At 35.7% G+C, this 72,089-nt stretch overlaps 1 protein-coding gene across 1 annotated transcript; it reads left to right on the top strand.

Annotated features, from left to right (window-relative positions):
* The first annotated feature begins 28,293 nt into the window (after positions 1 to 28,293).
* LOC140168802 (uncharacterized) lies at positions 28,294 to 59,508 on the top strand. Its single transcript, XM_072192211.1, has 3 exons — positions 28,294 to 29,704; positions 29,864 to 30,202; positions 59,135 to 59,508. Exons 1-3 carry the CDS (start codon positions 28,294 to 28,296, stop codon positions 59,506 to 59,508), a joined length of 2,124 nt encoding a protein of 707 aa, XP_072048312.1.
* Positions 59,509 to 72,089: the final 12,581 nt, after the last annotated feature.

Genomic DNA, 72,089 nt, shown 5'->3' with positions numbered 1-72,089 from the left:
TTTCAAACTGGTGTCTGCACATCCCTGTCATTTCCAAATTCGAGTGCCCCTTCCCGTCTGGAGTGTCCCTTCCCGTCCCATCTTCCAAACTGTATTTTTCAAACGAAAAAAGTGAAACCTGTCAAAAGTTTTTTTTGACAGGTTTCACTTTTTTCGTTTACTGAAGTAATGAAATATATACTGTTTTAAAATTGAGCCTATTGTCAGGTCAGCTGGATAAGAAGTTAGTGAATTTAGACAAAAAAAATCATTCTGTGAAAGATTATCAAAAAATCAATGTTTTTCACTTAAAATTAATATTTTATTGAAAGACTAGTCTTTAATTGATGTCTAACAGGTTTTTAGAAGTCAAAATTGACAAAAAATGTTTCCTAATTGAAGAAGCATTATTTAATATTTCGGGGGATTTTAAAAAAAACTGAAGGTTTGAAAAAAAAAAAAAAAAAAAAGAAAGAAAGAAATCTGACGACCCAACTTTCCAATTTTCACACTTGAGGGCAACACAACAATATTTTTTTTGGCCTAAGTGGATTTACAAGCTATATAGGCCTATTGACAAAATGTTACAGACAAATGTACAAGATTGCAGTTCCTTAAATAACAGAGCCGTAGCCACGAGTGCAACACCCCCCCTCCCCGAACCTGCAAAAGTGTACAAAAAATCCCAAAAATTTAAAGCATTTGCGAGCGTATATAGCGAGCCAAAACAATTGGATTTTTAAAGCCTTTTTGGTCAAAAAAAAGTCCAAATTTGGGGAAGAAAGTCCATTTTTCACAAAATTGCACCACCTTTTGGAAAAAAAGCCCACTTTTTCAAAATTCAGCCCCCCCCCCCCCCATAAAAAATCGTGGCTACGGGCCTGCTTAATAACAAGATAATTTGACAAAAGACATGTATATGAAATTCGCACATACACTATAGTAGGCCTACTGAATAATTTTGATATCAGGTCCAGGCAAGATAATATTAATATAGAAATTAATTTCTTCAGACTCAGACAGAGTGTCCATGACATTGATTTATCCTCAATACTAAAACACTTACTCCCAAATACCCCCGAAAAATACAGCAAATTTTTTATATGCAAGTTGGATTTCTACATGTAATAGGCCTATATTTTCTTTTCTCCCAATGTTTTTCCCAACAACTACTTTCATTTATACATAGTTAACACAAGTAGGGAACTTTATACATTTCATTTATGTTTTACCATGGTAATATGGCTACCCTGGTGTCAAAACTCTGAAAATACCATTAGCCTCTGACCCCGTGCCAGGTTCAACAGCAGGGCTAAGCACATAGCGGGTATTTCAAACTCCAAAAAGCACTAATACAGTAATAGTTGCACACAGGCAATATTAATGTACACATGTAGTTATTACTGTGGATTGCACATGTTTATACATGTACCATGATGCACTTATGGTCCATGGCAAGCCCGATTCGACCTTTGTGGCATTAAACCCAGTTAACAGGATATTAATCCAGTAAATCGATTCAGTAAAGCAAATAAGCTCATGCATTCAATCACTAACGACAACCAGCTTCGGTCGATTACCCCAGCTGCAGCGTGTGTAAACTCTAATTTGCATAGAGGCTGTACGTGAAATTATTGATTGGCTCCAAACAAAGGATTTGAACCGGTGCACCGTAATCATGTCGCAGTGCAGTCCATTCAATCAAATGTTGTCATCAACCTATTTGATCGCAGTGCATTGTTATGTGTGTGAGACGAACTGTCGCGGTTGATTGCAATCAAACAAACGATGTCTTATGTATTACTTTGTTCCGTGATGAAAATCGTGATGTTTTATTTAATCACTCTCGAAAAAAGTATTTCTTTTGTAGGCCTATTACTTTGTTTTGTGATGAAAATCGTGATGTTTTATTTCATCACGCTCTAAAACAAACGATTTCTTATGTATTACTTTGTTTCGTGATGAAAACCGTGATGTTTTATTTCATCATCACGCTCTAAAACAAACGATTTCTTATGCATTATATTTGTTTTGTGATGAAAATCGTGATGTTTTATTTCACCACGCTCTAAACAATAATTATAGTTAAATGCATTTTAAGAAAAAAATCTTATTAAAACAGTATGTTGTTTAGAAAAAATGTAGAAAGTGATGATGATGATGATGATGATGATGATGATGATGATGATGATGATGATGATGATGATGATGTCTCCAAAAGTGTCCCGGGTTATTTTCTTGCCCTAAATCGTGCGTATCTATTAATAAGGCACTTCAATAATCAATAATCAGTCCCGTGACGGCCTCCACTAACTAGCTACTAACTTGGGTTATGGGCGCTGAATTTCATGTTCACTGTCACCATGGAAGTAAGAGACATGGAAGCTGGTCGATCCAACACCTATTGAATTATTTACGTAACATTCTATAGAGGGTACGTATCAAGCTATTGTGATAACAATGTAGTCAGCGTGTCTTTAATGTGGATAAGACTTGCCGCCTTTATTGCCAGTTCGTTTATTTACAGGTTTATTATTTTGAGCAAAAATCGTGTTTTTCTTGATTATGTTTCAAGTATGTTGTTTTTATTCGGAAAAAAGTGACAGGGATGTTAGATTTGTAATCCATAACTACAGAAATCCATTCAAAATATCGATTTCTACCCTATACTTACAGATTTTCTTAAACTTCAAAATATTGGAAATCATGCATTTACGTCTAAACCGCTAATTAGCGGTAATAATTGATATGCACACTTGGCACATGCTTTACATTATAAAATGAATCCCACATCTATTTGTGTGCCTGGGGCTGCCTGAAATTGCTGTTGACCAGAATGTTCCAGAGTCGGGTATTATCTTTACATTTTGCGTAAAATAAATTGTATTTCATTTCATTTTCTGTTTTAAAACTGCTATCTGAAAGTCTAGCATATATATACATTTAATTGGTAGGTTTTCACATAATTACATACTTTTAATAAAATTGTATAAATTAAACTGATAGCATTCTGACCATTACGTAGGGATTTTATAAAATCTGTTTGTGTTCATAAAACTAGTCATGCACTGCGGTAATATAACACAGCCCATTGTCAGGACTTAGTACACGACCTCGTACTGCTATTGATTTTTAAGCGGGAACTTTGATTTTAGACATGGTACACGTTGACCATGCGATGACTCAATTGTTCCACTTTGAACTGTACTGCTTTTGTTCAGTATCGCGGCAAGTATGATACTCACTTTGATGTAGTATTTGACCAGCTTCCATGTGTATTACTTCCATGCTGTCACTTACGCATCAGCGAAGTACGACCCTTTGTCAACCACCTACAGTACCCAATTTCGGCATACTATGTAAGAAACTCATCATGATGATCGAACAGAGAGTACTTTAAATGTAGCTTGTACCGTTTTCGTGTGGCATTCTTCAGAAGTGAGCGGTCCGTTTACCAAAATTTTCGGTCAAATCTCCATTCAATTAACACGGGACGTTTGCTAGCTATGTCTTGCCCTCACTCACTATTTTACCAAAGTACGAATATTTCTGAGCATCTAACCTAGCTGTAATTTTAGGTCATGATAGAGGAATATATTTGCTAGAAGTTTTTGAGAGTACTTTTAATATTGGCCGGTTATTTTTCACACATTGACGTTAACTAGACAAATGCCTATTCTTCTAACATGGCACGATTTGTACAGGTCACAGCTCAATGGTGAGAGCACTGTGTATTGTGTATAGGAAAACGGACAGTAACTGCAGTATGCAGCTATTTTCTATGCAGGCTACAATAGTGTAGATATTTTAAAAAATAAACCCGGGTGAACAATGACAGATAACTACCGGTAAAACTAAAAGGTAAAATTATGTATTTACCGGGCCATTTTCAATTTTACAGTATAGCATTTTAGCCCAAAATAAATGTTAAACAACATGAAAATTCCCATTTTAAATATATCATTGTGTAATTGTGTGAACTGTGTACATAGCCTAACATACCCTATACAGTGTAGGGTAGGCCTATATAGAGAAAAAAACACTGCCAAATTTATTTTCTAGAAAGACTCAAAATGAGTTACTGAGTCAATATAAAGTAATTCTATAACAAAAACATGCACCTTATAACCATAATTTGCTTTAAAATTAACCAAATCCTATTACGTAACAAAGTATATAGAGAAAAAAAAACTGCCAAATTTACATTCTAGAAAGACTCAAAATGACTCAAGGGTTCATACCACTAAATCCGCCTGTGAAGCGGTTTCCGGTAAAAGCTTATCACGCCTATAGTCCCAACTTTGCATAAAAATTGTGCAAAATCGGTACAATATTAACAATTTTAGTGTTGCAAATCGTGTTTTGCTAGAACTTGTGAATGTGATCTCTACTAATTTGTACAAAAAACGTGGCAATTTGAGTGATGTTTACGATGATATCAGAGCTCATGAACAGACGAGGACAAAACGCGGTTAGCAGTCGGACGTAAACATGGGAAAATCTGGCCTTTTTATATAGCGCTATTTGTCTCAAAAAGTAGACCTAAAATGTTGTGTCATTTTCAGATATGTTATGCAGAATTTTGTTCTGATTAAGATGATATCAAATATCTATTTCAAAGTACGTAACTCGACTTATGGCCTAAATCGCGACCCCTATTTTGCACGTCAAGTCTATGGAAAGCTATTTTGTGTTATGTACCCTCAAAATGAGTTACTGAGTCAATATAAAGTAATTCTATGACAAAATCATGCACCTTATAACCATAATTTGCTTTAAAAATAACCAAAGCCCAAAACGTAACAAAAAATTCTAAGTGTAGAGAAAAAACACTGGCAAATTTCTTTTTCTAGAAATACTCAAAATGACTCAAAATGAGTTACTGAGTCAATATGAAGTAATTCTATAACAAAAAACATGCACCTTATAACCATAATTTGCTTTAAAAATAACCAAAGCCGATTACGGTAACCAAAATTCTAAGTACCGGGTATATAGAGAAAAAACACTGATCAATATATTTTCTAGAAAGACTCAAAATGAGTTACTGAGTCAATATAAAGTAATTCTATAACAAAAACATGCACCTTATAACCATTATTTGCTTTAAAAATAACCAAAGCCCAATATACGTAGCAAAACTAGAGCGGTTCTCGGCTTTCGCGGTTCTCGGCCTTCGCGGTTCTCGGTAGTGTGTTCGACTTAGGGCCTAAAACGTGACCCCAATTTTGCACGTAAAGTCTATGGAAAGCTATTTTGTGTTATGTACCCTCAAAATGAGTTACTCAGCCAATATAAAGTAATTCTATAACAAAAACATGCACTTTATAACCATGCTTTGCTTTAAAGATAACCAAAGCCCTACGTAACAAAACTAGAGCGGTTCTCGGCTTTCGCGGTTCTCGGCATTCGCGGTTCTCGGTAGTGTGGGTTGGTCCGTATATGACGTTTCTGTTCAGATCCTTGTGTGACCCTCATGGGGGTTTTTTTGGGTTTTTTTTACCTCTGTGGTATTTTAGGCTATGTGTTTTAATGTATGTGTTGCTTGTCTGTCTGTGCCATTGTAATAACCAATGTAAGAAATATTATAGAATTTGATTTTAAGATGACCCTAATGGTAGAGAGGACTTGTGTGTAGAAAGACTCAAAATGAGTTACTGAGTCAATATAAAGCAATTCTATAACAAAAATTGCACCTAATAAGCAAAATATGCTTTAAAAATAACCAGAGCCGAATACGTAACGAAAAAATTCCAAGTATAGAGAAAAACACTGCCAAAATTTTTTTCTAGAAAGACTCAAAATGACTCAAAATGAGTTACTGAGTCAATATAAAGTAATTCTATAACAAAAACATGCACCTTATAACCATAATTTGCTTTTAAAATAACCAAAGCCCAATATACGTAGCAAAACTAGAGCGGTTCTCGACTTTCGCGGTTCTCGGCATTCGCGGTTCTCGGTAGTGTGGATTGGTCCGTATATGACGTTTCTATAACAAAAAATTGCACCTAATAACCAAAATATGCTTTAAAAATAACCAGAGCCGAATACGTAACGAAAAAATTCCAAGTATAGAGAAAAAACACTGCCAATTTTTTTTTTCCTAAAAAGACTCAAAATGACTCAAAATAAGTTACTGAGTCAATACAAAGCAATTCTATAACAAAAACATGCACATCATAACCATAATTTGATTTAAAAATAACCAAATCCTATTACGTAACAAAAAATTCTAAGTATATAGAGAAAAAACACTGCCAAATTTATTTTCTAGAAAGACTCAAAATGACTCAAGGGTTCATACTACTAAATCCGCCTGTGAAGCGGTTTCCGGTAAAAGTTTATCACGCCTATAGCCCCAACTTTACATAAAAATTGTGCAAAATCGGTACAATATTAACAATTTTAGTGTTGCAAATCGTGTTTTGCTAGAACTTGTGAATGTGATCTCTACTAATTTGTACAAAAAACGTGGCAATTTGAGTGATGTTTACGATGATATCAGAGCTCATGAACAGACGAGGTCAAAACGCGGTTAGCAGTCGGACGTAAACAACGGAAAATCTGGCCTTTTTATATAGCGCTATTTGTCTCAAAAAAGTAGACCTAAAATGTTGTGTAATTTTCAGATATGTTATGTAGAATTTTGTTCTGATTAAGATGATATCAAATATCTATTTCAAAGTAAGACGTAACTCGACTTATGGCCTAAATCGCGACCCCTATTTTGCACGTCAAGTCTATGGAAAGCTATTTTGTGTTATGTACCCTCAAAATGAGTTACTGAGTCAATATAAAGTAATTCTATGACAAAATCATGCACCTTATAACCATAATTTGCTTTAAAAATAACTAAAGCCCAAAACGTAACAAAAAATTCTAAGTGTAGAGAAAAAACACTGGCAAATTTCTTTTTCTAGAAATACTCAAAATGACTCAAAATGAGTTACTGAGTCAATATGAAGTAATTCTATAACAAAAAACATGCACCTTATAAGCATAATTTGCTTTAAAAATAACCAAAGCCGATTACGTAACCAAAATTCTAAGTACCGGGTATATAGAGAAAAAACACTGCCCAATTTATTTTCTAGAAAGACTCAAAATGAGTTACTGAGTCAATATAAAGTAATTCTATAACAAAAACATGCACCTTATAACCATTATTTGCTTTAAAAATAACCAAAGCCCAATATACGTAGCAAAACTAGAGCGGTTCTCGGCTTTCGCGGTTCTCGGCCTTCGCGGTTCTCGGTAGTGTGTTCGACTTAGGGCCTAAAACGTGACCCCAATTTTGCACGTAAAGTCTATGGAAAGCTATTTTGTGTTATGTACCCTCAAAATGAGTTACTCAGCCAATATAAAGTAATTATATAACAAAAACATGCACTTTATAACCATGCTTTGCTTTAAAGATAACCAAAGCCCTACGTAACAAAACTAGAGCGGTTCTCGGCTTTCGCGGTTCTCGGCATTCGCGGTTCTCGGTAGTGTGGGTTGGTCCGTATATGACGTTTCTGTTCAGACCCTTGTGTGACCCTCATGGGTGTTTTTTGTTTGTTTTTACCTCTGTGGTATTTTAGGCTATGTGTTTTTAATGTATGTGTTGCTTGTCTGTCTGTGCCATTGTAATAACCAATGTAAGAAATATTATAGAATTTGATTTTAAGATGACCCTAATGGTAGAGAGGACTAATTCTATAACAAAAACATGCACCTTATAACCATAATTTGCTTTAAAAATAACCAAAGCCCAATATACGTAGCAAAACTAGAGCGGTTCTCGACTTTCGCGGTTCTCGGCATTCGCGGTTCTCGGTAGTGTGGGTTGGTCCGTATATGACGTTTCTGTTCAGAACCTTGTGTGACCCTCATGGTTTTTTTTGGGTTTTTTTTTACCTCTGTGGTATTTTAGGCTATGTGTTTTTAATGTATGTGTTGCTTGTCTGTCTGTGCCATTGTAATAACCAATGTAAGAAATATTATAGAATTTGATTTTAAGATGACCCTAATGGTAGAGAGGACTTGTGTGTAGAAAGACTCAAAATGAGTTACTGAGTCAATATAAAGCAATTCTATAACAAAAAATTGCACCTAATAACCAAAATATGCTTTAAAAATAACCAGAGCCAAATACGTAACGACAAAATTCCAAGTATAGAGAAAAAACACTGCCAAATTTTTTTTCCTAAAAAGACTCAAAATGACTCAAAATAAGTTACTGAGTCAATACAAAGCAATTCTATAACAAAAACATGCACATCATAACCATAATTTGATTTAAAAATAACCAAATCCTATTACGTAACAAAAAATTCTAAGTATATAGAGAAAAAACACTGCCAAATTTATTTTCTAGAAAGACTCAAAATGACTCAAGGGTTCATACTACTAAATCCGCCTGTGAAGCGGTTTCCGGTAAAAGTTTATCACGCCTATAGTCCCAACTTTACATAAAAATTGTGCAAAATCGGTACAATATTATATTAACAATTTTAGTGTTGCAAATCGTGTTTTGCTAGAACTTGTGAATGTGATCTCTACTAATTTGTACAAAAAACGTGGCAATTTGAGTGATGTTTACGATGATATCAGAGCTCATGAACAGACGAGGTCAAAACGCGGTTAGCAGTCGGACGTAAACACGGGAAAATCTGGCCTTTTTATATAGCGCTATTTGTCTCAAAAAGTAGACCTAAAATGTTGTGTCATTTTCAGATATGTTATGCAGAATTTTGTTCTGATTAAGATGATATCAAATATCTATTTCAAAGTAAGACGTAACTCGACTTATGGCCTAAATCGCGACCCCTATTTTGCACGTCAAGTCTATGGAAAGCTATTTTGTGTTATGTACCCTCAAAATGAAGGGGACTGCTCTATAATCCGACGCTTCTATAATCCGAAGGTTCTTTAGTCCGAAGGGTCGCTAGTCCGAACATGTGTTCATAGCATTCGCTAATCCGAATTTTAAAAGAGGTTCTTTAGTCCGAAAAAAAATTAAAAAGAGGTTCTTTATTCCGACGGTTCTTTATTTCGAAGGTTCTATAGTCCGAATTTTAAAAAAAGATTCCCTAATCCGAATATTAACAGAGGTCCTTTAATCCGAATTTTAAAAACGGTTCTCTAGTCCGAATATGAAAATAGGCTCTATAGTCAGAATTTTAAAAAGGGTTCTATAGTCCGAATATGGAAATAGGATCTATAGTCCGAATTTTAAAAAGCTTCTATAGTCCGAAATTGCAAAACGGTTCTATAGTCCGAAACGGATACCGTGTTCTTGAGTCCGAATTGGTAAACGGGTTCTATAGTCCGAATTATATTTTCATCAGTTGTTTCAGCGTCACTGAAATACATATCCGATGAAGTTCAACATGGTTGCTTTTTCTGGATATTTTCCGTAGCATACATTGACGTTTATCTTTATTCTGATGGTATTTTCATCATTTTTATCTGTTATTCATTCCGTTATAATATTATATACTAGTAAGAGACTCAACACTCTACGGTGTATTTGAGCTATAGTTTTAATGGCGCTATCCTGCGATGCATGTAAATGCTGCGGTTTTGCCTAAAACAAATTAGTTTACAGAATAGTATGATTTTATCTTGCGATTTGAAGGGGGTGTAAAATATCCTTGCTGGCTTTTATCACGGATGCGAGCGGGTAACATGCATGCAATTGGCAGTGATGGCGGCTGGCCCTGGGATTGCTTGTCCCCTTTTTGTGTTCGTTTTCATTCTATCTTTCATTGTTTTTTCTTTCTTTCGCATACCTTTTTCCGAATCGGTCTTCTTTTGTTCGTCGTTTAGTTTGTTCTTTAATTAAGAACACGGTATCCGTTTCGGACTATAGAACCGTTTTGCAATTTCGGACTATAGAACCCTTTTTTAAATTCGGACTATAGATCTTATTTTCATATTCGGACTATAGAACCCTTTTTAAAATTCGGACTATAGAGCCTATTTTCATATTCGGACTAGAGAACCGTTTTTAAAATTCGGATTAAAGAACCTCTTTTAATATTCGGATTAGGGAACCTTTTTAAAAAATTCGGACTATAGAACCTTCGAAATAAAGAAGCGTCTGAATAAAGAACCTTCGTAATAAAGAACCGTCGGATCAAAGAACTTTCGGACTAAAGAACCGTCGGAATAAAGAACCTTCGGACTATAGAGCTTCCACCAAAATGAGTTACTGAGTCAATATAAAGTAATTCTATGACAAAATCATGCACCTTATAACCATAATTTGCTTTAAAAATAACCAAAGCCCAAAACGTAACAAAAAATTCTAAGTGTAGACAAAAAACACTGGCAAATTTCTTTTTCTAGAAATACTCAAAATGACTCAAAATGAGTTACTGAGTCAAAATAAAGTAATTCTATAACAAAAAGCATGCACCTTATAACCATAATTTGCTTTAAAAATAACCAAAGCCGATTACGTAACAAAAAATTCTAAGTACCGGGTATATAGAGAAAAAAACACTGCCAAATTTATTTTCTAGAAAGACTCAAAATGAGTTACTGAGTCAATATAAAGTAATTCTATAACAAAAACATGCACCTTATAAGCATAATTTGCTTTAAAAATAACCAAAGCCGATTACGTAACAAAAAATTCTAAGTACCGGGTATATAGAGAAAAACACTGCCAAATTTATTTTCTAGAAAGACTCAAAATGAGTTACTGAGTCAATATAAAGTAAATCTATAACAAAAACATGCACCTTATAACCATAATTTGCTAAACCAAAGCCCAATATACGTAGCAAAACTAGAGCGGTTCTCGGCATTCGCGGTTCTCGGTAGTGTGTTCGACTTAGGGCCTAAAACGTGACCCCAATTTTGCACGTAAAGTCTATGGAAAGCTATTTTGTGTTATGTACCCTCAAAATGAGTTACTGAGCCAATATAAACTAATTCTATAACAAAAACATGCACTTTATAACCATGATTTGCTTTAAAGATAACAAAAGCCCTACGTAACAAAACTAGAGCGGTTCTCGGCTTTCGCGGTTCTCGGCATTCGCGGTTCTCGGTAGTGTGGGTTGGTCCGTATGACGTTTCTGTTCAGAACCTTGTGTGACCCTCATGTTTGTTTGGGTTTTTTTTTTGGGGTTTTTTTTACCTCTGTGGTATTTTAGGCTATGTGGTTTTAATGTACATGTATGTGTTGCTTGTCTGTCTGTTCCATTGTAATAACCAATGTAAGAAATATTATAGAATTTGATTTTAAGATGACTCTAATGGTAGAGAGGACTTGTGTGTAGAGAGACTCAAAATGAGTTACTGAATCAATATAAAGCAATTCTATAACAAACAATTGCACCTAATAACCAAAATATGCTTTAAAAATAACCAGAGCCGAATACGTAACGAAAAAATTCCAAGTAAAGAGAAAAAACACTGCCAGTTTTTTTTTTTTTCTAGAAAGACTCGAAATGACTCAAAATAAGTTACTGAGTCAATACAAAGCAATTCTATAACAAAAACATGCACATCATAACCATAATTTGCTTTAAAAATAACCAAATCCTATTACGTAACAAAAAATTCTAAGTATAGAGAAAAAACACTGCCAAATTTATTTTCTAGAAAGACTCAAAATGACTCAAGGGTTCATACTACTAAATCCGCCTGTGAAGCGGTTTCCGGTAAAAGTTTATCACGCCTATAGTCCCAACTTTACATAAAAATTGTGCAAAATCGGTACAATATTATATTAACAATTTTAGTGTTGCAAATCGTGTTTTGCTAGAACTTGTGAATGTGATCTCTACTAATTTGTACAAAAAACGTGGCAATTTGAGTGATGTTTACGATGATATCAGAGCTCATGAACAGACGAGGTCAAAACGCGGTTAGCAGTCGGACGTAAACACGGGAAAATCTGGCCGTTTTATATAGCGCTATTTGTCTCAAAAAGTAGACCTAAAATGTTGTGTCATTTTCAGATATGTTATGCAGAATTTTGTTCTGATTAAGATGATATCAAATATCTATTTCAAAGTAAGACGTAACTCGACTTATGGCCTAAATCGCGACCCCTATTTTGCACGTCAAGTCTATGGAAAGCTATTTTGTGTTATGTACCCTCAAAATGAAGGGACTGCTCTATAATCCGACGCTTCTATAATCAAAAGGTTCTTTAGTCCGAAGGGTCGCTAGTCCGAACATGTGTTCATAGCATTCGCTAATCCGAATTTTAAAAGAGGTTCTTTAAAAAAAAAAAAAATTAAAAAGAGGTTCTTTATTCCGACGGTTCTTTATTTCGAAGGTTCTATAGTCCGAAAAAAAAAAAAGATTCCCTAATCCGAATATTAACAGAGGTCCTTTAATCCGAATTTTAAAAACGGTTCTCTAGTCCGAATATGAAAATAGGCTCTATAGTCAGAATTTTAAAAAGGGTTCTATAGTCCGAATATGGAAATAGGATCTATAGTCCGAATTTTAAAAAAGCTTCTATAGTCCGAAATTGCAAAACGGTTCTATAGTCCGAAACGGATACCGTGTTCTTGAGTCCGAATTGGTAAACGGGTTCTATAGTCCGAATTATATTTTCATCAGTTGTTTCAGCGTCACTGAAATACATATCCGATGAAGTTCAACATGGTTGCTTTTTCTGGATATTTTCCGTAGCATACATTGACGTTTATCTTTATTCTGATGGTATTTTCATCATTTTTATCTGTTATTCATTCCGTTATAATATTATATACTAGTAAGAGACTCAACACTCTACGGTGTATTTGAGCTATAGTTTTAATGGCGCTATCCTGCGATGCATGTAAATGCTGCGGTTTTGCCTAAAACAAATTAGTTTACAGAATAGTATGATTTTATCTTGCGATTTGAAGGGGGTGTAAAATATCCTTGCTGGCTTTTATCACGGATGCGAGCGGGTAACATGCATGCAATTGGCAGTGATGGCGGCTGGCCCTGGGATTGCTTGTCCCCTTTTTGTGTTCGTTTTCATTCTATCTTTCATTGTTTTTTCTTTCTTTCGCATACCTTTTTCCGAATCGGTCTTCTTTTGTTCGTCGTTTAGTTTGTTCTTTAATTAAGAACACGGTATCCGTTTCGGACTATAGAACCGTTTTGCAATTTCGGACTATAGAACCCTTTTTAAATTCGGACTATAGATCTTATTTTCATATTCGGACTATAGAACCCTTTTAAAATTCGGACTATAGAGCCTATTTTCATATTCGGACTAGAGAACCGTTTTTAAAATTCGGATTAAAGAACCTCTTTTAATATTCGGATTAGGGAACCTTTTTAAAAAATTCGGACTATAGAACCTTCGAAATAAAGAAGCGTCTGAATAAAGAACCTTCGTAATAAAGAACCGTCGGATCAAAGAACTTTCGGACTAAAGAACCGTCGGAATAAAGAACCTTCGGACTATAGAGCTTCCACCAAAATGAGTTACTGAGTCAATATAAAGTAATTCTATGACAAAATCATGCACCTTATAACCATAATTTGCTTTAAAAATAACCAAAGCCCAAAACGTAACAAAAAATTCTAAGTGTAAAAAAAAACACTGGCAAATTTCTTTTTCTAGAAATACTCAAAATGACTCAAAATGAGTTACTGAGTCAAAATAAAGTAATTCTATAACAAAAAGCATGCACCTTATAACCATAATTTGCTTTAAAAATAACCAAAGCCGATTACGTAACAAAAAATTCTAAGTACCGGGTATATAGAGAAAAAACACTGCCAAATATATTTTCTAGAAAGACTCAAAATGAGTTACTGAGTCAATATAAAGTAATTCTATAACAAAAACATGCACCTTATAAGCATAATTTGCTTTAAAAATAACCAAAGCCGATTACGTAACAAAAAATTCTAAGTACCGGGTATATAGAGAAAAAACACTGCCAAATTTATTTTCTAGAAAGACTCAAAATGAGTTACTGAGTCAATATAAAGTAATTCTATAACAAAAACATGCACCTTATAACCATAATTTGCTTTAAAAAATAACCAAAGCCCAATATACGTAGCAAAACTAGAGCGGTTCTCGGCATTCGCGGTTCTCGGTAGTGTGTTCGACTTAGGGCCTAAAACGTGACCCCAATTTTGCACGTAAAGTCTATGGAAAGCTATTTTGTGTTATGTACCCTCAAAATGAGTTACTGAGCCAATATAAACTAATTCTATAACAAAAACATGCACTTTATAACCATGATTTGCTTTAAAGATAACAAAAGCCCTACGTAACAAAACTAGAGCGGTTCTCGGCTTTCGCGGTTCTCGGCATTCGCGGTTCTCGGTAGTGTGGGTTGGTCCGTATGACGTTTCTGTTCAGAACCTTGTGTGACCCTCATGTTTGTTTGGGTTTTTTTTTTTGGTTTTTTTACCTCTGTGGTATTTTAGGCTATGTGGTTTTAATGTACATGTATGTGTTGCTTGTCTGTCTGTTCCATTGTAATAACCAATGTAAGAAATATTATAGAATTTGATTTTAAGATGACTCTAATGGTAGAGAGGACTTGTGTGTAGAGAGACTCAAAATGAGTTACTGAATCAATATAAAGCAATTCTATAACAAACAATTGCACCTAATAACCAAAATATGCTTTAAAAATAACCAGAGCCGAATACGTAACGAAAAAATTCCAAGTAAAGAGAAAAACACACTGCCAGTTTTTTTTTTTCTAGAAAGACTCGAAATGACTCAAAATAAGTTACTGAGTCAATACAAAGCAATTCTATAACAAAAACATGCACATCATAACCATAATTTGCTTTAAAAATAACCAAATCCTATTACGTAACAAAAAATTCTAAGTATAGAGAAAAACACTGCCAAATTTATTTTCTAGAAAGACTCAAAATGACTCAAGGGTTCATACTACTAAATCCGCCTGTGAAGCGGTTTCCGGTAAAAGTTTATCACGCCTATAGCCCCAACTTTACATAAAAATTGTGCAAAATCGGTACAATATTAACAATTTTAGTGTTGCAAATCGTGTTTTGCTAGAACTTGTGAATGTGATCTCTACTAATTTGTACAAAAAACGTGGCAATTTGAGTGATGTTTACGATGATATCAGAGCTCATGAACAGACGAGGTCAAAACGCGGTTAGCAGTCGGACGTAAACACGGGAAAATCTGGCCTTTTATATAGCGCTATTTGTCTCAAAAAGTAGACCTAAAATGTTGTGTCATTTTCAGATATGTTATGCAGAATTTTGTTCTGATTAAGATGATATAAAATATATATTTCAAAGTAAGACGTAACTCGACTTATTGCCTAAATCGCGACCCTATTTTGCACGTCAAGTCTATGGAAAGCTATTTTGTGTTATGTACCCTCAAAATGAGTTACTGAGTCAATATAAAGTAATTCTATGACAAAATCATGCACCTTATAACCATAATTTGCTTTAAAAATAACCAAAGCCCAAAACGTAACAAATAATTCTAAGTGTAGAGAAAAAACACTGGCAAATTTCTTTTTCTAGAAATACTCAAAATGACTCAAAATGAGTTACTGAGTCAATATAAAGTAATTCTATAACAAAAAACATGCACCTTATAAGCATAATTTGCTTTAAAATAACCAAAGCCGATTACGTAACAAAAATTCTAAGTACCGGGTATATAGAGAAAAAACACTGCCAAATTTATTTTCTAGAAAGACTCAAAATGAGTTACTGAGTCAATATAAAGTAATTCTATAACAAAAACATGCACCGTATAACCATAATTTGCTTTAAAAATAACCAAAGCCCAATATACGTAGCAAAACTAGAGCGGTTCTCGGCTTTCGCGGTTCTCGGTAGTGTGTTCGACTTAGGGCCAAAAACGTGACCCCAATTTTGCACGTAAAGTCTATGGAAAGCTATTTTGTGTTATGTACCCTCAAAATGAGTTACTCAGCCAATATAAAGTAATTCTATAACAAAAACATGCACTTTATAACCATGCTTTGCTTTAAAGATAACCAAAGCCCAACGTAACAAAACTAGAGCGGTTCTCGGCTTTCGCGGTTCTCGGCATTCGCGGTTCTCGGTAGTGTGGGTTGGTCCGTATGTGACGTTTCTGTTCAGATCCTTGTGTGACCCTCATGGGGTTTTTTTGGGTTTTTTTACCTCTGTGGTATTTTAGGCTATGTGTTTTTAATGTATGTGTTGCTTGTCTGTCTGTGCCATTGTAATAACCAATGTAAGAAATATTATAGAATTTGATTTTAAGATGACCCTAATGGTAGAGAGGACTTGTGTGTAGAAAGACTCAAAATGAGTTACTGAGTCAATATAAAGCAATTCTATAACAAAAAATTGCACCTAATAACCAAAATATGCTTTAAAAATAACCAGAGCCGAATACGTAACGAAAAAATTCCAAGTATAGAGAAAAAACACTGCCAAAATTTTTTTCTAGAAAGACTCAAAATGACTCAAAATGAGTTACTGGGTCAATATAAAGTAATTCTATAACAAAAACATGCACCTTATAACCATAATTTGATTTAAAAATAACCAAAGCCCAAAATACGTAGCAAAACTAGAGCGGTTCTCGACTTTCGCGGTTCTCGGCATTCGCGGTTCACGGTAGTGTGGGTTGGTCCGTATATGACGTTTCTGTTCAGAACCTTGTGTGACCCTCATGGGTTTTTGGGGTTTTTTTACCTCTGTGGTATTTTAGGCTATGTATTTTTAATGTATGTGTTGCTTGTCTGTCTGTGCCATTGTAATAACCAATGTAAGAAATATTATAGAATTTGATTTTAAGATGACCCTAATGGTAGAGAGGACTTGTGTGTCATCATCAGTCGGCTGCGGAGCAGGCGCCTACAAGCTTTCTCCAACTAATGCGATCTTGGGCAAGCGAAACAATTTTGTTTGGCTGCAGCATCCCTTCAGTATCTCCCAGGAGGTGATGGACATACTGTAAGTACAGTGTGCGCGGCCGTCCCGGTTTCCTCTTCCCATGTGGTGGAATATAAAGCGCATATTCTTTCACAGGCTCGCCATCTTCAAGACGCAGTATATGGCCGAGAAATTTGAGTTGATGAATCTTGACTCTGGCAACCAGTGGAGTGGTGTTGGTCAGGTTGTAGATGGTTTCGTTTGGAATCCGATCCACACGCTTGATGTTTAACATGACTCTGTAGCAAGATGTTGCAAATGCATTGATCTTGTTTTCCATGTCCTTGGTAATTACCCATGACTCGCACCCGTACAGAAAGACAGTAAACACGTTGTCTGAAACAGCTTGATTTTTGTTTCGATTGGCAGGGACGGGCTTCTCCAAAGGCGTTCCAGTTTCCAGAAAGCTGCCCAGGCTAGTGCTTTTCTTCTTTTAGGTCTCCAACACTAGAGCCCATCTTGGAACCCAAATACCTGAAGTCTGTGACATGGTTGATGGTACTACCATAGACTTCAAGTGCTGGTTGGGCGTTACAGTTTGCAGTCATATATTCTGTCTTAGGTGCGCTGATTACAAGGCCTAGATCTGCTGCTGCAGTTGCAGTCCTAGTAAGCTGTGACTGGGCCCGGTCTATGGAAGATTCCAGCAGGGCAATATCATCAGCAAAATCCAGGTCATTCAGCATCTTGGCAGGATACCTGCTTGACCGACGTGGGTAGGTAACAATTCCAGCGTCAATTCCAGAAGTTGATTTCATCAGAGGTAGTCTACCAGGATAATAAACAGGAATGGTGCCAACACATCACCCTGAAGCACTCCAGTTGTTACTTGGAAAGGCTCTGAGATACTGCCATCTACCATAACGGCACTATTGGAGTCTTTGTAGAGCACCTGGATGGCATTGACCACAACCTTTGGTATTCCATAATGCCGCAGCACTGAAAACATGACGGACCTGTTGATGGAGTCGAAGGCTTTTTGAAGTCCACAAAAGTGACTGTTAAGGGAAGTTGGTACTCCTTGAAGCCTTCCATGATCCTCCTCAAAATGTGTATTTGCTGAGCACAGCTGCGACCAGATCTAAAGCCAGCCTGGTTGCTTCTCAGTAAAGGATCAATGTGGGGTCGGATCCTGTTCAGAAGGATCTTGTTGTACACTTTTGCGGCAATGGACATAAGCGAAATACCACGGTAGTTTGTCATGAGAGAGGTCACCTTTCTTTGGTAGAGGAATGATTACATTCGTAACCCATTGACGTGGTGGTGTCAGCGTTGAGAATACTTCCATACAGAATTCGAGAATCATATCAATCATGCTATCCCCTCCTCCCTGAAGTGCTTCTGCAGTTATAGCACAGTCCAATCCTGCTGCCTTGTTGGTCTTCATGGCTGCTATTGCTTTGACTACTTCTTCACGAGTTGGGGGCTCAGTGATAATAGGAAGGTCTTCAACAGCTGGTGCAGGAAGTTCTGAAGCTGCTGTGCCACTGTCGTTGTTAAGGAGTGAGCTAAAATATTCCTTCCATTCCTCAAGCAGTTCATGGTCACTGGTTGGAGCTGATCCATCTCTCTTTTGACTTTCACCCCTTTCCTTGAGTTCTTCCCAGAAAGCGAGTGTATAATTTTCCAGGTGGTGGTATAATTCCCCATCTCGTCGACCAGCTTCAGGTCTTCCATCTGCTTATTGAGGGTAGCAAGCTCATCAGATTTATAGGAGTTGTTAAGGCTGGTGTTCAAGTTCCTCCATCTTTCTCTAGATTGACGAGACTTTGAAATGGAGTACCGCTTTTGTCCTCATCCCTTTCAAGTTTAAGTCTGATGGTTGCATCTGATACCCAACTTGGTAGTCCGCATGGCTCTTGCTTTCCAATAACTTTCTCGGCAACTTCACGGACCGCTGTTTCGAAGGTCTCATACCTGTCAGAGATGGGTGTGGTGTCATCCATGCTCAAGACCTGGAATCTGTTTGATAGCTCCAGCTGAAATTCCTCCTTTGTATCAGGATCTTGCAACTTCTTCCAGTTGAATTTTGGTCTCTTGCAAGGTTTTCCTTTGCTAGTTCGCAGACTGGCAGCTAGACGGATGCTCACAATACGATGATCGGAGTCCACTTCTACTGAGTTGTATGCTCGACAGTTGCGGAGAGAATTTACCCACTTGCTGTTTATTAGTATGTGATCTAGCTGTGCATGGGTTGATCCAGCTGGATGGGTCCAAGTCCAGAGACGGTTCCTGGGTTGCGGGAATCTCATTTGGGCCGGTCTGAGATTGTACTCCTGGCAGGTGTTGACCAGACGCTCACCATTGTCATTTGTTGAATCATGGTAGCAATGTGGACCAATGACCCAAGGATGGGAAAGATGACTGTCTGTTCCTATTCTGGCATTAAAATCGCCGAGGATGAGATGGATGTTGTGTCTTTTCATACCATCCAGGTGGTCAGATAGAGATGAATAGAATTCCTCCTTGTCAGAAGATGTTGCGCACTCAGTGGGTGCATATACAACAGTGATGCTGAGCTGAGGGTTGCCATGGAATGTTACAAATAGTATCCTCTCGGAAACAGCTTCAACACTCTTAAGACATCTGTGAATGTGCTTGGACATGACCAGACCAACTCCTCCGTGCCTTTGCTTGGTAGCAGAACTGAATGATAAAACCCAGTTCCTATCATCTGACCAAAGTTCATCGGTTGGGCTTGGTGTAATGAGACGATGTTCTTGAATTTCGGCAATGTCAATACCTGCATCAGCACAGCCCATGAATAGCTGATGCATTTTCCCTTGTTGATTTACAGTACGGACATTATAAGTAGATATTACAAGAGGTTTGAAGGTAGACAGGCGACAATAATCAGGGCCAACAGTTCGTGATGGTGTGCCGAGTTCCCGCTGGTCCGTCATGAAGTCAACAGTAGACTGCCGCTCATCTACCCTCGGTATTTTCGAAGATATGCTTGTAGTTTTCGTAATCATGAATTTTGCTGGGAATTATTTTGGTCCAGTCCCAGCAGCTTTACGGGTGATCAGCCCTGTTTCAGCTTATTTCTGGACACACAGCAGCCGAGATCTACCAATATGTAGTAGTTCGCCCCTGATCTGGAACATGTTGGCCAGTGTTGGAAGGTTGACCAATGATGACATGTTCAACACCAGCCTAATGACCGTTGAGAAGTAAATCTTCCTCTTCCGCTCTTTGGCCCATAATGAAGATTTAGAGTAATTGGGATAGGCTACTCCAATATGGGCAAATTTTTTGGAGACTCTGAGCTGCCCAGTAATCAGAGTCCCCCTCTTGGCCTCGTTGATGTAGTCCAAAGGAGAGCGAAGCAATACGTTTGGCATCAACTTGGATGCAGGAGCTGCCGGAAGGTGTTGAAGTTCATTCACCAGACCGCCTTAGGGGCTCCACTCCGGATTTGTGTAAGGTTTACTCCCTAGCCTTTGCCTCTCCCGAGGCGCTCACAATGCAGTGAGGTTCATCCACATTTCTACACAAAACTCTATGATTGGGACAGGAAGAAAGAAAAGATGAAGAGGAAGAGGTAAGAATAGACACAACACAAGCTGGCACCCACACTAGCTTTTACCCGACAAAAGGAAATGGACGATGATGTCCGTCTGTGGACAACCTTTTAGTCCACAGTCCGGATTTAATTGACGGCATCGCCCATTTCCTGATGCCCGTGTGGGGTTACGCTGTCACCTTCACACTGGGGATCTGTGTCCTGTACCGCCAGTGTGAAATGATTTATGTACCCATCAGTACTGGAATTCAGCGCCTTTACCCTAGTATGTGGAATAAGAACTCCCATCCTCTACGAAACTTAGGACGGAAACTCCAATCCAAAAACAACACCAGACAATAAAACAAGCTACCAAGCCAACTAATTTGGCTCACCTTTCCTAACCAGCTGTGTTGCGAAAGGAAGTTTCAAGGTAGAGGAGGTAGACAGATAGAAGGATGAAAAGTAGAAAAGGATGAAATATAGAGTAGTGTAGGTAGGAGCATCCAAAAGGGACAAAATATAGTACCCATTTGGAGAAAAACCAGCATAGATGGAAAGAATTGGCAAAAAGTGCCAAAATGCTGGTAAAAGGTAATTTTCAGCTCCTCGACACTGGGATAAGGTGTCTTCCTTGTGTGTAGAAAGACTCAAAATGAGTTACTGAGTCAATATAAAGCAATTCTATAACAAAAAATTGCACCTAATAACCAAAATATGCTTTAAAAATAACCAGAGCCGAATACGTAACGAAAAAATTCCAAGTATAGAGAAAAAACACTGCCAATTTTTTTTTCTAGAAAGACTCAAAATGACTCAAAATAAGTTACTGAGTCAATACAAAGCAATTCTATAACAAAAACATGCACATCATAACCATAATTTGATTTAAAAATAACCAAATCCTATTACGTAACAAAAAATTCTAAGTATAGAGAAAAAACACTGCCAAATTTATTTTCTAGAAAGACTCAAAATGACTCAAGGGTTCATACTACTAAATCCGCCTGTGAAGCGGTTTCCGGTAAAAGTTTATCACGCCTATAGCCCCAACTTTACATAAAAATTGTGCAAAATCGGTACAATATTAACAATTTTAGTGTTGCAAATCGTGTTTTGCTAGAACTTGTGAATGTGATCTCTACTAATTTGTACAAAAAACGTGGCAATTTGAGTGATGTTTACGATGATATCAGAGCGCATGAACAGACGAGGTCAAAACGCGGTTAGCAGTCGGACGTAAACACGGGAAAATCTGGCCTTTTTATATAGCGCTATTTGTCTCAAAAAGTAGACCTAAAATGTTGTGTAATTTTCAGATATGTTATGTAGAATTTTGTTCTGATTAAGATGATATCAAATATCTATTTCAAAGTAAGACGTAACTCGACTTATGGCCTAAATCGCGACCCCTATTTTGCACGTCAAGTCTATGGAAAGCTATTTTGTGTTATGTACCCTCAAAATGAGTTACTGAGTCAATATAAAGTAATTCTATGACAAAATCATGCACCTTATAACCATAATTTGCTTTAAAAATAACCAAAGCCCAAAACGTAACAAAAAATTCTAAGTGTAGAGAAAAAACACTGGCAAATTTCTTTTTCTAGAAATACTCAAAATGACTCAAAATGAGTTACTGAGTCAATATAAAGTAATTCTATACCAAACACATGCACCTTATAAGCATAATTTGCTTTAAAAATAACCAAAGCCGATTACGTAACCAAAATTCTAAGTACCGGGTATATAGAGAAAAAACACTGCCAAATTTATTTTCTAGAAAGACTCAAAATGAGTTACTGAGTCAATATAAAGTAATTCTATAACAAAAACATGCACCTAATAACCATAATTTGCTTTAAAAATAACCAAAGCCCAATATACGTAGCAAAACTAGAGCGGTTCTCGGCTTTCGCGGTTCTCGGCCTTCGCGGTTCTCGGTAGTGTGTTCGACTTAGGGCCTAAAACGTGACCCCAATTTTGCACGTAAAGTCTATGGAAAGCTATTTTGTGTTATGTACCCTCAAAATGAGTTACTCAGCCAATATAAAGTAATTCTATAACAAAAACATGCACTTTATAACCATGCTTTGCTTTAAAGATAACCAAAGCCCTACGTAACAAAACTAGAGCGGTTCTCGGCTTTCGCGGTTCTCGGCATTCGCGGTTCTCGGTAGTGTGGGTTGGTCCGTATATATATGACGTTTCTGTTCAGATCCTTGTGTGACCCTCATGGGTTTTGGGTTTTTTGGGTTTTTTTTACCTCTGTGGTATTTTAGGCTATGTGTTTTTAATGTATGTGTTGCTTGTCTGTCTGTGCCATTGTAATAACCAATGTAAGAAATATTATAGAATTTGATTTTAAGATGACCCTAATGGTAGAGAGGACTTGTGTGTAGAAAGACTCAAAATGAGTTACTGAGTCAATATAAAGCAATTCTATAACAAAAAAGTGCACCTAATAACCAAAATATGCTTTAAAAATAACCAAAGCCGAATACGTAACAAAAAAATCAAAGTACCGGGTATATAGAGAAAGAAAACTGCCAAATTTATTTTCTAGAAAGACTCAAAATGAGTTACTGAGTCAATATAAAGTAATTATATAACAAAAACATGCACCTTATAACCATAATTTGCTTTAAAAATAACCAAAGCCCAATATACGTAGCAAAACTAGAGCGGTTCTCGGCTTTCGCGGTTCTCGGCATTCGCGGTTCTCGGTAGTGTGTTCGACTTAGGGCCTAAAACGTGTAAACCATACCAAAGCCTACATCTCAGCGCCTCTATGCTGTGACGTCATTTGGTGCATGGAACTAAAAAAGCTTCCTAAAATGTCAGAATTGTAATATTTTTTATTATTTTATGCTTGGATGATAAGAAAAACATCAATTTTTGATGTATATTGAGTGCTAAATAAAATGAAATGAAAGGAAATGAAGAGCACAACTGTCACCAAATAATAGGCACATCAGCCTTCATTTCAAAAGGACATGGGTAAAAGTTGAGACAAATGTTTATATATCCAGATTTATTGTCAAGTAGGCAATGCAATGCCATATAGTTGAAATCACTAATGAAAGCCAGCATCCCTTTTTAAAGGCTTTTCTTGTTTGCTGTTTTCTTGATTAATCTTGCTTGTAAATAGTCAAATATGCTTAAAGGGTGCCTTCTTTTACTCCATCCATGATACCATGATGGTCACACAACTGAAAAAACACAAAATTTAAATCAGATGTTACTGCAACTGCCAGGCCTAGCCTAACCGAACTCGGTTTTAAGGGGTCACACCACTAAATCAAGTTCCTATTCTTTTATGTGTTAAGAGGTACCTAAGAAATCGTCATTTTCTCATGGTTAGAACGTGCTAGGGCATTCAAAACAAACATTTTCTAAAAGATTGTGATAATATTCTACCCTAAAACCACCATTATTTTGGTAGTTGAGTGGCTCGATTTTTCGCAGTGGTGCATTGAACATGATGCATGTAAACCATACCAAAGCCTACATCTCAGCGCCTCTCTGCTGTGACGTCATTTGGTGCATGGAACTAAAAAAGCTTCCTAAAATGTCAGTATTGTAATATTTTTTATTATTTTATGCTTGGATGATAATAAAAACATCCAAAGAGCACAACTGTCACCAAAAAATAGGCACATCGGCCTTCATTTCAAACTTTTTTTCCATTAAAATGCAGCTGGTAGGCCTATGGTTAGCGAGTAAAAACACTGGTTGTTATTTCTTCAGTCTGATAGGGTTGGAACTGATTTTGTGGTGCATATCTTGACCAATTAAAAGTGAAATAATTCAAGTTTAAATATAATTCTGAGTCAAATTAATGCAGGATGTGCATTGCTAATCATGCGCTATCTACTGAAGATAGCAACATTAAGATATGATAATCAGGCAGGGCCTAAGTTTTTGCTTCTCAACCTTTCAGATGTTTTTAATCTAGTCACAGGATACATGTAAAAGTTGAGACAAATGTTTATATATCCAGATCTATTGTCAAGTAGGCAATGCCATGTAGTTGAAATTATTAATAAAACCCAGCATCCCTTTTTAAAGGCTTTTATTGTTTGCTGTTTTCTTGATTAATCTTGCTTGTAAATAGTCAAAAATGCTTGAAGGGTGCCTTCTTTTACTCCATCCATGATACCATGATGGTCTCATAACTGAAAACACAAAATTGAAATCAGACGTTACTGCAACTGCCAGGCCTAACCGAACTCGGTCTTAAGGGAGCAAAAATTGTTTAAAAAGACCAGTTTACATGATATTCAGTCTTTCTTAGCATATCTTGACCAATTAAAAGTGAAATAATTCAAGTTTAATTATAATTCTGAGTCAAATTAATGCAGTATGTGCATTGCTAATCATGCGCTATCTACTGAAGATAGCAACATTAAGATATGATAATCAGGCAGGGCCTACGTTTTTGCTTGCTTCTCAACCTTTCAGATGTTTTTAATTTAGTCACAGGACACATATGTAAAAGTTGAGACAAATGTTTATATATCCAGATCTATTGTCAAGTAGGCAATGCAATGCCATACAGTTGAAATTACTAATGAAACCCAGCATCCCTTTATAAAGGCTTTTATTGTTTGCTGTTTTCTTTATTAATCTTGCTTGTAAATAGTCAAAAATGCTTGAAGGGTGCCTTCTTTTACTCCATCCATGATACCATGATGGTCTCACAACTGAAAACACAAAATTGAAATCAGACGTTACTGCAACTGCCAGGCCTAACCGAACTCGGTCTTAAGGGAGCAAAAATTGTTTAAAAAGACCATTTTACATGATATTCAGTCTTTCTTAGCATATCTTGACCAATTAAAAGTGAAATAATTCAAGTTTAATTATAATTCTGAGTCAAATTAATGCAGTATGTGCATTGCTAATCATGCGCTATCTACTGAAGATAGCAACATTAAGATATGATAATCAGGCAGGGCCTACGTTTTTGCTTCTCAACCTTTCAGATGTTTTAAATCTAGTCACAGGATACATATAAAAGTTGAGACAAATGTTTATATATCCAGATCTATTGTCAAGTAGGCAATGCAATGCCATGTAGTTGAAATTGCAACTGCCTGGCCTAACCGAACTCGGTCTTAAGGGGTCACACCACTAAATCAAGTTCCTATTCTTTTATGTGTTAAGAGGTACCTAAGAAATCGCCATTTTCTCATGGTTAGAACGTGCTAGGGCATTCAAAACAAACATTATCTAAAAGATTGTGATATATTCTACCCTAAAACCACCATTATTTTGGTAGTTGAGTGGCTCGATTTTTCGCAGTGGTGCATTGAACATGATGCATGTAAACCATACCAAAGCCTACATCTCAGCGCCTCTATGCTGTGACGTCATTTGGTGCATGGAACTAAAAAAGCTTCCTAAAATGTCAGAATTGTAATATTTTTTATTATTTTATGCTTGGATGATAATAAAAATATCCAAAGAGCACAACTATCACCAAAAAATAGGCACATCGGCCTTCATTTCAAACTTTTTTCCATTAAAATGCAGCTGGTATGGTTAGCGAATAAAAACACTGGTTGTTATTTCTTCAGTCAGATAGGGTTGGAACTGATTTAGTGGTGTGATCTCCTAATGGAGCAAAAATTGTTTAAAAAGACCATTTTACATGATATTCAGTCTTTATTAGCATATCTTGACCAATTAAAAGTGAAATAATTCAAGTTTAAATATAATTCTGAGTCAAATTAATGCAGGATGTGCATTGCTAATCATGCGCTATCTACTGAAGATAGCAACATCTGAACATCAAGATATGATAATCAGGCAGGGCCTAAGTTTTTGCTTCTCAACCTTTCAGATGTTTTTAATCTAGTCACAGGACACATGTAAAAGTTGAGACAAATGTTTATATATCCAGATCTATTGTCATGTAGGCAATGCCATGTAGTTGAAATTACTAATGAAACCCAGCATCCCTTTTTAAAGGCTTTTCTTGTTTGCTGTTTTCTTGATTAATCTTGCTTGTAAATAGTCAAAAATGCTTGAAGGTTGCCTTCTTTTACTCCATTCATGATACCATGATGGTCGCACAACTGAAAAACACAAAATTGAAATCAGACGTTACTGCAACTGCCGGGCCTAACCGAACTCGGTCTTAAGGGAGCAAAATTTTTTTAAAGACCAGTTTACATGATATTCAGTCTTTCTTAGCATATCTTGACCAACTAAAAGTGAAATAATTCAAGTTTAATTATAATTCTGAGTCAAATTAATGCAGTATGTGCATTGCTAATCATGCGCTATCTACTGAAGATAGCAACATTAAGATATGATAATCAGGCAGGGCCTAAGTTTTTGCTTGCTTCCCAACCTTTCAGATGTTTTTAATTTAGTCACAGGACAAATAGTTTAGACAAATGTTTATATATCCAGATCTATTCTCAAGTAGGCAATGCAATGGGTGTTAAATGGCTGCATGATGCGCAACTCCAACCTTGCTTTGCTCTCCATACCTAACCCCTCTTTCTCCCTGCATGCCCTTACCTTTCTCCTGTATGCTACTTACCCTTTGCTTGCTTTGCTATTCTTACTATACAATAAGGTTGTAGGCACAGGAGGCATTCCATCAGCCATAGGCGTAGATCCCGGGGGGGATGGGGGGGATTTATCCCCCCCAATATTTTGCCAGGGGGGGATGCTCCATACAATCATCCCCCCAATGTTGACGCCTGAATATAGGTTTCTGACCAAATTAACCTCATATTTGCCCATTTTAGCCCCAAAAATGCAAATTTTCGCGCGCTTCGCGCGCATTTATTAAACTTTTGCACCATATTTCATCAGTTTAGCTTCAAAATAGCAAAATTTGTCGCGCGCTTCGCGCGCATTTGTAACATCAACTTATTCTGTCGCCAAAAGGTCCTGGATTCACTATTCTTCAAGACTTTTTTTCAACACCATCCCCCCCAATGTCAAAAAGAAATCTACGCCACTGTCAGCCCTCTTGTTCCTAATCGCCAATCTGTACCAACCCCCACGTTCTCGAAGATTGCGAGCCAATCGCGTATCACCTGTTACAGCTCTGACTTGCGGCAAAGTTAACAGACGGGGGCTCTGGGGGCAATATTCTGTGACCTGAAAGGCTGTTGGAGCATTCTGGATGGTTGCAGATGTTGCTTGCTGTAAGACATCTCAAGAACATCGAACCTACATCTCCAGGATTGTCTACAGATAGGAGGAGAATAAGGGTGAGGTAACCCTGACAGAAACCTCAATCGACAACACGCCCTGCCAGCGCGTCGATTTATGGCAAAAAACCTTCATGATTATGGAAAGTAGCAAAAATAGAGGCCGTAGAGCCCATGGCCAGAATGGGCACAGCTATCAACCATGCAGAAGCTGTAAATTGCCTAGTCATAACGCTCAACATGACGTCTTGAAGCCAAAGCCTAACGGAAACTTCAAGATTGAGACGGGAAAAATGGCTGGACAAAAGTTGAACATTTATACTTATAATACAAGGACTCTGAGAACAGAGGAAGTGTTTGAAACACTGTTGGATGAAATACAAGAATTCAAATTGGATATCATTGGATTAGCAGAAACCAAGAGAGAAGGACATGGGATTGTTGAACTACATGGAGGAATGTGGTTGTATAATCATGGTAAAACTGAAGAGGACACAGAAGCAAAAGGAATTGGATTTCTTGTACATCCAAAACTTACCGATTACGTCACAGAAATAAAAAAGCTACTCCAACAGAGTAGCTGCACTCAACCTTCACTTGACAGGAAGAGACCAAATAAGAATCGTCCAAGTGTATGCGCCAACTAGCGAGTACGATGATGAGATAGTAGAAATATTCTATGAAGATGTGAGTAAGGCAATATAAGCCAACAAAGGAAAGTATACCATTGTTATGGGTGATTTTAATGCCAAAGTAGGAGAATGCCAACCAGATGAAGAGGCCACCATAGGAAAATTTGGTTATGGGCAGAGAAATAAAAGAGGTGAAATGCTACTGGAATTTGCAGCACAGCATAAGCTGGTTACAGGCAACACATTCTTCAAGAAAAATAAAAACCGCTATTGGGCATGGGAAAGCCCAGATGGACACACTAGAAACCAAATAGACTTTATTCTCAGCAGCCAAAGGGGAATTATCCAGGACTGTGGAGTTATCACAAACGTTGATATAGGAAGTGATCACAGAATGGTGAGGGCTAAACTTCATATTAGCAAAAGACTAGCCAGACTCAAATTTATCAGAAATGAAAAGAAAAGCAAGATTAACATCCTACGACTAAGAGAGAAGAGGCCAGAATTCCAGTTGGAATTGAAAAATCGCTTTGAGGGATTAGACATTGAAGAGTTGGATTTAGACCAAAAATACCAAACTATATCCAGCACTGTGATGGAAGTGGCAGCAGAAGTAGCTCCACAAGAGAAGAGGAGGAAGCAAATAACTGAGGAGGACAAAGAGATTGAGGCTCTGGACAGAAGGAGGAAAGAATTGACAGAAATTACCGACAAATCAATACCCGAAAAGAGCGAATATAGAGAGCTCGTCAAAACTGTGAGGAAAAAACGTAGACAGAGGAGCAGAAAGAAGAGAAAAGAACAAATAGAAATCATTCTCAAAAGTGGAAGAGGACCTCAGCATATTGCAAAGCTGAACCGGAGGAAATCAAGAATGCACCAAATGAGACAAACAGACGGTGTCTTAACAAATGACAGGCAAGAGATACTTAACGTATGCGCAGACTTTTATAAAGACCTGTATAGCTCCAAATCAAATGAGGCAAAACCAAATACAATATCACCAGACATATCAGCTATACCAAGTATAACACAAAAAGAAGTGGATGTAAAGGAGATGAAAGACAGCAAAGCACCAGGAACAGATGACATTACTAGTGATATAATCAAGGTTGGAGGAGCGGGGATTACTCAACATCTAGTTGGGCTCTATAATCAAATATTGGATGAAAAAAGGATACCAGTTTGCTGGAAAGAGGCAAAAGTGATTCTCCTTTACAAGAAAGGTGAAAAAACAGACATAAAAACCTACAGACCTATCAGCCTGTTATCACATGTGTATAAAATTTTCACAAGGATAATACAAAACAGAATAAAAGGAGTGCTTGATGAAAACCAACCAAGAGAACAGGCAGGCTTCAGAATTGGATATTCAACAGTAGACCATCTACATGCCATCAACCAACTTATTGAGAAGGCAAATGAATATAACTTGAAGCTATGCATTGGATATATAGACTATGAGAAGGCCTTTGACTCAGTAGAACATAAAGACCTCTTTACAGCACTACGTAAAGTTGGAGTCAATGAGGGATATGTCCAAATTCTTGAGGACATCTACACAAATGCCACAGCAAAAATCCACATTGAAAATGATGTTTCAAAAACAATCCAAATTCAGCGTGGTGTGAGACAGGGAGACACAATATCCCCCAAAATATTCACAACAGCAATGGAAGATATATTCAGAAAGCTGAACCTACAGGAGAGGGGGATCAACATTGATGGCGAGAAGCTTACAGATCTGAGATTTGCAGACGATGTAGCTTTGGTGACAACATCAGTAAAGGATATGGAGGTCCAGTTAAATGATCTGAATAAAGGAAGTAAAAAGATTGGACTGAACATACACAAGGGCAAAACTAAATATATGACAAACCACCAGTCAGAGGACGTCATTGTAGTTGAAGGCGATGTTATTGAAAGGGTGGAAAGATATAGATATCTTGGCCAAACAGTGAAGATGGAGGACAACACCAGGGAAGCAGCTCTGATCAGAATAAAGGCAGGTTGGAGTTGCTTTGGAAGATTCAAAGACATTCTATGTGATAAAAAGTTACCAATGCATCTGAGAAGTAGAATGTTCAACCAGTGTGTATTGCCAACAATGACATATGGGGCAGAAACATGGACAACAACCAAGTACCTGGAACAGAAACTACAAACAGCCCAAAGAGCAATGGAAAGGAAGATGCTACACATTACCTTAAGGGATAAAATTAAGAACACTGAAATAAGACGTCAAACTCAAGTCAAAGACATTATGGTGAAACTCAAAGAAGCGAAATGGAGATGGGCAGGTCACCTGGCACGAAGAGAAGATAACAGATGGACTAAACGGCTAACAGAATGGCAACCAAGAACAGGCAAAAGATCAAGAGGAAGACAGAAGAGGAGGTGGCGTGATGACATTACTGCCTACATGGGACCTACATGGACAAGAAATGCAAGAGACAGAGAACAGTGGAAGAATCATGAAGAGGGCTACGTCCAACAATGGTCGAACACAGCCTGGTGAGGTGAGGTGAGGTGAGGTGAGGCAATGCAATGCCATACAGTTGAAATTACTTATGAAACCCAGCATCCCTTTCTAAAGGCTTTTATTGTTTGCTGTTTTCTTGATTAATCTTGCTTGTAAATAGTCAAAAATGCTTGAAGGGTGCCTTCTTTTACTCCATCCATGATACCATGATGGTCTCACAACTGAAAACACAAAATTGAAATCAGACGTTACTGCAACTGCCAGGCCTAACCGAACTCGGTCTTAAGGGAGCAAAAATTGTTTAAAAAGACCATTTTACATGATATTCAGTCTTTCTTAGCATATCTTGACCAATTAAAAGTGAAATAATTCAAGTTTAATTATAATTATGAGTCAAATTAATGCAGTATGTGCATTGCTAATCATGCGCTATCTACTGAAGATAGCAACATTAAGATATGATAATCAGGCAGGGCCTAAGTTTTTGCTTCTCAACCTTTCAGATGTTTTTAATCTAGTCACAGGACACATGTAAAAGTTGAGACAAATGTTTATATATCCAGATCTATTGTCAAGTAGGCAATGCCATGTAGTTGAAATTACTAATGAAAGCCAGCATCCCTTTTAAAAGGCTTTTATTGTTTGCTGTTTTCTTGATCAATCTTGCTTGTAAATGGTCAAAAATGCTTGAAGGGTGCCTTCTTTTACTCCATCCATGATACAAGCAATAGGTGCAGGGTAATACACTCTTTATTTCTACCAAGTTTCAATAGCCTGCGTTTAAATATTTCTGAGATGTCAACAATAAAAGCAAGTATTCGTAGGTAAATTTCGGTAACCGAATGTTACCTACGAATACAATTGACATCATGACAGTATTGTGAAACACTGCCATTCATGCCAATGCCCATATTGGTACATAACGAAGGCTTGCATGTTTGCTACCAAATCATATGTCAATGAAAGTTGCGAATTCATATACATGCCCACCATGCAAAACTGAATACGGCTTAATTGTTGAAAAATATGTACTGAAATAGACGACGGTCTGCTCATTTGAAAGAAAAATCAGATTCGAAGAAGATTAGAAGGGGATAAATACTTGGATTTGTCAGCTGTCATGTGTGTTTCATTTTAAACGTTTACCGACCTACTGGTTTCTGAGTAATTTGTGTCCAAATTGGTTTATTCGAAGGTAACTTTTAACTTTTCGCTAAGTTCATGATGCAGTCATGGTCCATGGCAAAGGCGATTCGACCTTTGTGGCATTAAACCCAGTTAACAGGAAATTAATCCAGTAAATCGATTCAGTAAAGCAAATAAGCTCATGCATTCGATCACTAACGGCAACAAGCTTCGGTCGATTACCCCAGCTGCAGCGTGTGTAAACTCTAATTTGCATAGAGGCTGTACGTGAAATTATTGATTGGCTCCAAACAAAGGATTTGAACCGGTGCACGTAATCATGGCGCAGTGCAGTCCATTCAATCAAATGTTGTCATCAACCTATTTGATCGCAGTGCATTGTTATGTGTGTGAGACGAACTGTCGCGGTTGATTGCAATCAAACAAACGATGTCTTATGTATTACTTTGTTCCGTGATGAAAATCGTGATGTTTTATTCAATCACTCTTGAAAAATGTATTTCTTTTGTAGGCCTATTACTTTGTTTTGTGATGAAAATCGTGATGTTTTATTTCATCACGCTTTAAAACAAACGATTTCTCATGTATTACTTTGTTTCGTGATGACAATTTTGATGTTTTATTTCATCACTCACGAAAAATTGATTTCTTATGTATTACTTTGTTTCGGGATGAAAATCGTGATGTTTTATTTCATCATCACGCTCTAAAACAAACGATTTCTTATGCATTATATTTGTTTTGTGATGAAAATCGTGATGTTTTATTTCATCACGCTCTAAATAATAATTATAGTTACATGCATTTCAAGAAAAAAATCTTATTAAAACGGTAGGACCTATGTTGTTTAGAAAAAATGTAGAAAGTGATGATGATGATGATGTCGATGATGATGATGATGATGATGATGATGATGATGATGATGATGATGATGATGATGATGATGATGATGATGATGATGATGTCTCCAAAAGTGTCCGGTTTGTTTTTCTTGCCCTAAATCGTGCGTATCTATTAATAAGGCACTTCAATAATCAATAATCAGTCCCGTGACGGCCTCCACTAACTAGCTACTAACTTGGGTTTATGGGCGCTGATATTTCATGTTCACTGTCACTTATTTATCAGAAAAGTGCGACCATTTGTCAATCACCTACAGTACCCAATTTCGGCATACTATATAAGAAACTCATCATGATGATTGCCAGAGAATAGTTAAAATGTAGCTTGTACCGTTTTTTGTGGCATCCTTCAGAAGTGAGCGGTCCGATACCAATATTTTCGGTCAAATCTCCATTCAATTAACACGGGGAGTTGGCTAGCTATGCCTTGCCCTCACTCATATTTTACAAAAGTGCGACTATTTCTGAACATCTAACCTAGCTGTAATTTTAGGTCATGTTAGAGAAATATATTTGCTAGAAGTTTGGAGAATAGCTAACATATTGGCTGGTTATTTTTCACACAGTGATGTTAACTAGGCAAGTGCCCATTCTTCCAACGTAGATCATTTGTAGGGGTCACGCGTCAATGGTGAGAGCACTGTGTATTGTGTATAGGAAAACGGACAGTAACTGCAGTATGTTACCTACGAATACCATGGACAAAAACGTCTTTTTTCATTGTCTCATGATCTAGACAACACAGTGGTGGACCCTAGTATAAAGCTAATTATAGTTGCCCTCAAACGAAAGGACACAAGACGTAACTGACTCCAAGATGGACTTCACAAGTCTGCAATAACGGTTTTAAGCGATTTGTGTTCAATTAAGCAAATTAAAGTCACTTTAGTGCCTTTGTTTTTACTTCAATCCTCTTTCAACCACTGTGAACCGACATTAAATATACATGATAGGGTCTCAAGTATCAATAAACGCACATAAAGAAAATAATACATTCAAAGTGCTTTATAAAATGAAGATTTGATTGCGATATCCACCAAAAGTCTAATTCTTACCTAAAAATACTGAAATGTTACTTACGAATACAGCATAATACATGACATGTGTAATGAAGTGTCCCTACCAATGGAAATTAATTGTCAAAAACTTAAAGCGATACCCCCGGACAATATTATTACCCATATACGGATTCATTCAACAATTATTCATTATGTAAATTTGCTGTTTAACTTCTTGTATATCAAAATGAAGTGCTCAAAATCTTGCTAAAAGAATCAAAAAAATGTTGATCTAAGGTAAAAGCACTTATTCATTTGGACGTACCATCTCAAAAAGATCTAAAAACTACCATTTTATTCATTCATTATCATAATAGCAAAATTTGAACCTCTAAACCAGGCTTCCTCAAATAGATTTGTTGAAGCGCCACATGAAATAAAAGAAAACTGCAAAGCGCCACTCAATAGCTGTGAAGTCGCCGGGGGGAGTCAGAGGCAGTACTTGTTTGTCTGGGGTCAGAGGGCTGCCCCCCCTCTGAAGCTATAGATTTTTGAAATTTGAGGTGCAAATGACGCCATTTGGTGCAACATGTTGTACTATTTTAGTCTGTCTTTACAAGGATAACATGGGAATTGCATTGTTTAATGTTGAAATATAGAATATTGGAGATATTCCTACAAAATTTGATCAAAGGGTTTTATTTTTTATTTTTTTTAAAAATCTAAACGGCGCCGCGCGCCACTCGGGAAGCCACGGCGCGCCACAAGTGCGCGCGCGCCGCTATTTGCGGACCCCTGCTCTAAACTCAATATAGAAATTGTTAAATCGCTCATGTTACCTACGAATACCCGGGTTTCTTCACCTATCATTTTATAAAGCATTAGGTGTATGCGTATAATTCCTAATATTCCTGAAAACAGATATCCCACTCGTTCTTATACAATATTTAAATTATACATACTCATTTGATAAATAAAATACAGAAACTGACCTAAACTTCATTTTCAAAAATAAACTAGCATAAATTGACTAAGATCATATTGATTGCGTTATAAAAATAAAAACAAATATTTTCTGGATGAGCTAGCATTTTCCTGACACCCCGTGGTCTACATTACACGAAAAAAGTGTTAATGAGAATATTCCATTGGTTTTAGGTTGATTAGTATTGCGATAGTGAAGCATCCTAGTGGTATTCGTAGGTAACATTGGGTTTTGATGTCACATTTAGTATCACACGTCCTGGATTTATTTTTCAAGATTAGTGATGGCACTTTTGGTTCCTATAAGGCCAACATGCCATCAATCAATGGGCAAAAGGAAAAAATTGTGGAGACATTTTTATTTTAGACTTTTATTTTTGGCCCGTGGACACTTTTGGTTGGATTCAACCATATATCCAGATGGGGATTTGCCATTTGGTCTAATACCATTTGGTCTAATATCCATTTCGTCTACATCCATTTCATCTAAACCCATTAAGTCTATATCCACTGCGTCCAATAATCATTTGGTCCTTTAACCATTTGGTCCGATAACCATTTGGTCCGATAACCATTTAGTCTTAATAACCAATGGGTCTAAAACCATTTAGTCTAACAACCATTTGGTCTAATACCCATTTGGTCTATAACCAATAGGTCTAATAGCCATTTGGTCTATAACCAATAGGTCTAATAGCCATTTGGTCTAATACTCATTTGGTCTACAAACCGTTTAGTCTTACAAGCATTTATTGAATTAATAAATAGACGAAATGGTATTAGACTAACTGGTTAATAGACCATATAAGTATTAGACCTAACGGTTATTAGACCAAATGGGTATTAGACCAAATGGTTATTAAAGAAATGTTAGACCAAATGGTTATTAGACTATATGGTTAGTAGACATACCGGTTATTAGACCAAACAATATTAGACTAAATGGACATTAGACTATATGATTATTAGACTAAGTGGCAATTAGCTTGCCTGGTAATAGACCAATTGAATATAGACTAAACGGGAATTAGACGAAATGCCATATAGTTGAAATTACTAATGAAACCCAGCATCCCTTTTTAAAGGCTTTTATTGTTTGCTGTTTTCTTGATCAATCTTGCTTGTAAATAGTCAAAAATGCTTGAAGGGTGCCTTCTTTTACTCCATCCATGATACCATGATAGTCACACAACTGAAAAAACACAAAATTTAAATCAGATGTTACTGCAACTGCCAGGCCTAACCGAACTCGGTCTTAAGGGGTCACACCACTAAATCAAGTTCCTATTCTTTTATGTGTTACGAGGTACCTAAGAAATCGTCATTTTCTCATGGTTAGAACGTGCTAGGGCATTCAAAACAAACATTTTCTAAAAGATTGTGATATATTCTACCCTAAAACCACCATTATTTTGGTAGTTGAGTGGCTCGATTTTTCGCAGTGGTGCATTGAACATGATGCATGTAAACCATACCAAAGCCTACATCTCAGCGCCTCTATGCTGTGACGTCATTCGGTGCATGGAACTAAAAAAGCTTCCTAAAATGTCAGAATTGTAATATTTTTTTTTTATTTTATGCTTGGATGATAAGAAAAACATCCAAAGAGCACAACTATCACCAAAAATAGGCACATCAACCTTCATTTCAAACTTTTTTTCCCATTAAAATGCAGCTGGTATGGTTAGCGAATAAAAACACTGGTTGTTATTTCTTCAGTCAGATAGGGTTGGAACTGATTTAGTGGTGTGATCTCCTAATGGAGCAAAAATTGTTTTAAAAGACCATTTTACATGATATTCAGTCTTTATTAGCATATCTTGACCAATTAAAAGTGAAATAATTCAAGTTTAAATATAATTCTGAGTCAAATTAATGCAGGATGTGCATTGCTAATCATGCGCTATCTACTGAAGATAGCAACATTAAGATATGATAATCAGGCAGGGCCTAAGTTTTTGCTTCTCAAAATTCCAGATGTTTTTAATCTAGTCACAGGACAGATGTAAAAGTTGAGACAAATGTTTATATATCCAGATCTATTGTCATGTAGGCAATGCCATGTAGTTGAAATTATTAATGAAACCCAGCATCCCTTTTTAAAGGCTTTTCTTGTTTGCTGTTTTCTTGATTAATCTTGCTTGTAAATAGTCAAAAATGCTTGAAGGGTGCCTTCTTTTACTCCATCCATGATTTGTAAAATTTCAATTAAATTAACTAATAAAATGAGCAGATATTATCATAATCATGCATAAATTTGCATAATTTAGCAGAAATTTACATAATTATGGGGATAGAAATTTGTATATGAATGATGTACGCATACAAATGAATAAAAATCAGCCTAAAATTTCAATTAGATTAAAATTTCAAATGAACAGATATTGGCATAATCATGCATAAATTTGCATAAGTGTGCATAAATTAACATAATTATGGGTCTAGAAATCTATACGATTGATGTACGCATACAAAATTATTCCAAATCAGCCTAAAATTTCAATTAAATTCACCATTAAAATGAACAGATATTATCATAATCATACATAAATTTGCATAATTAAGCAGAAATTTACATAATTATGGGGATAGAAATCTGTATATGAATGATGTACGCATACAAATGAATAAAACTCAGCCTAAAATTTCAATTAGATTAAAATTTCAAATGAGCAGATATTGGCATAATCATGCATAATCAGCCTAAAATTTCAATTAAATTTCAATTTACATAATTATGGGGATAGAAATCATATGAATGATGTACCCATACAAATGGATAAAATTAGCCCAAAATTTCAATTAGATTAAAATTTAAAATGAACAGATATGAAAATGTATGCATGATTATGCCAAAGTGTGCATGAATTAACATAATTATGGGTCTAGAAATTTATAGGAATGGTGTACGCATACAAAATTATTCCAAATCTGCATAAAATTTCAATTAAATTAACCATTAAAATGAGCAGAAATTATCATAATCATGCATAAATTTGCATAATTGTGCAGAAATTTACATATTTAAGGGGATAGAAATCTGTGTATGAATGATGTACGCATACTAATGAATAAAAATCAGCCTAAAATGTCAATTAGGTTAAAATTTCAAATGAGCAGATATTGGCATAACCATGCATAAATTTGCATAAGTGTGCATAAATTAACATAATTATGGGTCTAGAAAATCTCTAGGAATGGTGTACGCATACAAAATTATTCCAAATCAGCCTAAAATTTCAATTAAATTAACTAATAAAATGAGCAGATATTATCATAATCCTGCATAGATTTGCATAATTAAGCAGAAATTTACATAATTATGGGGATAGAAATCTGTATATGAATGATGTACGCATACAAATGAATAAAAATCAGCCTAAAATTTCAATTAGATTAAAATTTAAAATGAGCAGATATGAAAATTTATGCATGATTATGCCAAAGTGTGCATAAACTATCAGCCTAAATCAGCCTAAAATTTCAATTAAATTTAAATTTACATAATTATGGGGATAGAAAACATATGAATGATGTACACATACAAATGAATAAAAATCAGCCCAAAGTTTCAATTAGATTAAAATTTTAAAAAAGCAGATATGAAAATGTATGCATGATTATGCCAAAGTGTGCATAAACTAACATAATTATGGGTCTGGAAATCTATAGGAATGGTGTACGCATACAAAATTATTCCAAATCTGCCTAAAATTTCAATTAAATTAACCATTAAAATGAGCAGAAATTATCATAATCATGCATAAATTTGCATAATTGTGCAGAAATTTACATAATTATCGGGATAGAAATCTGTATATGAATGATGTACGAAAACAAATGAATAAAAATCAGCTTAAAATTTTAATTAGATTAAAATTTCAAATGAGCAGATATTGGTATAATCATGAATAAATTTGCATAAGTGTGCATAAATTAACATAATTATGGGTCTAGAAATCAATAGGAATGGTCTACGCATACAAAATTATTCCAAATCAGCCTAAAATTTCAATTAGATTGAAATTTCAAATGAGCAGGCCCCTTATTATTCATTTTATATATAAATGACATTTATTGTGTTTACAAGTAAATTCTTCTCATTTGTCATCTATGCTGATGACACTAATTTATTGGCTTCACATAAAAATCTCCATCACCTCATACTTTCAGCTAATAACCCCGGGCTAATAACGAACTTACAAAAATTTCCACATGGCTCAAAGTAAACAAACTTTCCCTTAATATTAAAAAGACCACGTATATGTTATTTAAAAACAAACACAACACACGTTTAACGTATCCAGACACCATTTCAATAAATATTGAAAACAAACCTATCTCAAGGGTCTCTCACACAAAATTTCTTGGGATAATTCTTGATGATTCTCTGACATGGAATCAACATAACACTTATATTACAAATATTGTTTCGAAGTATTCAGGTATCCTTTATCGTATTAAACACATACTTTCTGGCCCAACGTTATTTTCTCTTTATTCTAGTTTGGTTTTACCACATATTCAATATTGTAATATCATTTGGGCCGACAAGAATAATTGCAATTTACAATCTATTTATCTCAAACAAAAGAAAATTGTCCGTTTATGTACCAACTCACATTACCTTGCACACACACAACCTTTGTTTAAGAGATTAAATACACTTACAGTTTTTGATATTTACAAATATCAAATTTCCCTCTTTATGTATAAGTTCAAAAGTGGCTTACTCCCAAATATTTTCACTGATTATTTTAAGAAGAGTAATACCTTCCATTCTTATGGAACCAGGTCAGCTGAACTGTATAGACCTCACAACTTCAGAACAGTACTTGCAAATAACACAATTAAAAGACAGGGTCCATTAAGTTGGAATGTTATTGATCTCAATATTCGAAACTGTAACACCGTTAAATGTTTTAGTAACCTGTATAAAGATTATCTTGTATCACAATATGAGTTGTAATCAGATTGCTTGGGATTTACATCTTGATCATGTTGATTTACAATCAATATTTTCTTGAATTGTGTCTCGTAAACCATTATTTATTATCATGATTATATTGCCACAGCCAACATACTTGTCTGTCTCACCTGTGTTGTCCTGTCTCGTTTTGCACATTGTAGTTTTGTCGCTTTATAATGTCTCTTGTCTCTGCACGTAGTATTTAAGTTAGCTCTTTCATAAATTTCTTTCAGGGTGGCCAAACTTGTACGAGCCTTGTGCTCTTTTTTGGTCATCCCTCCATTAATTGCGTTTGTTTAGATTTATATGATAAATTTATATGGTAAATAAAAACTGAACTGAACTGAACTGATATTGGCATAACCATGCATAAATTTGCATAAGTGTGCATAAATTAACATAATTATGGGTCTAGAAATCCATAGGAATAGTGTACGCATACAAAATTATTCCAAATCAGCCTTAAATTTCAATTAAATTAACCATTAAAATGAGCAGATATTATCATAATCATGCATAAATTTGCATAATTAAGCAGAAATTTACATAATTATGGGGATAGATATTTGTATATGAATGATCTACGCATACAAATGAATAAAAATCAGCCTAAAATTTCAATTAGATTAAAATTTAAAATGAACAGATATTGGCATAATCATGCATAAATTTGTATAAGTGATTTTCAGAAATTATCATAATCATTCATACATTTGCATAATTGTGCATACATTTACATAATTATGGGGATAGAAATCTGTATATGAATGATGTAGGCCTACGCATACAAATGAATAAAAATCACCCTAAAATTTCAATAAGATTAAAATTTCAAATGAGCAGATATTGGCATAATCATGCATAAATTTGCATAAGTGTGCATAAATTAACATAATTATGGGTCTAGAAATCTATAGGAATGGTGTACGCATGGTCATCTTAAAATCAAATTCTATAATATTTCTTACATTGGTTATTACAATGGCACAGACAGACAAGCAACACATACATTAAAAACACAAACCCTTAAATACCACAGAGATAAAAAAAAAATCCCAAAAAAAATCATGAGGGTCACACAAGGTTCTGAACGTCATATACGGACCAACCCACACTACCGAGAACCGCGAATGCCGAGAACCGCGAGAGCCGAGAACCGCTCTAGTTTTGTTACGTAGGGCTTTGGTTATCTTTAAAGCAAAGCATGGTTATAAAGTATTGTTATTTCACTCCAGAAAATTGATTTCAATTCTATTCAAATTCAATTCTTTCTACACCCGGTGTCTTACTATTCAATTCCAATTCAATCCACCTTGCTTTAGAATTAATTCAATTCGATTTCAATTCAATTTTTCAATTTCAAAATCATTTCATTCCAATTCCAATCCAATGCAGTGAAATTAACAGCTAATCAATTTCAATTCAATTCTGGGCATTCGTTTTAATTCCAATTCAATTCCAATTCCAATACAGTTGCAGTTTGTGTTAATTGACCAAAGGCACACTGCAAAAACTGTGTCTAGAGATTGAACACTTTTTTGTTCTCGATTTGTAAACTCATGCAAAATCTAAACACAAATATCAAACTTCAAAACATCAAGTGTTTAATATCTAAACACAAGGCATCAAATTACTAAGCATGTTTAGCATTTAGACATGTTTACAAATCGAGGACAAGATGGTGTCTAGAATGGTGTTTAATATCTGGACACTGTTTTTGCAGTGCATGTTTTGAATTTTACTGCCAATTTTATACCACTTGAGTGAGCAACACAAAGTCAAAATCAAGTACACTACTTGTCACAAAGGCATTTCAACAGAAGATACTTTATTGTTATGTTAACTCACTTTTCACATTCAAACAATGTGAGTGATCCTTGACCTCTGGGTCCTATTTTATGAAACTTTGGAACTTCTTAGTTCTTAGGTGACTGAGTTCCTAACATTTGTCTTAACTTCTTGTCCACCATGCACATTATTTTCTAAACTTAAGGTGTGTGGTACGATCGATAATGGGACCCTGTCCCCACACTGACCTCAAAGATGTCAAAAATCAAGTTTTAGATAGCCCCTACTTGTCTCCTGCTCCTCCTAAGATTTTACACCCAAAATCCTTGTACCTTTGAAAAAGTGTGAAAAAATCTGTCAAAGATAATTATAAGCATTTTCTTTAATGGTTTTCTCACAATTTGTTCAAATGTACAATGACTTTTGAGCATAAAAATTAGGAGCTTGAGAAAAATAGGAGCTTTATGATTAGTGCCAAAAGTTTTTAATGTGTGTCTCTTGTGTGAATAGACCTGGAAGTGTATCAGAATTCAGAATGGGGGAAGGGCACTTTTTACAGGTGGAATGATCACAGACATCTGATTGTGAATTGAAATGCTGAATTGAAATCAAAGCTGAATTTCATTTCAATTCCACTTCATTCTTCATCACTCAACATGATTTCAATTCCAATCCAATTCAATTCTTCATTGCTCACAATGATTTCAATTCCAATCCAATTCAATTCATGCCTAAGCCCACGCATTTCGATTCCAATTCAATTCCAATGCATTGAAATGAAAATCGCCCAAAATTCATTTCAATTCAATTCAATTTCAATGCATTGAATTAACATTATTATAAAGTGCATGTTTTTGTTATAGAATATTATTGCTTTATATTGGCTCAGTAACTCATTTTGAGGGTACATAACACAAAATAGCTTTCCATTGACTTTACGTGCAAAATTGGGGTCACGTTTTAGGCCCTAAGTCGAACACACTACCGAGAACCGCGAATGCCGAGAACCGCGAAAGTCGAGAACCGCTCTAGTTTTGCTACGTATATTGGGCTTTGGTTATTTTTAAAGCAAATTATGGTTATAAGGTGCATGTTTTTGTTATAGAATTACTTTATATTGACTCAGTAACTCATTTTGAGTCATTTTGAGTCTTTCTAGAAAAAAATTTTGGCAGTGTTTTTTCTCTATACTTGGAATTTTTTCGTTACGTATTCGGCTTTGGTTATTTTTAAAGCATATTTTGGTTATTAGGTGCAATTTTTTGTTACAGAATTGCTTTATATTGACTCAGTAACTCATTTTGAGTCATTCTACACACAAGTCCTCTCTACCATTAGGGTCATCTTAAAATCAAATTCTATAATATTTCTTACATTGGTTATTACAATGGCACAGACAGACAAGCAACACATACATTAAAAACACATAGCCTAAAATACCACAAAGGTAAAAAAAAAACCCAAAAAAAACCATGAGGGTCACACAAGGTTCTGAACAGAAACGTCATATACGGACCAACCCACACTACCGAGAACCGGCAAAGCATGGTTATAAAGTGTATGTTTTTGTTATAGAATTGCTTTATATTGGCTCAGTAACTCATTTTGAGGGTATATAACACAAAATAGCTTTCCATTGACTTTACGTGCAAAATTGGGGTCACGTTTTAGGCCCTAAGTCGAACACACTACCGAGAACCGCGAATGCCGAGAACCGCGAAAGTCGAGAACCGCTCTAATTTTGCTACGTATATTGGGCTTTGGTTATTTTTAAAGCATATTATGGTTATAAGGTGCATGTTTTTGTTATAGAATTACTTTATATTGACTCAGTAACACATTTTGAGTCATTTTGAGTCTTCCTAGAAAAAAATTTTGGCAGTGTTTTTTCTCTATACTTGGAATTTTTTCGTTACGTATTCGGCTCTGGTTATTTTTAAAGCATATTTTGGTTATTAGGTGCAATTTTTTGTTATAGAATTGTTTTATATTGTCTCAGTAACTCATTTTGAGTCTTTCTACACACAAGTCCTCTCTACCATTAGGGTCATCTTAAAATCAAATTCTATAATATTTCTTACATTGGTTATTACAATGGCACAGACAGACAAGCAACACATACATTAAAAACACATAGCCTAAAATACCACAGAGGTAAAAAAACCCCAAAAAACCATGAGGGTCACACAAGGTTCTGAACAGAAACGTCATATACGGACCAACCTACACTACCGAGAACCGCGAATGCCGAGAACCGCGAAAGCCGAGAACCGCTCTAGTTTTGTTACGTATGGCTTTGGTTATCTTTAAAGCAAAGCATGGTTATAAAGTGCATGTTTTTGTTATAGAATTGCTTTATATTGGCTCAGTAACACATTTTGAGGGTACATAACACAAAATAGCTTTCCATTGACTTTACGTGCAAAATTGGGGTCACGTTTTAGGCCCTAAGTCGAACACACTACCGAGAACCGCGAATGCCGAGAACCGCGAAAGTCGAGAACCGCTCTAGTTTTGCTACGTATATTGGGCTTTGGTTATTTTTAAAGCAAATTATGGTTATAAGGTGCATGTTTTTTGTTATAGAATTACTTTATATTGACTCAGTAACTCATTTTGAGTCATTTTGAGTCTTACAAAAAAAAAAATGTTGGCAGTGTTTTTTCTCTATACTTGGAATTTTTTCGTTACGTATTGGGCTCTGGTTAATTTTAAAGCATATTTTGGTTATTAGGTGCAATTTTTTGTTATAGAATTGCTTTATATTGACTCAGTAACTCATTTTGAGTCTTTCTACACACAAGTCCTCTCTACCATTAGGGTCATCTTAAAATCAAATTCTATAATATTTCTTACATTGGTTATTACAATGGCACAGACAGACAAGCAACACATACATTAAAAACACATAGCCTAAAATACCACAAAGGTAAAAAAAAAAAAAAAAAAAACCATGAGGGTCACTCAAGGTTCTGAACAGAAACGTCATATACGGACCAACCCACACTACCGAGAACCGGCAAAGCATGGTTATAAAGTGTATATGTTTTTGTTATAGAATTGCTTTTATATTGGCCCAGTAACTCATTTTGAGGGTATATAACACAAAATAGCTTTCCATTGACTTTACGTGCAAAATTGGGGTCACGTTTTAGGCCCTAAGTCGAACACACTACCGAGAACCGCGAATGCCGAGAACCGCGAAAGTCGAGAACCGCTCTAATTTTGCTACGTATATTGGGCTTTGGTTATTTTTAAAGCAAATTATGGTTATAAGGTGCATGTTTTTGTTATAGAATTACTTTATATTGACTCAGTAACTCATTTTGAGTCATTTTGAGTCTTCCTAGAAAAAAATTTTGGCAGTGTTTTTTCTCTATACTTGGAAATTTTTCGTTACGTATTCGGCTCTGGTTATTTTTAAAGCATATTTTGGTTATTAGGTGCAATTTTTTGTTATAGAATTGTTTTATATTGACTCAGTAACTCATTTTGAGTCTTTCTACACACAAGTCCTCTCTACCATTAGGGTCATCTTAAAATCAAATTCTATAATATTTCTTACATTGGTTATTACAATGGCACAGACAGACAAGCAACACATACATTAAAAACACATAGCCTAAAATACCACAAAGGTAAAAAAAAAACCAAAAAACCATGAGGGTCACACAAGGTTCTGAACAGAAACTCATATACGGACCAACCCACACTACCGAGAACCGGCAAAGCATGGTTATAAAGTGTATGTTTTTGTTATAGAATTGCTTTATATTGGCTCAGTAACTCATTTTGAGGGTATATAACACAAAATAGCTTTCCATTGACTTTACGTGCAAAATTGGGGTCACGTTTTAGGCCCTAAGTCGAACACACTACCGAGAACCGCGAATGCCGAGAACCGCGAAAGTCGAGAACCGCTCTAATTTTGCTACGTATATTGGGCTTTGGTTATTTTTAAAGCAAATTATGGTTATAAGGTGCATGTTTTTGTTATAGAATTACTTTATATTGACTCAGTAACTCATTTTGAGTCATTTTGAGTCTTCCTAGAAAAAAAAATTTTGGCAGTGTTTTTCTCTATACTTGGAAATTTTTCGTTACGTATTCGGCTCTGGTTATTTTTAAAGCATATTTTGGTTATTAGGTGCAATTTTTTGTTATAGAATTGTTTTATATTGACTCAGTAACTCATTTTGAGTCTTTCTACACACAAGTCCTCTCTACCATTAGGGTCATCTTAAAATCAAATTCTATAATATTTCTTACATTGGTTATTACAATGGCACAGACAGACAAGCAACACATACATTAAAAACACATAGCCTAAAATACCACAGAGGTAAAAAACCCAAAAACCTTGAGGGTCACACAAGGTTCTGAACAGAAACGTCATATACGGACCAACCCACACTACCGAGAACCGCGAATGCCGAGAACCGCGAAAGCCGAGAACCGCTCTAGTTTTGTTACGTATGGCTTTGGTTATCTTTAAAGCAAAGCATGGTTATAAAGTGCATGTTTTTGTTATAGAATTGCTTTATATTGGCTCAGTAACACATTTTGAGGGTACATAACACAAAATAGCTTTCCATTGACTTTACGTGCAAAATTGGGGTCACGTTTTAGGCCCTAAGTCGAACACACTACCGAGAACCGCGAATGCCGAAAACCGCGAAAGTCGAGAACCGCTCTAGTTTTGCTACGTATATTGGGCTTTGGTTATTTTTAAAGCAAATTATGGTTATAAGGTGCATGTTTTTGTTATAGAATTACTTTATATTGACTCAGTAACTCATTTTGAGTCATTTTGAGTCTTTCTAGAAAAAAATTGTTGGCAGTGTTTTTTCTCTATACTTGGAATTTTTTCGTTACGTATTCGGCTCTGGTTATTTTTAAAGCATATTTTGGTTATTAGGTGCAATTTTTTGTTATAGAATTGCTTTATATTGACTCAGTAACTCATTTTGAGTCTTTCTACACACAAGTCCTCTCTACCATTAGGGTCATCTTAAAATCAAATTCTATAATATTTCTTACATTGGTTATTACAATGGCACAGACAGACAAGCAACACATACATTAAAAACACATAGCCTAAAATACCACAAAGGTAAAAAAAAAACCCAAAAAACCATGAGGGTCACACAAGGTTCTGAACAGAAACGTCATATACGGACCAACCCACACTACCGAGAACCGGCAAAGCATGGTTATAAAGTGTATGTTTTTGTTATAGAATTGCTTTATATTGGCTCAGTAACTCATTTTGAGGGTATATAACACAAAATAGCTTTCCATTGACTTTACGTGCAAAATTGGGGTCACGTTTTAGGCCCTAAGTCGAACACACTACCGAGAACCGCGAATGCCGAGAACCGCGAAAGTCGAGAACCGCTCTAATTTTGCTACGTATATTGGGCTTTGGTTATTTTTAAAGCAAATTATGGTTATAAGGTGCATGTTTTTGTTATAGAATTACTTTATATTGACTCAGTAACTCATTTTGAGTCATTTTGAGTCTTCCTAGAAAAAAAATTTGGCAGTGTTTTTTCTCTATACTTGGAATTTTTTCGTTACGTATTCGGCTCTGGTTATTTTTAAAGCATATTTTGGTTATTAGGTGCAATTTTTTGTTATAGAATTGCATTATATTGACTCAGTAACTCATTTTGAGTCTTTCTACACACAAGTCCTCTCTACCATTAGGGTCATCTTAAAATCAAATTCTATAATATTTCTTACATTGGTTATTACAATGGCACAGACAGACAAGCAACACATACATTAAAACACATAGCCTAAAATACCACAGAGGTAAAAAAAAACCCATGAGGGTCACACAAGGTTCTGAACAGAAACGTCATATACGGACCAACCCACACTACCGAGAACCGCGAATGCCGAGAACCGCGAAAGCCGAGAACCGCTCTAGTTTTGTTACGTAGGGCTTTGGTTATCTTTAAAGCAAAGCATGGTTATAAAGTGCATGTTTTTGTTATAGAATTGCTTTATATTGGCTCAGTAACTCATTTTGAGGGTACATAACACAAAATAGCTTTCCATTGACTTTACGTGCAAAATTGGGGTCACCATTTAGGCCCTAAGTCGAACACACTACCGAGAACCGCGAATGCCGAGAACCGCGAAAGTCGAGAACCGCTCTAGTTTTGCTACGTATATTGGGCTTTGGTTATTTTTAAAGCAAATTATGGTTATAAGGTGCATGTTTTTGTTATAGAATTACTTTATATTGACTCAGTAACTCATTTTGAGTCATTTTGAGTCTTTCTAGAAAAAAAAATTTTGGCAGTGTTTTTCTCTATACTTGGAATTTTTTCGTTACGTATTCGGTTCTGGTTATTTTTAAAGCATATTTTGGTTATTAGGTGCAATTTTTTGTTATAGAATTGCTTTATATTGACTCAGTAACTCATTTTGAGTCTTTCTACACACAAGTCCTCTCTACCATTAGGGTCATCTTAAAATCAAATTCTATAATATTTCTTACATTGGTTATTACAATGGCACAGACAGACAAGCAACACATACATTAAAAACACATAGCCTAAAATACCACAAAGGTAAAAAAAAAACCCAAAAAAACCATGAGGGTCACACAAGGTTCTGAACAGAAACGTCATATACGGACCAACCCACACTACCGAGAACCGGCAAAGCATGGTTATAAAGTGTATGTTTTTGTTATAGAATTGCTTTATATTGGCTCAGTAACTCATTTTGAGGGTATATAACACAAAATAGCTTTCCATTGACTTTACGTGCAAAATTGGGGTCACGTTTTAGGCCCTAAGTCGAACACACTACCGAGAACCGCGAATGCCGAGAACCGCGAAAGTCGAGAACCGCTCTAATTTTGCTACGTATATTGGGCTTTGGTTATTTTTAAAGCAAATTATGGTTATAAGGTGCATGTTTTTGTTATAGAATTACTTTATATTGACTCAGTAACTCATTTTGAGTCATTTTGAGTCTTCCTAGAAAAAAAATTTTGGCAGTGTTTTTTCTCTATACTTGGAAATTTTTCGTTACGTATTCGGCTCTGGTTATTTTTAAAGCATATTTTGGTTATTAGGTGCAATTTTTTGTTATAGAATTGTTTTATATTGACTCAGTAACTCATTTTGAGTCTTTCTACACACAAGTCCTCTCTACCATTAGGGTCATCTTAAAATCAAATTCTATAATATTTCTTACATTGGTTATTACAATGGCACAGACAGACAAGCAACACATACATTAAAAACACATAGCCTAAAATACCACAGAGGTAAAAAAACCCAAAAAACCTTGAGGGTCACACAAGGTTCTGAACAGAAACGTCATATACGGACCAACCCACACTACCGAGAACCGCGAATGCCGAGAACCGCGAAAGCCGAGAACCGCTCTAGTTTTGTTACGTATGGCTTTGGTTATCTTTAAAGCAAAGCATGGTTATAAAGTGCATGTTTTTGTTATAGAATTGCTTTATATTGGCTCAGTAACACATTTTGAGGGTACATAACACAAAATAGCTTTCCATTGACTTTACGTGCAAAATTGGGGTCACGTTTTAGGCCCTAAGTCGAACACACTACCGAGAACCGCGAATGCCGAAAACCGCGAAAGTCGAGAACCGCTCTAGTTTTGCTACGTATATTGGGCTTTGGTTATTTTTAAAGCAAATTATGGTTATAAGGTGCATGTTTTTGTTATATAATTACTTTATATTGACTCAGTAACTCATTTTGAGTCATTTTGAGTCTTTCTAGAAAAAAAATTTTGGCAGTGTTTTTTCTCTATACTTGGAATTTTTCGTTACGTATTCGGCTCTGGTTATTTTTAAAGCATATTTTGGTTATTAGGTTCAATTTTTTGTTATAGAATTGCTTTATATTGACTCAGTAACTCATTTTGAGTCTTTCTACACACAAGTCCTCTCTACCATTAGGGTCATCTTAAAATCAAATTCTATAATATTTCTTACATTGGTTATTACAATGGCACAGACAGACAAGCAACACATACATTAAAAACACATAGCCTAAAATACCACAGAGGTAAAAAAAAAAAAAAAAAAATCATGAGGGTCACACAAGGTTCTGAACAGAAACGTCATATATGGACCAACACACACTACCGAGAACCGCGAATACCGAGAACCGCGAAAGCCGAGAACCGCTCTAGTTTTGTTACGTAGGGCTTTGGTTATCTTTAAAGCAAAGCATGGTTATAAAGTGCATGTTTTTGTTATAGAATTGCTTTATATTGGCTCAGTAACTTATTTTGAGGGTACATAACACAAAATAGCTTTCCATTGACTTTACGTGCAAAATTGGGGTCACGTTTTAGGCCCTAAGTCGAACACACTACCGAGAACCGCGAATGCCGAGAACCGCGAAAGTCGAGAACCGCTCTAGTTTTGCTACGTATATTGGGCTTTGGTTATTTTTAAAGCAAATTATGGTTATAAGGTGCATGTTTTTGTTATAGAATTACTTTATATTGACTCAGTAACTCATTTTGAGTCATTTTGAGTCTTTCTAGAAAATAAATTTGGCAGTGTTTTTTTCTCTATATATACCCGGTACTTAGAATTTTTTGTTACGTAATCGGCTTTGGTTATTTTTAAAGCAAATTATGGTTATAAGGTGCATGTTTTTTTGTTATAGAGTTACTGTATATTGACTCAGTAACTCATTTTGAGTCATTTTGAGTATTTTCTAGAAAAAGAAATTTGCCAGTGTTTTTTCTCTACACTTAGAATGTTTTGTTACGTTTTGTGCTTTGGTTATTTTTAAAGCAAATTATGGTTATAAGGTGCATGATTTTGTCATAGAATTACTTTATATTGATTCAGTAACTCATTTTGAGGGTACATAACACAAAATAGCTTTCCATAGACTTTACGTGCAAAATAGGGGTCGTGATTTAGGCCATAAGTCGAGTTACGTCTTACTTTGAAATAGATATTTGATATCATCTTAAGAGCTGGGGTATGAACGTTTGGACAGTATTTATTTTGGGACATTAGAGCACATCAGACATATCGAATTGCATTCTGAATACGAAGAATGTCCTTCTGATATCAAATAATTTTGATTTTTGAAATTCGCAATTTAATACACATTTTATGGCAAATCATTAAAATTGATATGTTTGATATTTAACAGTACTCGAAGTAAACTTTACAAATCTGATGATTTATACTTAAAGTGTATATAGGTGGGATGAAAAGCCGACGATCAATTGAAAATTTTGACCTTTCGTATTGGAGAAATGGATTTTTTTCCCAAAACACCAAAAAAAAAAGGTCTTTTGGGAAAAAAATCCATATCTTCAATATGAAAGGTCAAAATTTTCAATTGACCGTCGGCTTTTCCTCCTAGCTACATACACTTTAAGAATATATCATTAGATTTATATAATTTACTTCGAGGACTGTTATATATCAAAAATTTGAAAAATATTAAATTTTTATAATTTGTCATAAAATTTGTATTATATTGTGATTTTCAAAAAATGAAAATTATTTGATATCAGAAAGACATGCTTCGTATTCAGAATGCAATTCGATAGGTCTGAGGTGCTCTCATGTCCCTCAAAAAATACTGTCGAAACGCAATAAACGCTCATTCTAGATCCCTTAATCAGAACAAAATTCTGCATAACTTATCTGAAAATGACACAACATTTTAGGTCTACTTTTTGAGACAAATAGCGCTATATAAAAAGGCCAGATTTTCCCGTGTTTACGTCCGACTGCTAACCGTGTTTTGACCTCGTCTGTTCATGCGCTCTGATATCATCGTAAACATCACTCAAATTGTCACGTTTTTGTACAAATTAGTAGAGATCACATTCACAAGTTCTAGCAAAACACGATTTGCAACACTAAAATTGTTAATATTGTACCGATTTTGCACAATTTTTTATGCAAAGTTGGGACTATAGGCGTGATAAACTTTTACCGCAAACCGCTTCACAGGCGGATTTTATAGCGGTATGAACCCTTGAGTCATTTTGAGTCTTTCTAGAAAATAAATTTGGCAGTGTTTTTTCTCTATATACTTAGAATTTTTTGTTACGTAATAGGATTTGGTTATTTTTAAAGCAAATTATGGTTATGATGTGCATGTTTTTGTTATAGAGTTGCTCTGTATTGACTCAGTAACTCATTTTGAGTCATTTTGAGTCTTTCTAGAAAATAAATTTTGCAGTGTTTTTCTCTATTTAGAATTTTTAGTATGAATCAGATTTTAGTTTTGTTACGTATTGGGCGGGATGATTTCTTTTTTGCCACTTTTTGTTCTAGGTAGAAGAGGTTGAACCCAAATGGGCTCTTACCCCGGGGGGGTCACTCCCATTGTGGCCTGTACACCATCCGCGATAATCAACTTTTGAAAAACACCCTAAACAAGGATTTAACCCTTGGCTAAAACAATACCCTAAACAGGGATTTTATTCCTTGTATCAAATTTCATACCCTAAATTTCATTTCCGCGTATTAGCAATTGCAATTTTGCTACCCTTTTTTCCCAATGTTTCATGTTTTTGACACCCTAAACGCGTTACTCGCGTATCGTGCTTACCCATGAAAAACTACCCTTTTTACGCGTTTTCATTATCGCGGAAGGTGTACAGGCCACAATGGGAGTGACCTCCCCCGGGGCTCTTACATGTGTCTTATTGACTCTACATGTACAATTTGTTTTTGTATTCTAATGATCTTGCCGAACACTTGTGGGGGCGGGGGTCTGATGCAAAAAAATGTGGGGCACCTGAAAATGTTTGATCCTCCTAAGGGGGGCTGAAAAAAATGACCACAAATTTTCCTGGAAAAATTGAGTTTATATGCTTTTCTATGGATAATTTTCATGTCAAAAGGGGGTTGTGTAATTTTCGAGGTCTGTAAAGGGGGGCCCCGAAAAATTTTCGCGATGAAATTTTTTTGCATTAGCCCCCCTCAACAAGTGTTTGTGAACGGTCCCCCCGGGACGGTCCCTAAAAAAGTATAAAAGCTTTCATTGAGACGCTTTGGTAATTATTACATCATTTGCGTATTGTGGTGGTTGGCGCCCATAAAGCACACGGGCTGTCTTTATCAATCAATATGCTTCTGCGCATGCCCACTTCGGTGATGGAAAACGAAATTCGGGAATGAATGAATGAGGTATGTATCATAATCATAATCATAATGTATGTATTTCAAATGAAATTCCATCATCAGGATCAGGACCCCAAACGTTTTTTATTTTGTTGTGCTGGCTTTATAATGCATGTTGGTTGGGTAAGACGTAGTAAAATGCCATAATAATACCATCTATTAAAATTTAAAGGCACATTCAGTGATTTGCTTAAAGTCATAATGTACGATCATCGAGATATCATAGAAGGAGAATCCACGAACCCAGTTCCCTTTGTACTATGATGGTTATGAGTCGATACTGAGCAATCAGGTATGAATGGCGCACTATCGATTTGCTAAGCTTCTTATCTATTGAGCTTGGCGGTTATGAACCACCGTTATCGCGACTTCTAAGCAGAATGCGTCATTTTTACCCACAAAGCATTGTGGCGTGACCATAAACAAAGGAAAACAATTTACTTCCGGTAATTTTATAACGCCTAATATTTCTTATGGCCAAGCTTGGCGGATCGTAGAAACAACATTGCCAGTCTTGGAAAACCTTTCCAAATCATTTCCACTGGTTTAAAAGTCCCGCAGACACCCGCCAGTATTACTAATCACGATCAGAAAAAATACATAAATGCACCGTAACTTTGGAAGGAAAAGAGGAATTTGATCAGGTTTTCGCTAGTAAATCAACTTGAACTCGGAAACACAATGACGTTAATCGAAGATCATGTGACCGATGCAAAAGGGCACTAATACCATCCATTTCGGTATGGGTCACCTAGGGGTCGGTTTAAATTACATTTTAAAATAGATGATCGATATTGTCGCATAACGATCATAAACATCAAAGGCCATGTTTGAGGACTGTACTGATTAAATCCATTCAAGTGATGACTCGCGTTGAATAGCGTAATCGGCTTAACCCTATTGAGTGGATTAGGATTTTTCTGTGGAATCTCCTTCCATTAGTAGCTGGATGGTACGATCTTTTTTCAGAATGTACCTTTATTTTTTTCAAAACCGATTTTTTGGCATATTTGTAATACTTACACATGTTCTAACTTAAATCTATCAGCAAACTGTCAAATTCGTCCCTATTTGTAGTAAAAGCGGGACGATTTTCTGTTGGTCCGACATAAAGTCATAATTTTTTAGATTATGACTTTATGTCGGCCACGATCGCAAACCGTAGTCTCCTACAAAACTAACTTGGTTACGCTCCCTCCACATGTGGAGGGAGCGTGACCAAACTGGCAGCGTAGGAGACTAACTCTGAGGCCGCTTTTCGCTGTCCTAATCCAAATAGTGCGAGATGTTTGAGTGATAGAGGTGAAGTTTATGATGTTGTTTCTTTGCAAATTCCCAATGTTTTTCAAGCGTCCAAATGTATTGGGAACTTTCATAATGATTGCATATTATCATTTTAGAAGAAAAAAAGATACATCTAAAAATTAAAAAAGATCGTACATTAAGGCTTTAACCGGGGACCGACCGGTCATTCAATCATTCGAAGTCAAAGGATCAAAATCTGGCAGATTGGTACTAGGCATGGGAACGTTAAATGCATGTACCGTTAAACTCACGCATGATCCATTAAATGCTTAGCAATTGTGGTAAACGTGTAGCACGCAAGTCATTTTCAACCTTCAATTTTCCATTTTTCAATGCTAATAATCAACAGTTGAAAGTAACAAGACGACCTTAATAATTTACATGAAATTTTCTGCCAGGCAGACCTTAGTTAACACATTTGCTAGTCAACCAAATTCGCCTAGAACTCAATACATATATTACATAGAAATTTAAAAGAACAGGCTGGTCAAGGAAACCTACATAAATATGTTTTGTATACTTCACTTGACCCAAATATATGATTTTTTATGGTGATAAGCCAATCGCACATGGAATTTTAGAGGGATTTTGATAGCAGTTCCATTAAAAAAAACCTGCTATCATAATGAGACTAAGATCTAGAAACACCCCCGAAATGCTGTTTTGGGGAATTTTGCTAGCTGAATCTTTTTTGATGAAAGTCAATCTTTGACAAGATGTAACTTTGCTACGGAAAGTGCTATGAAAAAAAGGTTTTCAGTTTTGGCTTCACTCGCATACCAAAGTGGTATGCATGCTCGTCCCAGCCCCTCAAAAATGGACCCTAAATGGCGTACCGTAATCAGTGTGGAAAAATTTCACCCCCTATTGGGGTAAGGCTTTGTAAATCTTACCCCTAAAAAATGGCGTAATCCGGCGTAAGAAACTAAAATGGACCCCTAAATGGCGTAAATTGTAAAATAAACCCACTGAAGTCGCAAAAATATACCTTAAACATCGAAAATTTACTTGAAAAGCACCCTTTTTTCTAAAAACGTTGACGCCGCCACAAGGCCAAAAATCAACCCTTTTTCGACATTTTTGGGGACGAGCATGCGTACCACTTTGGTATGCGAGTGACCCCCCGGGGCTTTGTCATATAGATATGTGCTATAAACATAACCTGCTAGTGGTTCAGTTCAAAGCTGAGTATTTAAGACAAAATAAGACATATTTACATGTAATCTGTAATTTATATACTGTCAGTATATAAAAGCTTATAAATTAGCTACAGCTACATGTATTTGAATGCAGTTGTACTAGTAACTGCAAATTTCGAATGTTTGAGGAGTTTGTTCTCAAGTTGTAGCAGGTGCCATAGGGTGTCTTCAGTCAAAGTTCAGTGTTTTCATTATAAATATTGCAAAATATTAATATTGACAATAATTTACAACCTGTTTGACCTCTCCATATACCGGTATTCATACATTGCTCGCCTGTGTTTTAATATTATATTTTGTGGTGAAAAATGATTACCGGTAGGCCCCTACTTATGTGTAATTTGCAATCATTTTTGGAGCAACGATTTCTTCGTACCGACAGCTAAGTGTGTATGTGAATGCACATTAAACACATACAAACACATACACAGCACCTGTTGGAACTGATTTGAATGGGGCTTCAATTTGTCAGTACTGTTGACGTTTTTTGCCAATTTTTCATTTTAAAAATATGATATCAAATGACAATTTGTCATTATTTCTGAATTGTAGGGGAGACCAGGGCAAAGTGGACCACGGGGCAAAACAAAACACACCCATTAACTTTTGCATATGCTGTCGTCAATCTCCAAGCTCATGTATTTAGAGCACGGCTAGTATCCAGCATTGTTTGTGATAAGTGGCGTTCGAGTGAGTCAGCTATGTGTGCTTTTTACAGAAAATGTCTGTTATGTTTAATCCGATAATTTATAAAAATATTATTATCTGTCAAAGCACTTTGCTTTTGCTGAATTACTTTGATAGTCATAATAATGATAGATGGCCTTAAGTCTACTCTATGCATGGTAACAGAGGTAGCATACATTAGCGTACATGATAGTGATGCATGTTGGGAGAAATCTCACTTGGTCAAGGCAAAGCGGACCGGGGCAAAGTGGACAATAGTCCAACGTGGATGGGGCAAATTATGTGGAACGCCAGAAACAGAACTATGTAATACAAATATATCCGGCCATAGTATACTGATGTATCAGGAGGTAGGCCCTAATGGTGTTGACAATGAAGACACACCTGAAGGGAATGTATTTCTGTATGGCGCCCTCCACGTTTCACTTTTCCCCAGCTCAAAAAACCTGGGGCAAAGCAGAACGGACTTTTTTCAAGTTCACACCATTTAATTCAAAGTCTGTGTTTTTGATCAACTTTATTAATGTCATTTGTTAGTAAGGTAAGATTATAAACCTTAAGTTTTGTCATGCCTTAATGTAATCCTGTTTGGGCTGGACACAAATTTGTTGGTCCATTTTAGCCCTGGTCTTCCCCTATGTCCAAAGTATATACAAAATTTGGAAAGGAAATGAGTCAAGGAATCCCATGGTGATGACTGATTTTTTTTTTAAATCACAAAAAATTCACTTTTTTACCCCAATTTTTTTATGACAAATTTTAAAAAATCTGTTCAGAGGAAATAAAAATTCAGTTAGCTTTTCATGGAGAAGAGACATTCATAGGGAAGGTTTTTTAAAAATTTGTTTCTTTCGAAATATTGAAAAAAACATGTGAAAAAAGCAATTTTGTCACTCTATTAAGCTAAAAATTGCACACAATGGTGTATATTTTTGTTTAAAACAAATGGTGACCGTTGACCTTTTCAGCAGCATTTGAGCAATTTCAATTTTGACCTCTGTGTGTGAACTTTGACCTGCCATATGCTCAATGCTGACAGAGTTCCAGTTAACTTATTTTTGAAGTTGGTGGTCTTGAGAAGCAATATCCATCAAAAACAAAACTATGGACACCAAAACAACGTCATACCCATGGCAGCCGGACTATCTTCCTCGAATCTGATTTTTCTTTCAATGAGCAGACCGTCGTCAATTTCAGTACATATTTTTCAACAATTAAGCCGTATTCAGTTTTGCATGGCAGGTATGTATGTGAATTCGCAACTTTCATTGACATATGATTTGATAGCGAATGTATGGGCCTTCTTTATGTACCAATATGGGCATTGGCATGAATGGCAGTGTTTTGCAATACTGTCATGATGTCTAATTGTATTTGTAGGCAACATTCAGCTACCGAATTAAAAAGCTACTTATTTTGGGTTGGTCTGAACCATTGAATTATGGAAAACATTTTAGCCTTTTAACTTCTAAATTGCTGATCTAAATTGTATATTACGAATGGCAATTACCTTACGAATCTAGTGATGATGTCAGATTAATTTAAAAAATGCTCTATGGAGAAAATCATCAAAAACCGTGATTTTGACCCAAAAAATTTACATAAACCATAACTAATTATTTTTTCAGTAAAAAAAATCTTATTGATTTCAAAAACTAGGTATGAAAGTCTAGGATCTGTTGTTTTATTTTTTTTAATTTTGACCATCTTTTAGAAATATTTAATAAAAATGGTTAAAATTTGACAGTTTCAGCCTAATTTAGGCAATACTGGTGTATATTTTTGTTTTTTGACGGAAATTTAAAAAAATGAAAAACCGGCTCCCAGAGCAAAAAGAGCTGCAGGCCTACACGATAAGACCAAAATCTTACGTTACCTTTATTTTCTATAATGAATCTGTTAGCTTTAACGAAAAATTGAAAACATGAACGTTTTAAATCGCCATTTTGTATCAAAAGTGGCAGTATAGACAGCAATCAAACAACCCATGTTTTCAAATGTGATCATCTTGAATCCTGCAATTCATGCAGCTGGTATTCGCAATCAAGATACAACTTCCGCGCATGTTTTACGAAAATCCAAGCAATATTTTCCATACAAAAAAGGAATAATTGTTTGTTAAGCCGTATGAAATTCCCGGCCGGCCATGTTTTCTATCATGTTTTGTTGTGAGGCTCCACACGAGATACACTATCAGGGTGAAGCGCACCTCGGCTTGTTGCATTTTGCATCGGGCTTGACGCAAAAATATGTGCTAGTTAGCAACGAGATTGGCGAGATTTCCAGCCATTGACCATGTAGATGATTTCAGATGGAAAAGGGTGAAATACCTTATTTAAAAATGATAGAAAATTGGTAAGACGGAGTTATGACTTATATTTGGCGGACAAATGTGTGAAAAAAGTATTAAGTGGTGAAATTCTTGATTGTTTATATGTTTCCAAGGGTAAAATATTATCTAGTTTCAGATTTTGGCACTTAAAACTCCCTATTTTTATATTTTTGAGAAAAAAAATCAATTTTTGTATGATTTTGGCGAAAATTGCAGTTTTGGGGTGACAAAAATTTTGACTTGCTAATTTCCTGTGAGTGTATGAACATGAACACTATCAAATAATGCCTAATTTTCTATGCTAATTGTGTAACAAGGGTACAATTGTGATATTTAAAACATTGAATGGGATCCATATATTTCTTTATTTTCGTAGCAGGGATAGAAACTGAAAGGTTTGGGTGACAATTGATTTGGAAAAAAGTATAATATTCGCCTCATTTTCGATTTGAACAGGCCATATCTCCACAATGGTATGAGCTATAGGGATGTTTTAAGTGTCTTTTTGCTCAGTATTGCAATAGCTAAATGGTGATATAAAAAAGTAAGCTAGATTTACAGAAAAGAAAATAACTTGCAATATGCTACGCCACCCCTAAGAATTTTTGGGGCGTGAAAAAAGTAATGGATTTTGTTAAAAAGATAAGTCCTTTAAAACTGGGAGTTGTAAGGCTAAACAAAGAACATGTTCTTACCAATATCTTTCTCTAGAGCAACATGTTTTTTGTTTAGCCCTAAGTATCTCCATTTTGAAGGACTTATTTTTTAACAGCAAATTTTTGCTCAAATTTAAGGATTTGGTAAGAAATATGCCTGTAAAGTGCTATGGTGAAAATTTTCAAGTTGATAATTATGCATTTTTTATGTCAGATTCAGTTTCTACACAAAATTTCACCCTAGAAATTGTTCCTAGTTGTTGTTGTTGTTCTTCTTGTTTCTGTTGTTTAATCTCTTTCCATTTTATTTTCAATTTCTGCAGTTTGGAAAACAAAAACTAAGAAGAAAAACAAAGATGACAGTTATTGGCAAAATTTTGTCAATTTCATCGAATCAGAAAACAACACCTGCAATCACAAAGGAAAATTATACTTCTACGATGCCAAATCTACACTCAACAAACTATTCAAACCAAAAGTGTACTTTTGCGCTGCAACAAATGCACGGCTGTTGTGTTATCTGCCAAAGAAAGAATATGGAAAACCACAAATCGACATCCCGCTACAAAGTAGTTGTGAAATCTCATCACCGGTAAAAGACGGTGGTAAGGAGTATGGTATACAGGTGCAGGTGAAGAAAGGCAAAGTGTATAGCTTCAATTGCACTACATCATTGGAAGCTCTTATTGGAAGCTGATAAATGGGTAGAGGTAAGTGTGTGTCATGTGATCGTCACATGTATGTCATGTGGGTGTCACATGTGTATACTAAATGGTTGCAGCATTGATATTATATGTGATGTCTATCTTAATTTGGGATGTTTTTTTTATATATACAAAGTACTGTTCTCACAAGAAGTCTATTACTTGGTTGCTGTGGTGATTATTAATAACAAGATGTTTTTGGAAGTGCATGATCAAGTAGAATTCAGCAATTTCTTGCAGTGGCATAGATTTCTTTTTGACATCGGGGGGTGGGGGATGGAGTTAGAAAAAATTCTTGAAGTATAGTCAATCCAGCACCTTTTGGCGACAGAATATGTTTATGGTACAATTGCGCATTAAAATTTTTGGTATTCTGATGCTAAACTGATGAAATATGGTGTAAAAGTAGAATAAATGTATAAATCCCCCATCCCCCTGGGATCTATGCCTATAATTTCTTGCAAATCAAATATAATAATAAACAAGAAATGTCTTTAAAAAGACAACACCATGGATGAAATTCATGTTTCATAATTTTACATTGACAATTACTTGGAATGCTAGTAATTTTTTGTGTGTAGCACATGCACAACTAACCGGGTTGGAAATGTTGTTACCACGAATACCACCAATGACATACTATAAGCTAAATTGAAAAATGTGTGTTAAATAGGTCGACATTTAATTTATACTTAATTTATACTTGTCAAACAAAGGGATCAATGGAAATCACATCCACCGAGTTTCGCATCAATCCAACAATCTATATTCAGACGACTTTGTGATTACGTTTTATGACATGACTTTGAACATTCTGAGAATCCAACAATATATACTTATTCCACCTCAGGCTCAGATGACTTTTAACAATTATATTCAAAAAGACTGATTACTCAATCCCAGGGGTTCCCTGGCTCAATTCAATCTTTATTTTCTGAATGTGTTGATTATAATTGTTACTACTAACTGCCCAGTTGCTCTACCAAAATTTATAAAACCAAAGCAACTATCTACCCCAATTACTGGTATTTAACCCCCCCCCCACTAGTGTCACTCCCAACATCAATTAGTGATGGTATAAACTAACCCTAGTTAACAGTGCAGGTGCCTGGACACCTTATACCCAGCTTGGTTCCTGTCTGGTCAGATAATTGCTCATTATAATTGTTGAATTAGTGGTCACTTGTTGACAGCTTATCAGTAGCCTGGATCAGCAGGGGTGCATTTATATCATTTTTCATAGAGCAATTGTTCAAAATATTTATGCAAGCATCACTCTGCATCCTGGACCCACCCTCCTCAGAGGTCACCAAATATAGACACCTATTAGATGCCTAAGCCTGACCCTGACCTATTTGTTGTTGTAGTGAAGTCCTGACGTTCTTTGTTCTTCATTGGGTGAAGCTTTACCTATTACAAATCATGAAAGGTGTGAAGCTTTGACTAGTAATTTGTGTTTTCTGGTGATGTGACATCATATCCACTATCTGTCGCCATGCTTCCTATAAATCCCCAATGATAGTTGGTTCACAAAAGTGAAGCCTCACCTATGGAAATATTTCAAAGGGTGAAGCCTGGACTAACACATTTGCTGATAAGAGTGATGCTTTGCCTTTGCTTTTTGTAAAGTATGTGAAGTGATGGTGAAATCCTGACGTTACAAATAATTGGCTCAGGTGAAGAAAGGTGATGACCTGAGGAGGGTGGGTCCAGGCTGCAGAGTGACGCCTGCATTAATGTCAAATGATCCCTAAAAACCTTATTTGTGAATGGATTTTTATCGTCGACAAAACAAAATTTATGTTTAATATATCAATTATCCCTATTCCATTAACAGCAATTTCCTAAGTTTCCATCCATAAATAATCACAGAGTATCATCTGTTTACAAAATAAGTGTTTGTTTTCAGATTTCCAATTAACCATTATCAGTATGGTGCCAAATACAGACATTGCTAATAGTTATAGTCAGAAACAGGTATTTTGTCTTGTAGTCCCTGGCAACCCAGTCTGCTTGTGCTCACTCGCAAACATACACGACAGAAACCGGCTGTGAAGGAGCCTAATGCACGTAAACAACTTCCTTATAACATGTATAATAAAATCCGATTTTGAGTATAATAAAGAAAGTCATGCATATGCAAAATGAAGCAATTACCTATTGCTAACTTGGTAAAATGCATACTCGTAGCCCAATCTTGTACATCATAGCACCCAGTTTTGGTTTGTGTTTCGAAATGTTGCAATTAAACATTAGTTCTTTCAAATATGAAACGCTAAAACCCAAATCTAGAACAAACAATCATATATTTAGAAAGCTATAGCAAACTTTCCATGATAGAGATTGGACCAAGACAAAGTACACCCAAATTAAGTGTCAATTCAGAATTATCCCACCAAGGTGGAACAAGGTGGAAAAATTGATTGCAGTAGTACAATTGCTCTTGAGTTAGGTGTAAGGGATATATTTCTTTATTTTGTTGAAATATTTCAATTCTTTTTGAAATGTTATTTGGTGAGATAAATGATATATCCAGTTTTTCATATGTTCAGGAAAGAATGACACTCTCTTGGTCTGATCGATACAAGCACTCTATTAATGAGAAACATAATGGGCTGACCAACATGTCATCAGCCAATCAAATTAGTGGTCTGGTGCTATGATTGTGAGAGAGTTGGTTTAGCCAATCAGAATCCCACTTCCATGTTTATGCTTAAAGAGGTAAGCAAGTGCCATTCTTCTCTACCAGCAAATGTCAATGTATTCATTTTGATATAATATTAATTTGATTTGTTGTATTTTATTAGACATTGAAGAAGTACAGAAATCAAGGTTTGGAGTATGATGTCACACCATGCACAGGAGACAGCGGAGATGGTTAGGTGGTATCACCTCCCCCAGGAATGGAAGATCCCATGTTTAGCAAAAGTAAGTCACATGATTTGCAAATGTCAGACACATGATTGACATATGAGAGTCACATGATCATCATTTGATTTATATTTGTATTTCAAATGATGAACTACTAAAAATGTGTGCACTGAAAAAGATTCTGCAGTATTTTTACTTGTCATATGTGACACGATCTGGTCCATGGGGGCCAAAGGAGGCATTTTTGAAAATTGAGTTACTGTATTACATTATACATACAATAGGCTATCATTTACTGAAAACACCAAAGGTCTAGCATACTTGGTTCTATTTTTGATGTCTATTTTCTTATGTATTTTATTGTTTTTTACTCCATACTTTTTACCTTTATCTCAGTTTCAAATTTGCCGCCTTTGGCCCCCATGGACCAGATCATGACACATATACAAAAAATGCATGTGTCATGAAATTGCGAAATGACCAAAATGTATGATACTTGCGATGAGGGACATATCATGTGCAGTGCAATATCACCATTGAATAGCTCACATTTTGAGTCTGGCTTATTGGTAGTGTTGACAGCACATGTATGTAACTTAAAAGCACTTTTGAACCATTTAGTGACTTCAGATGTACTTTGGCATTTATAATACATTGCAAATTATTTGAGAAAATGTGACCATCCATCTCAAACCGCTCGTAAAGTCGGCAAATTGTATTTCGAGTTACACTCCAAAATGTGCACAAAGCTTGTATTCATAATGCACCTAATAATTGTCCTACAAGTGTCTCATTTCAGTCCAGTCAAATACAAATGTTTAATCCTATTGTTGAAGAGGATAATAAGCTTATTTTTATTTTATTTTATTTTATTTTATTATTAGAACATACGCTTTTATATCAGCGGCACACGTCTACCCGACGGTGCGTTCACACAATTACAAAGTAAAACATGAAAACACAATAAATCAACAAAAATAAAACATGACAAAATGTTAATGAGTACAATATTATCGATCCACTAGTCACAATTCCATTTACATGATCACGAGTAGGAGGCGGTGCAATGGCAAAAGCGGGAACCTACATCGTAGGTGGAGGGCGCGCATATAACAAACATACCAGAGCACAGGCAATCAAATATGGCTGAGAAATAAAGTGTGATTGTGACTTGTGGAACAACAAATTTACTCCAATACAAAACACAGCAATTACGCAAAATGTACAATGTACATATAAAAAATTAAATTACTTGCATGGCTATCTTAAAACTTAATTTGTGAGTTCATTACGAAGTTGCCACGCCTTTTTAGGAATGATTTACATACAAAGTCAAAAATATTCAGAGCACAATCAATATCAATACCACCTATGTCAAGAAAAAAGGTGTTAGATAAGCCTAATAAGAAGCATGTCTTAAATCACTAGATATAAACAAGTACCATAAAGCATCTAAACAATTAATTTTCAAATCATTTTCAAGACTTTGATATTCGGCGGCTCTAATACTTTGAAGTGATTTACAAACAAACAAGAAGTGCTTTAGATCCTCAGTCCCATTCTTACAGAGTGGACAAATACTGTTACCATCTTTGTTCCATAAATAAGTTCGACCATTTAGAGGCAAAGTATTCGACCATGCCTTGAATTTAAACTAATAGTAAATAGCTTTAGTCTTTGTTTGCTTTGGCTTAATCCTGTTCAAGTGGTGAGTTATCCAACAATTAACAATGAGAGGACATTCCTGAACCTCGTTGACTTGGGGATGATTTGAAGTGACCGCCAATTTGATTTGAAGTGACCGAAACTGTCAGGTCAGTAATAGCAGATTGGTTTCGTCAAGATGAACCTCATGTTAGAGATGGGTGGTCCAATGTTTTCATGGTGTTTTCTACTTGACACGGTAGCCTATAAATTATCCAAAAAGTCGGCCTCTATATTGAATTGAATTACTCCAGCAGTCTAGGTGTTAGGATTAAAAACATTGTTCAAAATTTCTGTAACATGTGGTATACCGGGAATTTCCATAACCTGACCACCTTTTCTGACTACCTTTTCTGACCACCTTTTCTGACCATCTTTTTTGACAATCTTATTTGACATTATTTTGATGTTTGCTTCATTGTTATTATCTCTACACTTTGCACAATAATGTTGTACCATTCTGGATGTTAAGTGACATAAAATTGAAATTATCAAGTGAAATTTGTTTTGTTTTTCCATACTTCCATGGTTTTTCACAGGGCAGTTATCAGAGGAGACAGTTATCATTTCAGGGGCTGGGTCAATAATCAATAGAGTAAACACAATTACCACTTCACAAGGTCACATTCAGGCCTATGGTCAAACATGCCCTGATATATCAAGGGTGCAGCATGAATGTGAATATGGGTTTAAGGGGGTACTACACCCCTACCCAATTTTGTGCCTATTTTTGCAGTTTTCTCAAAAATTACAGCGCATTGGTGACAAGTAAGATATGTATATTATAGGGGCAAGGACTACAACTACTGCACTGGAAATTTTATTTCAGCACAGGCAACAGTTGTGGAGTTACAGTCAAAATGAGGGAAAACCAATATTTGATCAATAAATCAATAACTGCTTGCCTTGAGTTGCTGAATTTTCAGTGCAGTAGTTGTAGTCTTTGCCCCTATATTATACATATCTTACCTGTCACCAATGCGCTATAATTTGAGAAAAATGCAAAAATAGGCACAAAATTGGCCAGGGGTGTAGTACCCCCTTAAGGGTATACGAGATATTGTTGGTCGAAGCAGATTTTCATTTATCTGAATCAATATATTATTGAAAAATAACACTTTGGTGTTTTGCAGAAGTTCATTATACAAATCATATACTTTGGAAAACTTGCTTAATTTATTGTTTATGAGTTATGTACATTTTACAAAAGTGTTGTTGTTTCAGCCCTCTCTACAACATAACTCAAGAACCACAAGACCTACCAAAGTATATCTGTGATATTTGAATTATTCTACACGCTCGCTATGAATAAGCCCAATCGCCATAACTTTCAGGTTTTTGGGACACTTTGACCTCTGACATATCTGGAAAATTGCTGTAATCATTAATTTATTATTGTAATAATGTTATCATTATAAATAATAAAATAATTAATTTATACAATTAAATCAAACTTTTGGGTTTGTTTTTATTCTAGTAACACGTTTTAAGTTATATTTTGTACGCTCAAAACCCCAATTTTTCTGAATTTTCCCGATAGGTCAAAGGACAAAGTGTCCCAAAACTGCAAAATGTGTCCCACAATGCATTGCAAACTTCCAATGCCGATTGGGCTTATTAAGCAATGCAATTTTGCTAAAGCTCACTACCATTTGCAAGGTGCTGTGAACTACTTTGTTTTCTGCTGCTTCGACCAACAATACATTGTATACCCTTAATTGTCCATCAGACAGGGAAGTGCTGAGGGTAACACTAGGGAGCACTCGTTCGAATGAAGTCAGGGAAATTGGATGTGTGTGCCGTTTGGCAAAAACAGTTTTTGCCGGCAAAAATGGCAAAAACTAAAAAATTGATTAATAGTTCAGTTTTATCATCTCAAAACAAATGATTAAGTTACAAAAATAATTTTCTGAACGTAACAAGACCAGGTTTTGTAATTATAAGTACCATATTAAGAAATTAAAGGCATTCGTTTTTATTGCTCAAGTGCATTTTTCAAAATGTGTCATATATCAAATTCAAAACTTTTTCATTTTAAGGACTTGATGAGACAATAACAATTTGTAGGGTTCTATGTACAGGCCTGTCAGTGGTTATACTTTTCGCTTATCACCCAAACACCCCTCATTTTGGACTGTGCACTAATTATGAGCTGTGTGGATTTGGCACTTTAAAAGAGGGGGCAGTACCCCGGGCAGTACAGAAATGTGTGCAAAATGTCATGCTTGCTATGCTCGCAAATAAACTATTTAGGGACCGTTCACAAACACTTGTAAGGGGGGGGCCTGATGGAAAAAAGGGCACCATTATATATCATTGGCCCCTGGACACCACAACCTCTGAACTACACCACTGAACACTAATAAACTAATAGAGTGCAATTTGCACTAATTATGTTATGATAAATGGTACTAAATGGCACAATTGTTTTTAAGTACCGCATTGTTACACCCAGGTCCGTCGGAACCGCTACGGCCAGTACAGCCATGGCCGTACCACTTTTCAGCCTAAAAGAAATAAAAAAGAAAGGGAGAGAGAGAGAGAGAAGAAAGAAAGAGAGAAAGAAAGAAAGAAGTATGCACCAAATCGCTTGCAATTGAGTTCAGAAATGCAAAATTTCCCTAGGCAAGGGGACCTGCCCATTCCAACACACTGGACCCCGTATTGGTCGACTAACTTTACAGCAGTAGCGGTTTAGGGGCGGGCCCTCCTCCAACAAAAAAGAGGAAATGAAGAGAACTTAAGAAAAAAGCTTTAAAAAAGGAGAAAAAGAGAGAGAAAAGAGAGAAAAAGTTAAATTGCACGCGTAATTGAGTAGGTCCTTTGCCCCAAAACCGGAAAATCGGGGCGATCGGCAGTAGGCCCGATCATGATAATATAGGCATGCAAGTATGTTAGGCATTGCCTGAAGGCGGGTCATCGTACAAAAAGCATGTGAAAATTGCTGCTTGGGCCCGCCGATATGCAGGGCCACATTTTGTCACCAAAGTCACTAGGCGACAAAACTTGTCCATGAAAGGCTATATGGACCATGGACGGGCAGCGCCGTCAATCACAAATTTTCGGCTTTTTCAAACTAAAATTTTACATAGGGCCTACTAATAGGCCTATAGTGCCAAAATGGTCCACCAAATCGCTTCCATTAGGTCTTCATTTTGCAAAATTTCCAACTTCTGAGAGGGGAGCACCCATGTATAAAACAATAATTTATAGGCCTACAACAAGCTACAACAATAGGGAAACCAAAAGCTTCATGGCCAGTCATTTCACAAATTTTCGGCTTTTTCAAACTAAAATTGTACATACTAATAGTGACAAAATGGTCCACCAAATCGCTTCAAGTAGGTCTTCATTTTGCACAATTTCCAAACAAAAATCTGAGGAGGAGCATCCCCTCAGACACCCTTTTGTGTAGTGCATAAACAAGTGGCAATTTTCGCTCCTGCCTAAAACAATAGGGAAACGAAAGGCTTCGTGGCCCCTCATTTCACACATTTTCAGCTTTTTCGCCAGCCCATAGGGCTGGTACCTATTTCTGAGATGGGATTTGTGTACACTAAAGATTAGCTAAGATTATAGCCTTCTTCTATTGGTATGAATAATTTTTTTTACTTCTTGTGGTGGAAATGTTTTTGATGTCTGCTAATTAGATTTGCAAGGAAAAGAAAGTATGTTTTGCCGTTTCAACGAACGAAAACGATTGAGTATTGCCAAAGTTATGTTTGAATTAATTATGACTTAAAAAATTATCATAGGTTAGGCCTACACATTTAAACACAAACTTGTTCAGCAATCAGCATATCAAAAAAAGGACATGGTCAACAATTAGTAATTAGCCAGGAATGATCACTGGAACGAGGTCATATCACTATCAGTGGATTACTGAGCATAGCATGATGTTTGGTTGCCTGTGAGTGCATAATTGATATGTTGATAACAGATCTAATAATGTTGTAGAATCAAAATCTTCATTATATGGACCACATTGAAGTCAAAGTAATTATCTATCCTATCCTGTATCGTTTTATGGATAAAATTGACTCAAAATGTTATTGATGATATTATTGCTATCTTTAACATCAGTTTTGTCTTTTCAACGGGAAAAATCTGATGGAAAATAAAGTTTTAGGGGCTAGCTATAATATTGAACAATATATCCCATATTTTGACATGCACTTATAGAAAATAAATAAATTATTGTCTTACTTTATAAATTATAAATACTGTAAAATGACACATAACTAAAGTGAGGCCACTTTCTATCTTTTTTATTTGATTCATAAAATTACATTCAACAAAATGATTGAAGACTGAGAAAACACACAATGCAGACTATTACAGAATGGAGTAGGTAAGATGCCATGTCCATAGCTTTGCAGGAGTTTCGGACTAATCAACACATTCAAAAAATACAGTTTAAAAGTGAAGATTGTAGTGAATGATCAGTCCTTTGTCATGTGCTTGCCACTATCTACTTTATAGTAAACTATACATTGAAATAATATAAAATCATTTTAAAATAAAATGTGCATGTAAGTTGAGTTTACATAGCTTAATTAACTAACAACTGCAGTGTATTTCTTGATTTTAATAATAAGCATGGGTAAAAAGCAGTAAAGACAAAAATACAGAACAATTTATGAATTAAAGAGTTGACAGGAGTTATAGGAGTTAATGGTTTTTGCTGTTTCAGTGTGCATGTTCTCACCATTGATGGTTTGGTGAACTGTCATGTAACATTGATGTAAGCGTGATCCTAAAAAATGCCTTTCACGGTGACCCAAACTATTTACAAGACCTCTTCTGCATTGAGGCTGGCCGTCCCTTTTAAAGAGAATTTTATCAAACTAAAATTTTACACACTAATAGTGACAGAATGGTCCACCAAATCGCTTCAATAGGTCTTCATTTTGCAAAAGTTTCTTACTTCTTACATCCCCTCAGACACCCCTGCGTCATGCATAAGTAAGGCGCGATCCCCCGCTTCGTGCTCATTTTGTACATTTTACGATATTTTTTAAGCACGGGGGGGAGAAGCAGTCCGGGGTCCGCCGTTGAACAAATCGGATCAATTGTATAAATATGATAACTTTATAACCGGTGATTTTTGAATGGCTGATTTTACATTTTATTTTATTTTTTTGAGGTGCGACTTACTTAATTTAGTATCATGTGTACTGCAAATTGGTAACATGTTTTATGGTTGTTCATTTTATTTTGAATGTCCTAGTTTTGAAGTTTAGTCCAATTAACTTACCGTTGAAATTGTACTTTTCATTTTCAAAAGTGCTGGGGCTTCCAGGGGGCTTCGCCCCTTGAACCCCCATGAGGGGCTCTGCCCCTTCAAACCCCGCTGGGGGTTTCACCCCCAGACCCCCAAAGTGGGCCGTACCACTTTTAATTTGCTTCCGACAGGCCTGGTTACACCCACCCCACTATCATGACTATTTTAGCAGTATAGATCAGATCTATACCAAGTCACAGCACTACAGATCCTGGAATTTATTTCCAGGGTCTGTTTTCACATCTATGGTTTTCACAACTACTAATCATGCTAATAGTCTCCCACAGTGAAAACATTTAATATGGCCATAAAACTAATTCCCCTTTGTTGTGCCCTCAAGTAATTTACCCAGGTCTTCCAGAAAAAAAGAGTATCTGATGTTGGAGTATAGTCTAAGAAGATTTCAATCTACAGACCTAGGTTTTGAATTTACTAGGTTTAATACCTGATCATCATGAAAGATTTCTTACTTCTGTGATCATATGTAGCATAAGTGAAATATTCAACCCTAACTCTAAACCTACAACTACTATAAAGTAACTATAAACTCAACTATAACTCTAGACTCAACTATAACTCTCTAATTATAACTCTGAATCCAGCTACAATTCTAACTGCAACTATAAATGCAACTATAATCCAACTACAATTATAAATGATTATAAAAATGTGATTACAACTATAACTACAACTATAACTACAAAGTCAATGATAAAAATACATTTACTCCAAAATTTTATTTTATTTGTTTTAAATAATTTCATTTACCATGAAAGTGTTGTAGTTTTTAAGTTTCAAGTTTTTATTTGGAAATTGCTTTTACATCAGTGGCACTTTCGATCCGATGGTGCATCCAAGACATTAAATATACAAACAAAACTGTATTAAACAAAACAAAATCAAAGGATACTCGACAAGCAAAAGGTACAAATAAATAATCTAAAGTGAGAAAGAAATAACAACCATGTAGGCCTACCCTTAAAAATGTTGTTTATCTATTAACAAGTCCCAGAGAAAAGCTTGCTAATTATCACCCAGCATGACTGTCTATGATTATGGTGTAAAACACTAGGATCCAAAACATTCTCACCTATTAGTGCACAGTTCTTTAACTCCAATACATTTGTACATTCATTGAATGACCTTTGAAAATTGGGGTACAAAATAAACCTCATACTCTGCAACTTGAGGTCAAATTTTGCACTATGATTGTTTAGTTAATGTTATTAGATTATGGCATTGGGATAAGGCCATTGTGGTCTATAGTGTAAGAATCAAATATCACAGGGCTCACTGTAAAAGCTGGTCAGAAAAGGTAGTCAGAAAAGGTAGTCAGAAAAGGTGGTCAGGTTATGGAAACACCCTGGTATACCACAATGGAAATGAGTGTAGTTTCTAATACCACATTGGTGAAGGTTTTTAAGCTTTTCTATTTCATGACAAACTTCAAGAGTTCAAACCTTCCTAAATCATACTAACTCACTCAGCAACGACCAGGAAATCTTGAGAATACACGCTTCTGGTTCCATAACATAACCTTTAATGTCACCATAACTTACTCTAATGATTAGAATGAAGCTTTTTTGAAGGTTAAAAACTCTTTTGACCTCCCGGCATCGATACTGAAATCTAGGCATCACGAAGCCCCGATACATCGATAAGCGATCGATTACTAATCAAGGCGCAATGCAATCAAAGATTGCACCAAGGCTCATTGCACTAGGGCGAACAATCGAAAGGGGGGATCTGACACTAACATCCCGGCCCCTTAATTGACATCTTGACTGAAAATGACAATTACACCACCATAATACAGTGTAATAGCTAAAGTGTAATCATACACAAAATTTGCACCTGAAACAAATTTCACCAACATGCCAGTAAGTCACAACATAACACATTTACATATGGCCGTGTGTCCTGAACTCGCCACCCTTAGCGTTACATGACAAATATTATGAATTTTTACACCAACCGGGTTTCTAATTAGATTATCTCGACAATCATCAACCCTAAACTAGCAAAAGTATACATTTTTGGAAAGCTGAAGGCATAAGCAATTTAAATATATACATTTCAACTCATTATACAGGGTGACCTGCAAGTATACAGGGTGGAATAAAAAGATTTTAATAAAAATGGGTCACTCAATGCATTGCTTATTACCAACTTACAGTAATAAACTGGAAGTAAACAACATTCATTTGGTTAGAGGATATGGAGAGCCAACTGACTTTGGAAGAAACCAAAATCACAGCTGCTGTTTGGTAATCTAGGAATATAAGGTGTCCCAAAGTATGTTAGATATTTTTACAATTCAACATATTTTGAACCTAAACATTTTCCCCCTAACCCATACAGAAAAAAATTGTCCATATTTAGATTCCTCGTCAAATTTCCCTTCAGAAAATCTATACTTTGACTATGATAGGATAAGTAATTAAAATTTTACAGTAACTTTTAGATTTTGAAGACATCTGCATTACTTACTACAGTGTTTAATATGACAACGGGTAGTTTTGTATGGAAAAGTTTGTATTTTCTAGACTAAACCAATCATAAATTATTAAAAACAATTAGTAGAATTATTTAGCTGTAAGGCCATGAGTGTTTTAGATGCTAAATAGAGTCCAAATCCAATTTACAGCCTTTACAGAAGCAGATTACGCACTAAAAATACCAATCCCATAGAGTTTGTGTGTACCACATCCCCCA

Source organism: Amphiura filiformis, chromosome 13, assembly GCF_039555335.1.
Source record: "Amphiura filiformis chromosome 13, Afil_fr2py, whole genome shotgun sequence".
Taxonomy (NCBI): domain Eukaryota; kingdom Metazoa; phylum Echinodermata; class Ophiuroidea; order Amphilepidida; family Amphiuridae; genus Amphiura; species Amphiura filiformis.
The sequence above is the reverse complement of the archived record's forward strand: the minus strand, read 5'-3'. Positions and strand labels throughout refer to the sequence as shown.

What these genes read in the sequence shown, in the direction of transcription:
- LOC140168802 (XM_072192211.1), top strand. Translation starts at nt 28,294, where the DNA reads ATGGGTGATTTTAATGCCAAAGTAGGAGAATGCCAACCAGATGAAGAG. An exon ending in AGACCTCTTTACAGCACTAC is followed by an intron (nt 29,705 to 29,863) that starts GTAAAGTTGGAG and finishes TATTCACAACAG; the next exon opens with CAATGGAAGATATATTCAGA. An exon ending in TCTGATCAGAATAAAGGCAG is followed by an intron (nt 30,203 to 59,134) that starts GTTGGAGTTGCT and finishes CAATTTCTGCAG; the next exon opens with TTTGGAAAACAAAAACTAAG.